Raw genomic sequence first — 63,663 nt, forward strand, 5'->3', positions numbered from 1 at the left:
CCATGGAGTTACGACATCTGGCACCCAGTGAACGACTCGACACATTCGTCCCCTTCTCTGAACGACTCGCTCCCAGAGACGCATGCTGGACGAAGAGACAGACACATCGAAAATATATTAAGATTATTCTAATTAAAGTTTTAACAAATAGTTTGGATTAAACTGGGGAACATGAGCTGTTGTTGAAGCAAACAGAAATAAGAAAATGGCCTGCCTGTGCGTCTAGCCAGTAAAAAAGACAAGTAGTTAGCTTAGATCACAGAAATTGCATATAGATTTATTAATTGAATTAATTAAAGCAGAATTTAATTGAGGAATAGGAAAGTTTTAAGAAAGGAATCATTAGTGAAACAGACTAATGCTACAGCGCTGATTGACTGCACCAGATTTCTGAATTAAATCCTCATTTAATGATTAAGCCTCTTACTACACACACAAAAATCAGTCTACACTAATGCAGATGGGCCACACAACTGTTGTAGTGGCTAGTAATTAGTATTTTATTTATTTATACCAATGTTTTGCTATCTTTGGCCACTGCATCACTTAATTTAACTACTATAGTGTGAACAATTCAAAAAAAAAAGAACAAGGTCACAGTTGTGTTGCTCAAATCTGGGATTAGGCAATGATGCACCGGAATTTCGGCAACCTATATTCGTCCGAAATAGTTTTGGTGGGCCGACACCATTGACTGAAACAGTGGCATTTAATTAGTGTTTCTCCATTGATGCGTTTCAACCATGTCAGGGTCTGTTTCGTGCACACAACTGCACAAATTACTGTGCCTAATTTGCTAAATTTAATTACTCAACCTTTATTTTCAGGTGTAGTTTTTAGGCTAAATCAAACTTTAATTTTGGTTTCAATGTTTTGGTAAAAACAGTGCATCACTAGTTCACGCATTTACAAAGGGTTTGTAACTGCTTTTAAATGAGTCCTCAGCTTTGGTTATACAAACGATGAAACAAACAGTTTGTGCTACAATAATATAATACAGAATTTAATAAAGAAATACGTAACTTTCTGTGCCTTCCTATGTGTGTTTTTCAGGGTCTAAAATTATTAGGAATATGCACATCTGAGGGGAAGTAAATTAAGATAATTCAGCTTTCTTGTAATGAACATGAAATCTAATTTTAAAAACTCACAGCGAAACACAAACACATGCACAACCTTTATAAATGGTGACTGAAATCATATGAATTATCATTTAGATGGCTGATGTGATGATGGTATAGGAGAGCGTAAGCACTGGTGTGTGAGTAATTCTGCCCTATAATACAGGATTAATTTACTTTGCCATGGAGGTTTTAGTCTGTCGCTGCTAAAACTAAACTATTTAGATTAGCACATTTAAACCTAAACCCCGAACACTCAAACTAACATCTGGTGAAGTTTACTGAATGGCTCCAACTGCCCCCCTTAAGAGGGGAGAGGAAGGAGCTCACACAGAAATCAAAACATGCCCATGCAGGTCCACATCTGCACCGCTGACCACGGGATTACAGCTCAGGGATTGAATAAATTACTAACGATGCCCTGCCATACTCTTACTGGACTCTACCTCACACACAGCATCCTACGCTACATACACAATATGCCAAACTGCACACACTGTGAACCAGGTCTCACTCTTATTTTTGAAAAATTATAACCAAATAAATAAAGAATATTTCATAGACTGCTCCTATTTGAAAAGGGTTTATTGGGAGAATCCCAAATGTGAGAGAGCATGTGTGGGTGTTAAGTAAGCTTAGTCCAGATCTGGCTCACATTTTCTTTATATTAATGATCAGGTTGTTTTATCTTATGCATCCTGTGCAAAGACCTTTAAATGCCCCAACTTTCCATAATATATGGTATATTATGATCAGAACATGTTTGCTCAATAAAATGTGCCATGCACATTATCTTACCTCTGTATCCTAAAACTCTGTCTCTGTCCCATATAAGGAAACATCATGTGCTACAGAGTTACATTTAATAACCACCATATTAGTGTTCTGTCTGAAAGCTGAAAAATGCTGCCTTTGCACAGTTTATACACAAAGGTAAGAAGTCAACATCCATATGTGTCACATACTATTTATTAAGATGTCTTCATCTGGTTGTTTTTTGATGACAAATATATCATTTGTTGTCTATGACATCCCAGAATCCTGTGCATGTTTCGGCAGTTGGTCTAAAGAATAACAATGCTGAATTTGAAAGAAAAGGAGTAATTTTTTACCGTTCACTACCGTTCAAAACATTTGGGGTCAGTAAGACTTCTTAAAAAATAATATTAATTTAGCAAAAGGATGATCAAACAGTGACCTTTAAGACATTTATAATGTTTGATTTCCATTTCAAATAAATGTTGTTGAACTTTCATAAAAAAATCCTGAAAAAATGTAGCACTGAAAAATATTAAGCAGAAAAACTGTTTTCAACATTGATAATAATAAGACATGTTTTAAGCAGCAAATCGACAGAATGATTTCTGAAGGATCATGTGACACTGAAGACTAATGATGCTGAAAATCCAGCTTTGACATCACAGGAATAAATTACATTTTAAAAATACATTCAAATAGAAAACAGTTCTTTTAAATTGTAACAATATTACTGTTTTACTGTATTTTTGATGAAATAAATGCAGGCTTGGTGAGCATCAGAGACTTAGGCTATATAAAAAAACATTGAAAAATATCTGACAAATCCCAAACTTTTGAATGGTAGTGTAAAAAGAGGCAGACAGTCCAAATGCAAAACGTTTTTTTTTTCGTTTCTAAGACATCAACAACCTGATCCTTCACATAAAATGTAATTAGTTGTGCACACTTTAATGAATTACTTAAAACGTTTACCTTGGTGCTTGCTTTAAAATATACAGCAAGTCTAATTATATTCATTAAGCGTTACCATCAGCTGAGATTTTGTTGTATTATAATTTTTTAATAAGCTTTCAGACAGTTTCAATCAAGCAGTCAAACATCAGGTAAATTGAATCCCTACTGATTTTGCATCAACAGCACTCTCTTTTATTAAGTAGGCCTAAATGAATTAGGCTAAGTAAAACCATAGTTGTTTTAGATTGTTTACTAAGATACTGGAGCAACACTAAATACATTAACCAACAGAGAAGTCTAGGTCAGGTCATAAAACACACTGTAATGTGCTGGCGCATGACTGCTAGGCCACTACACCAGCCAGTGCGTCTGAGTACGGAGCACGCAACTGTAGAGACGGCAGATCACAGCTAACGCTAAAAGCTCATCCTCCCTATATGACTCTGGAGCCCCAAAAGGTCATATTCATTTTATAATTTGCAGAGACAGGGTGCTCAGAGCTTCTTGCTATTCTCCCGCAAATTCTGCCAATGAAGCAAAACCCCTCTCTGGGAGAAGAGCGCGCGCTCGTGCGCAGATGATGCGCTGATGTGTACACTATGCGGATGGCGCTCTACTGCCTGCGCGTTTCGCAGCGCCTCTTTTGCTGCTTTGCACATTCAAGGATGCGGCCCGTTTTTCCAAAGAACCTGCTACGCGTACATGGGCCACTGTATCCTGCCTCTCCATCCTCCCATGAATGAACGATACCAGGCAATGAATTCCTGATATTCAATCCCGGTTGTAAAAATGACCGTGCATCTGACGTTAAATACTGGGCGTTGTGTGGAAACGGAGCGCCTAGATGATACAACAATAATAATTCATTTGAAATGATGATACTTACATGATCTGTGCTCCGGTCGTTCGCAGACGGTAAAGCAGACCGAGAGGACATTTTTCCCTGAGATTGCAAACGGTTAAAGAGGAATAGCGCGAGCAGTATTTACAGATTTAATCTCCCCCGGTAAACGCAGCCCACATCGGCCGTGCTGCTGCAGCTGGGGCCGTGCTCGTCTCACACCGCCTGCTCGGTAAAGCCTGCGTCTGTCATGGCAGCGGCAACAGCAGTCCGCAAATCTCACAGATGTCCTCGAGACAGCTGCATTATTTTTCTGCGATGCAAACCGTAGCGATCAAACGCGTCTGTTGACGATGTAAACGCAAGCGCGGCGGTATATGTGTGCTAAAACAGATTAATGCTTGGCCGGAGCCCAACGATTTTGTAGCGACTCACTACCCCCCGCCTCATCTCCGCGAGCAAAACAAATACGGCTCCGAAAACCCCGTCCTCTTTTCTCATAATAATACTGATGATCTCTCCGCTCCCCTGTACCGTTCACTCGCGCGCTCGCTCGCTCTCTTGTCGCATCTGTTTGTCATGGGAAAACAGAAGCTTTGGCCGGTGCCGAGGCCGAAACCCGTTCACATCCTAAAGCAGCCGTTATAATCCAGCGGCAGATATGTGAGATGCGCCACTGCTGCCTCCGCTAGCGCTCGCTCGTCTCGGTACTGACTCGAGCGCGCGGACGCACGCGCGCGCGCACTGATGGACAATTTAAAGAGCTCCACACAATCTGATAGAAAACTTATCCGTGACTGTAGAGGTCTTTCAATCTCAATCGTTGTTCGTTTTCATTTTATAGCTACTTATTAAAAAGTGTATATTGAGCTCAAGGAGAATAGCTCAAGGTGTTGCAGCTGTCAATCTTCTTATAAACAGTCAAATTGTAATAAAAATGAATGACCGAGAGAACCGTAGAACTTACTATATTTACAGGCTAGTGGCAAAGGACAGGATTATAAACACTAAAGGGTGCAACTGACTTCAGATGACTGTGTCTGTATAGCTGAGCATTTGACTGAATGTAAACAATGTGACATTTTATTATTATCAATGTTAAAAACAGTTGTGCTACTTAATATTTTTGTGGAAATCGTGATCATTTTTTTCAGGATTCTTCGAGGAATAGAAGGCTCAAAAGAACAGCATTTGAAACTAAAACATTGCAAAAAGTCTTTATTGTCACCAATGTCCTCGCTGAATAAAAGTATTACTTTATTAAAAAAAAAAAAAAAACAAAAAAAAAAAACATACTGGCCCAAACTATTGAACAGTATGGGTACATGCACAATTAGCTATTTTGTCAAACTTTTAAGGATAACTAGTAACACTTTAACATAACTTTCATTAATAAATTATTAACAAACATCATAATGCTTAACAGATCATTATTTAATGTCAATTAAAATGCTTACAAATGTCATTAAACTTCAGTTCAGTTCATATATTACCTAATGCAAATCTGCTATCTAAAGGTGTGTGTGGTGCCACGTACCATTACAGGTTGTCATCCTTCTCAGTCATTTCTCCATTTCATTCATCTGTTGTCAATTAACCATTTCTACTAAAGTTACTCACCATTTCCTTGTGTTCCCTGACATTATTGTGTTCATGTTCTATAGCAAACATTGAGGTGTGATATAAGGTTAGGGAAGGGTTTGGTGGTATGGGTAGGTTAAGGCTTGCCAAGGGGTCAACAGTGAACAGGGGGCAATTTATTAAGCTTTTAATCATTGTAAACCATTTGTTGAAATCATTTAGATTTTTTTAAAGTGCTTAATCATATAAATGGAAAGTTAAATGCCATTTGTAAGCATTTCAATTTACATTAAATTATCTGTTAATCATCATGTAATGTTTAAAAAGAGGAAAATACAGAGATAACATACCTTATATATAAAACAAATAACAGCAGCCTCTGACTCTGAGTGAATCGCCCTTATAATGCTTCTATAAACAAATGTGATGTACATTTAATCACCATGAGCATTCATCATATAGACAAAAGACAAAAATATAACTTAAATAGGGTAAAATGACGAAAATAACCACACAGATAAGTAAAATAACACAATACACACAAATTGCAGTGAATATTTGGCATAAAAGAAATAATAACAATTAAGATTATCAGGAGCCAGAAAAATCCTCACCTCTTTAGTGCATTAACAATGCCAAGAGGAAAAGGAGGAGACAAAACAGGAAATTATGTAGACTCATTATGACATCACAACAATTAAAGGGGAAAACGCTCATTCTTCAGGCAGGTATACCAGATATAAATTAACAATTATGTGTGAATTATAATAAACAATACATACATTTAACAGAACACTTTCTGTACCTGTTACATAAGCATTATATAATGTTTGTTAATGATTTATTAATTCAAGTTATTATAAAGTGTTACCGGCTAACTGTATAAAATTAATTTACTGTAATATCAAAAATTTCAGTGATAACTCAAATAATGTAACAGGTCCAGGGAACTACTACTACTACAAAAAAAAAAAAAAAAAAAAAAAAAAAAAACAGTAAAGAAATGAGTAGAAAATGTTTGTAAATTTTGTGGACAGAATTACAGTCCATCCAAAAGTTAAAAGTAGTGATTATGTCACAGACATAACAAAGAGGAATCCACAGCTGTGCACAGGATATTACATTAACTTGCTATTAAGCATGGATTTCATTTAAATCCGATGATGCAATCATAGCCAACTTTTGTCAAGTCCAATGAATTTTTCAGAAGCCCTCACTGTAGCAGCTTAAACAATGACTTTCCCCAGCACAAAACCTGTGCACCTGGAGATTGCGTAAATCTAATCATATATTGTAGGGCCTGGTGATTTAGAAAACTTTTAGAAAAGCCATTTTTGTGTGCAATATACACCAAACACTGTGTGAGCTGGTTTGTGGGTACTATGTCTGAAATCTTATCAGCTATCCTGAGGTGGAATGGCAGAAAGACACCTTGGCTGCATCCAAAATTGCATACTTCTATATAGTAGGCGAAGAACAGTATAGTATGTCTGAATTCACAGTACTCAAATAGGCAAAAAAGTACCCGGATGACCTATTTCCAGCTAGAATCTTAGGTTAGCAAACGATTGACACTTTACTGTCCCATGAGGCCACGGGAGAGGATTTGTTAATGGCAGTGAAGCGACATAACTGACTATGGTATAGGTCACATGATAATTCTATAGTTAAATTCATACTACACACACTAATACTAGAACATACTTTTTATTAGCGGTCGTGGAGTAATTACTTATTCAAAATAAGTCCCTACTCAAGAGAGTATGCGATTTCGGACACAGCCAGTGTCTTTTTCCGTGAAATAATATATTTCCTGTTAAGCCATTATGTCCATATTAAACAAAAGTTATGACTTACCTTACTTGAGTATTATGAGGGCGCAGCTTGATTTTAATGCACCTCCTCAGCATCTCTAGCTCACAGCAGACTGGCGGTTGGGTGGTAAACATTCTGATGAATTGTTCACCTCAAGACTAGTAATATGTGCTAATAATGTCTAATGTCTATTTTTAACATATAGTTTGTTTATTTTTACAGGACAGTATGGAGAGCAAAGAGCAGGCCACAGCCATTACAAGGCAAACAAAGGTACGACAGACAAGAACATACATTTTGAGCATTACAACAAACACAGAAGGAGCAAAGCCTCCTTATGAAGAATAGCCTTTTTAAAGATTTTTAAATACAATCTCTTATTGCTCCAGTTTTGGCCACTTGCTGCAATTTCTGCCAGAATTAAGTTCAAGACACTGTTTACACAGCTGCCAAAAGCCTTATCCTTCATACCCTGAAGGCTTCAAGACACACACCCCATCCTGACCACTATTCACATCACAGCCCTGCATCTTATCCACCACCTCCACACCTCAGACTTTTGAGGAAGTTCAGGATTCCCCTTGAGATACCAGAGGTGGACAAACTACACAGCTTCCTTACTTGAGTGAAAGTACAGATACTGGTCAAATTTTACTTGTACTGTAAAAGTTGTAAAGTACAGAAGTACTCGTTTTTAAAAGTACTTAATATCAAAAGTAAAAAGTAAATGTCAATGCATTGTTTTATTATTGTTGCATTGTTGTATGTAATACTTAGCCTACAGTACCTTATGCCTCTGAATTTATGCCTGCCTACCCTCATATCAAGATCAAATTTATTTCTAGAACACAGTTCCAGTAGTAGACTCTGGAACAGTAGTGGATGTCAAGTGCACTCAATGACATCCACAATGGTTTCGGACACCCAAATGGCTGTTTAGTGCCCTATTTAATTTTTTTTTTTTTGGCTTTTAGTATGAATAGCCTTACTGTTATCTATCAAGTCAAGTCAAGTCATCTTTATTTATACAGTATAGCACTTTTTACAATACAGATTGCATCAAAGCAGCTTCACAGTGATAACATGAAAATAATACAACAAAGTTTGTTTCTAGAATAAAATTGTGTTATCTTCCACCTTAAGTAAGGCAGATCAATAATATTGTTGAATATTAAATGTCCCCAACTAAGCAAGCCAAAAGCCAAGGCAACAGTGGCAAGGAACCAAAACTCCATCAGGTGACAGAATGGAGAAAAAACCCTTGGGAGAACCCAGGCTCAGTCGGGGGCCAGTTCTCTTCTGACCAATGAACGAACAGTGTATGATTATGATCCAGGCTGCATTATAGGTCAGAAGTCAGATTGGATCAGAACATTCAGAATATTTATCCAGTTCCATCTATAAGCTAGTGTGCTCCAAAACAATGACAATATTCACATTTAGAAGACCAAACTCAACGTTGAAAATTAAAATCAGGTTGATGTCAGAATCCAACGTCAGATTGATGTTAATCTCCAACGATGGACAAATGTTGTATTGTGGTTGAAAATGAAAATCGGGTTGACGTCAGAAACCAACATCAGTCGGGTTCTGACGTCAACACGACTTTCATTTCCAACCAAAATCCAACGTCTGTCCGATGTTGGGTGTTGACATCAACCCGACTTTCATTTCCAACCAAAATGCAACCCCTGCGACCGAAATCATCCCCTGACTGACGTTACTTACTTCTACTCAAGGACCTTGACAGAAATGTAGTGAAGTAAAAAGTACGATATTTGTCTTTCAAAAGTAGTGAAGTTAAAGTAAAAAGTTTCCAAAAAAAAATGAAAAAGAAAAGTTAAGTATAGATACTCAGAAAGTGTACTTAAGTACAGTACTCAAGTAAATGTACTTTGTTACTGACCACCTCTGTGAGATATTAAGTTCATTCATACACCACAAGCATTCTCTTACACAGTATTTAGAAAGAGCACATCTCTGGACTGCAAGGCTCTGCAGAGATCGAAACGCTCCGCTGAATGCATTATCATGCTCTCTCCACCTTACAGAACATTTAATTCAAGAGGTCCAGGAAAATCATTAAGGACCCTAACCATCCAAACAATGGTCTCTCTTCACTGCTGCACGCAGGTAAATGCTATTGCAGCTGTAAATCAACTCAGAGTGGCCCAGGAGTTTAATGAGGATGCTGCTCAAGGACTGTCTATCATCTGATGGCAACAAAATTTACCCTATATAAGCACATATACAATCCAATGTGTTCATATATTTAACACAATACACAATATCTTCTTAACAAATTTAAATGCTAATTCATGCAGTTTTTGCACATTTATGTCTAGGGACATTTAAAGCTTACTTACATTGCAAGAGTTTTAAGACATTATGGCCTGGTTTCACAGACACAGGTTCTTAGATTGAGCCAGGAGGAGGCCTTAGTTCAATTAAGTAGCTTTTATAAACGTGCCTTAGAAAAGGACACTGGTGTGCATCTCGAGACAAAACAATGCCACTGATATATTGTAAGATACGTCAGTGCAAGTTGTTTTCAGTTAAAAACAGCTCAATAATGCAGTTTAGTCTGGGAACCATCCGTCTAAAAAAAGACCTAAAATAGACCTAATTGATAAACTTGCAATAAAATACACTTCATCTTTATTATTTGTTAGGTTCATAATACAGTTGTATATCTTTACATTTCTCAAAATGCATGAATTAAGTAGTCTTTTCCCCAGGTTTCCACTATCCCTGTGTCTGTAACCATAGTTTTTACATTAGAATGGAGCCGTAGAGGATTTATATCTGTAAAAAATTCAGCTTCTCAATTGGTTCCTAACACCAGAGATAATCAACATGATTTGAATTTTTTAAATTGCACTTTCTTGTCCCCATTGAAATATAAAGAGAACTCTCAACCCTAAAATGTTCTGCATGTGCACTATACTTGCCTTGCATAGGACGGACACTCGAATCCTTCCCAGTTTACAACTGACATATTGAGTTTTCCCTAAATAACCACAATAAGTTGTTATGACACAAAGATAACCATAAATAAGTAAAATAACTGAGGAAAAAGATTGAACCACGTGTTTTTGCATGATGTGCTGCTGCACTTATCATTTATGCTTTTTACTTTCACATTGTTTTACTGAAAAACCAATATGGCAGTGGTCTTTTAAACTAACACCTATCGCCATGAATACAAAGATTTTTTTTTTATTAGCTTGGTCCAGTTAGAGATATGGCTCATATAATATATTATAGACCACCAGGAAGGGAAAAAAATGACAGGTTATGTAACTGAATGTTCCATTAGTATTAATAGTAGGTGTTTAGACCATCAAAACACCACTAGATGGAGTCCTAACATCATGTTATTAAAACTATAGCCGAATCCCACCAAGGTGATTTTTGTCCTTGGAAGTATCATCATGGTTTACGTTCATAGATAAATCAGAGATAAAGACTCTTGAAACTTGTTCTCTCTTCACTGAAGACAGAGTTACCCCACCAGATGGTCCCAGAGATCCTTTTTCTTTTAGGTGTACCAGTAGAACCTGAACGGAGACGTCAAGGGCGTCCTAATAGTGATAGTGTCCTGCCCAGTGAACTTCACGAGGTAGGGATGGAGGAATTAAGCCTCTTAGATCTTTGCATCTTTTCTCTCATTGTTTCGGGAAAAGATTTATTTTCTAAGCATTAGAAGTGTTGAAAACAGTGCCATATTTTGGCATGTCAAATTTATAGCAACCATAAACCCGAGTGCAGCTCCGTTGTTTTATCTATTAAGCACAAATAAAAGCCTGATAACGCTAAATGTGTTCAGTTTCTGAAAATATAATTCACATATTGAAGTAAATTCAATGTAACAACAACAACAACAACAATAATAATAATAATAATAGTAATAACAACAGAGTTGTTTGAGGCAAGTATGGTGCATATATGAAAATGTTACACACGCACACACATACATATAGCCTATATTATTTATTTATATATTTTTATATATTTAAATATATATATATATACACACTTTCAGGTGTTTGCAATGAACAAATCAAACAAAAGTAATTGAAATAACTCAACAACACAACAAATGTTTCAAGTGGTTTCCCCAAATTCAACTGAAAATGCAACTTTTAATGACTTCTGCAGCCTCAGAATTATTCACCCCCCTGAAGAGAATCCCTCACAACAGCACACATTTGCAAAACAGGTTTTGTCTCAAGTACACCTGATGCAACTAATCAAGGCCTTCATTAGTTGCACCAGGTGTGCTTGAGCTAGAACACATGAAATATCTGAACTGGCTAGGTTTGACTGCATGTTAGAAATATGGTCAAAATATAAGTCAAAATAATGGTCCAAAAAGTTAAGAGAAGATATCATCGCCCTTCACAAACAAGGAACAGGATACAAAAAGATAGTGAATGCACCAAATGTTCCTAGAGACACTGTTGGAAGCATAGTTTGCAAGTTCACAGTTAAAGGAACAGTGGTTACACTACCGGGACGGGGCAGAAAAAGGAAGCTATAATGGCTGCAACCAGATTTCTGAGAAGGCAGGTTCAGAAAAACCCTCAAGTGACTGCAAAAGACCTACAGAAAGACTTGGCAACACACAATGAGGTTTCAGCTTGCACAGTAAGGTGTGTAAAAAATGCATGCCAGAACTCCAAGACGTACACCACTACTGACCCAAAAGCACAAGAAAAGTCGGCTCCAATTGCTCAAAATCATATAGATAAACCACATTAGTTTTTGGATTCTATTCTGTGGAGTGATGAAACAAAACCTTTTAAAACTTTGGAACTTTTTGTCCCTATAGCTTCCTGTCACTTGTCACTTGCACTTCATGCCACATGTATAGTATAGCACTTCTGTCAGCACTGAGGGCTTCACATGTGATAAATGCAGGGACATAGTCAGGCTGACGGAGAAGATTTAAGAACTAGAGACATGCATCCAAACTTTAATTGAGGATAGTAAGAATACAAGGGGTTTAGATACTGCTTTGTATGCGACTAGCTTAGTGATCTCTGTACATTGTTCGGTTCTGGCTGTAGAGCCCATGCAGCAGGGCAATTGGGTGACCGTGAGGCGCTATAGTCGTGGGACAAAACACCACTCTTCCGTTCCGATTACAATATCAAACAGGTTCTCCCCACTCCATGAAACACCCACTGAGAATCCTGTTAAATGTGCCCTAGTTATTGGTGATTTTATTACACGAAACGTGTACATAGAGACACCAGCCACCATAGTCACATGTTTGCCCGGGAACCAGAGCGCCTGACATCAAAGCAATTTTAAAAATGCTGGCTAATGCTAATTATTCATGTCGGCACTAATGATGTTTGACTTCACCAGTCAACAATACGTGCAATAAAAATTCATGCTCTTATACGCTTATAAGATAATAATTGTGTTGGTTATTAGTGCATTAACACTGTATATGGCATTTTGACAATATTCTGAGCAACTTTGAATAATTTGTATGATGATTCTGTTTCCTTAGCTTTTAAATTGCATTTATTTATTGTATTGTTATGCTAATGGGATACATGGGATAGTTCACCCAAAAATGAAAATTAGCCCATGATTTACTCACCCTCAAGTCATCCTAGATGTATATGACACCCTGATGCTTCCGAGCTTTATAATTGCAGTAAATGGCCGTTTCTGTTTTGAAGTCCATAAAAGTGCATCCATCCATCATAAACAAACTCCACACGGCTCCGGGGGGGTTAATAAAGGCCTTCTGAAGCACAGCGATGAGTTTGTGTAAGAAAAATATTCATATTTAAAACTTTATGAAGTAAAATAACTAGCTTCCGGCCAAACAAACATACATATTCGACTATAAAGTATAAAATATATGTCTAAGCGCAACTTATGCGAGTAATGCGACGTACTGCTGATATTTCTGCTACGCCATGACGCACTACGCTACTTCTGACGTCATAAGTTGCGTAAGTTGCGCTTTATACGCAAGTAGACTGTGTATAGCTAGAATTTTACTTTGTAACGTGTTAAATATTAATATTTTTCTTACACAAACGCATCGCTTCACTTCAGAAGGCCTGTATTAACAACCCCCCCCCCCCCCCCCCCCCACCCAGAGCCGTGTGGAGCACTTTTATGATAGATAGATGCACTTTTATGGACTTCAAAACAGAAATGGCCATTCACTGCCACTGGACTGCTGGCAGTAGATCCTTTTCCTATTTAGCACCTAACCTTTGGAACAGTCTTCCTAACATTGTCTGGGAAGCAGACACTCTGTCAGTTTAAATCTAGACTAAAAACACATCTCTTTGACCTAGCATACACATAACACATTATCAATTTTTATAATTCAATGTTAGGCTACATAGATTAGATCAGCCGGAACCGGGAACACTTCACATAAATCAGAAGAATGGCATCATTACTGCAGTTCGCCGGATCCAGGCCGTATCCAGATCTAATGAAGGACCTGCGCCGTCCTACGACGACAACGCAGTCCTGAAGTGTCAAGTAGTTTCTCCCCTGTGAAGGCCTCCTTCCCTTCCCTTTACTTCTGTACAGATAAAATGTTGTCAAAATGATTCTAGTTCACATTGATATGCGGAATCGAAAAAAAATATATATATATTATGAATTTTTAACGCCAGACAAGTAATTTGGTGAGGTCATCCAATTTGTAAAGAAAGACTACATGCCTGTGCACATATACATTAAAACGCACATACCTATAGACTAAACACGAAATACGCATGTGCACGCCATCATCGTTTTCACAGATTTGTGTTTTTGAAGTTTACGTGGAGATGATAACGTTTTTCAAAAAATTTCACCGCTTGCACCTTGGAACTTATTTCAAGATTTGCGTTCTCGAGCCACCAGGCACTGTTGTTGTGCAAATGAGCAGGCCCGAGCTGGCCGAGCGCATTAAGGGTTTTCTGTTAGAACGGTGTCGTGTAATCGGCCCCTTAGTTAATAACTAATGATCTTTGCAACAGAAGTGAATCAATCAAAACTAAATTTAGCTGGACAATAACTTTATTCTAGAGCTGCTGTAAAGCCAAAACAATCTCTGTTACTTTAATTTCCTATTATCACTGTAAATCTGCTTTGAAACAATCTATATTGTTATAAGCACTATATAAATGCGCTGACTTGACTTGACTTGACCATGGATCAACCATGTATGTGTAGCACCTCTAACCTGAATTAGAATGATAGCTATATATCTATTACCTAGGCTCTGAGCAGTAATTGACAAGACTCACAAGGAGAAGTAACTTTTTTTTTTAAACAGAACAGCTGGCAGGTTTATTACACAATCACTGTGCAACACACTATTCACATAATTATTTTAGAAAATACCCCAAATAAAATAGAGCTCTTTCATTTAGAAAAAAAAATAGGAAAACAAAATAAATTGTCCTTGGGAAAATAGAAAGTCAATCTACCCGGGTAGTAAACCAAAACACATTCAAGTTTCCTTATCTGGAATCCATGGAATCCAATATCCGAGGTTTGGATACGAATCAGTTCAGTCACTCCACAGAAGAGAATCCGACACAGCTGGCCACACTGCGTCCAAACGGTCCTTCTGTAGAATGTCACTCACTGGGACAGGCTCGCCATCGAAGTCGGTATGGTTTGGAACCAAACTGAATCCAGGATAAAAACCAATCGGAGATTTCGGCAGAAAACACGATGAAGAACACAGAAAACCGTCTCTCACAATGCAATCCTCGGGTTACTAGTAAAAGATCATCTTATCCACACAACTCCTGATTAGAATTGACCAAATATTACAGTTTTTCGATCTATTTTCGCCACGTGAACTCGAGCTTTCTAATGCAGCTTGATACAAAAGAGAATTCCCAATGACGAATGTGAAAAACAGTGCTAGCGCGCCCTCTACTGGCATCATGTGATTTGACACTCGACTAGTTAACCCTTTAGTGACAGCATATTCTATATGGGTTACACACTCCCCTCCTAAATCAGCATGAGTCCCTTCATGTGCTATAATATTCTGGCTCAAACACTTATAAGTTCTTTATTTTCATATTCACTAAATATACTGAGTGTATGATTGAAACTATCTAAAAGGTTTTGAGCAAATGAGATGAGGGGTTTTCCCAACTGTGGATAGTGGAATCGGCCCGGTGCTCGCCTTGACCTTTCAGATCGACGTACGGATGTGTCGTCCACAACTTCTCCAAGTACTTCTTCATCTTGTTGATCACAACCGTCAGGGATTTCAATGTCAGTTTTCTGTACTCCTATTTTATTATTTCCATCTTCTGGATCACCAAAATCCAACAAGGGAACATCATCATCTTCCAGAGTGATAGCTGGCATCACATTGCCTGGCTCAGGCAAGATCTCCACATCCTCAGTAGAAGGTTGTTCAACAGTAGTCTCTGGCTGGAATTCTCCAGCCTCTTCAAGACATGCCTCTGCTTCTTTTGCTGGCAATGCCATCTCATTACCTGCCAAGAGCTCCCCTGGAGACTGGGGTGGTAATGTCTTTCTCAAATCACTCTTTCCGGGAAAATGGGCCGATGTATCCAGCTTTCTTTGGATGTCGTATAGATTTGTGAACCTTTCCTCGGTAAAGACTGAGGATTTCACAGGAAAGACGGTGTAGTCATCTTCAGACTCACAATCTTCCTTTTCTTGCTGCTGAGGAGAATTTTGTCGTGTCCTGGGACGATGTGTGGCCCTTGGCTCATCTGGTTCATCTTCTTCAGCTTCATACAACTGCCCACATGGTAACAGAAGATCCCTGTGCAGAGTGCGGATTGGACCATCTTGGTTTACTGACTGAACCATGTACACAGGTAAATCTCCCATCTGTTTTAGGACACAGTACACAGCAGACTCCCATTTGTCAGCAAGTTTGTGCTTGTTCCGCAGCCGGACGTTCCTGACCAGGACTCTATCCCCCACTTCAAGGGTAGATTCTCGGACCCTCTTATCAAAACGGCGTTTGTTCCTGTCAGCAACTTTCTGTGAGTTTTCAATGGCTGTTTGATAACTCTCCTCTAGCCTAGACCTGAGATTCCGCACATATTGTGAGTGAGATGCTGGTTTCCCCTCTCTGACAGGTAAACTGAATGCAATATCTATAGGCAACCTGGGTTGTCTCCCAAACATCAGCTCATAGGGGCTAAACCCTGTAACCTCATTTCTGGTACAGTTGTAGGCATGTGTGAGTGGTTTTACAAAGTCCCGCCAGTGACTCTTCTCCTTATCCTTTAGGGTACCCAACATGCCAAGAAGGGTGCGATTGAACCGCTCAACCGGATTTCCTCGCGGGTGATAGGGACTTGTCCGCACTTTCTTGATGCCAGCTATGGCACAGAGCTCTTTAATAGTATGAGACTCAAAGTCCCTGCCCTGATCACTATGCAGGCGTTCAGGAAACCCATAATGCACCAGGAATTGCTCCCACAGGCACTTTGCAACAGTAGTAGCCTTTTGGTCTTTAGTAGGTATGGCTACTGCGTACTTTGTAAAGTGGTCTGTGATGACCAGGATGTCTTTAGTGTTGTGGGTGTCAGGCTCAAGCGATAAGAAGTCCATGCAAACCAATTGCATTGGCCTAGATGTCTGGATACTGACAAGAAGTGCTGCTTTTTCAGGCAGAGTCTTTCTTCTAACACATCGTCCACATGTTTTGACCTTGTACTCGATGTCGGCAGCCATTCGTGGCCAATAGAATCTTGACCTTACTAAGTCAGTTGTACGCTCTATACCCATATGCCCCATGTCGTCATGAAGACAAGTGAGTACAGTTGCCCTGAGTGACTCTGGAAGTATGAGCTGATAGGATGTTTTCTCTTCACACTGACGTTTCCTGTACAGTAGACCATCTCGCATTTCAAGACGCTTCCACTCTTTAAGCACCAGCTTGAGTTCAGGGGAGTCAGGACTGATGTCACTGGGTACTTTGTCTCCAGCTTTTAACCAGTTAATGACATGCTTGATGATGGGGTCAGCTTCCTGTCGTTCTCTGAGTTCCACTTCACTAAAGGTGGGTACAATTTCATGTCCTATTAAGTCTTCTTCACCATAGATGTCTGGTACAGCCTCGGCTTGGAGAGCCAGAGATTCAACCAACGTAAAGGAAGGTAAGTAGTTGTCTGGTTCTCTTAGAAGGTGTTTGTGACATACAGCTGTAACCACATCTGCAGGTACTTTTAGATGGTCAGCTGATGATGCCAAATGATGTGATGTGAACTGTTTTATCCTTTCTTTCTCTTCCAGTTCAGCGTCATCATCAACCAACATACCATGGGGTCGCCTAGAGAGGCCGTCGGCATCCTGATTGCTCTTTCCAGCCCTATACTTGATGTTGAAATTGAATGTGGAAAGGGCTGCAAGCCAACGATGACTGGCGGCATCTAGTTTAGCTGAGGTGAGTATGTAGGTTAATGGATTGTTATCCGTTACGACAGTGAAGGTATTACCATAGAGATAATCTTGGAACTTTTCTAGAATTGACCATTTTAAAGCTAGGAACTCCAGCTTGTGTGCTGGATACCTCGCCTCGCTACTTGAAAGGCCCCTACTGGCATAGGCAATGACCCGTGTTTGTCCGTCCTGCTCCTGATATAAAGCAGCCCCTAAACCAGTAGTGCTAGCATCTGTGTGCAAAGAATATGGTAGCTTTGGATTTGCAAACCCCAGGATTGGAGAGGAGGTCAGCTTTTCTTTTATGCACTCAAAAGCTTCCTGACAAGCAGGTGTCCATCTTTCTGCGAACGGCTCTTTTGGGTTGTAATACTTCCCTTTACATGTCGTCATCTTCTGACCTTTTTTGAGAGGTGGGTATCCGGAAGTGAGATTGTTTAGTGGCTTAACTATCTTGGAATAGTCCTTCACAAAACGACGATAATAGCCGGAAAAGCCCAAAAAGGACTTCAGTTCTTTAAGAGTCTGGGGCTTTGGCCAAGTTTTCAGTGCACTGACTTTCCCAGGGTCAGTCTCCACACCATTTCTTGAGACGACATGTCCGAGGTAATGCACAGAGGTTTGAAAGAATTTGCATTTCTCGGGAGAGAGTTTGAGACCATTTTCTCTTAGCCGTTGCAGTACATGCAGAAGTCTGGCTTCGTGTTCCTCCAGGGAGTCTGAGAACACGATTAGATCATCAAGGAACACTAGCACCTCCTTCAAGTTAATGTCACCCATACATTTCTCCATTAACCGCTGGAAAGTGCTAGGCGCATTGGTTATTCCCTGTGGCATCCGATTGAACTCCCAAAAACCCAGGGGGCACACAAAAGCAGTCTTGGCTTTGTCACACTCCTCCATGTCGATTTGGTAATAGCCTGACTTGAGGTCCATCACCGAAAACCATTTTGACCCGGTAAGGGCGGAGAATGTTTCTTCCAGGTTTGGTAATGCATAAGCATCCTTTATGGTCTGCAGGTTAAGCTTACGGTAATCGACACAAAGGCGGACATCACCATTCTTTTTCCTTACAACAACGATGGGTGAGGAGTAAGGGGACTCTGACTCTCGTATCACACCAGCTTCCAGCAGTGATTTCAAGTGTTTCCTCACAGCTTCATAATCATTAGGATGGATGGGCCGTGCTCGTTGCTTGAAAGGAGTCTCATCTTTTAGTTTGATATGGTGTTTGACTTTGGTGGCATGGCCAAAATCAAGGTCATTGTGTGCGAAAACGTCAGCATAACCGTTGAGCTTCTCAGTGATTCTGCTTTTCCACTCCTCTGGCAGAGGGGACTGACCAAAGTCAAACGTCAGGTTTCTTTGGGTGGTTTGACACGATGGAGAAACAGTGGCACTACAACAGTTCACAGTAGCAGAGTTTTTGTCAGGTAAGTGAACGTTTTCAAGGATCTGTTCGGGTGCATGTAGTTCTGCAATAACACAGTTTGCGGGGATTGTTATATCATGGTCTGTTTCATTCCTGATCCAAACAGGCAACTTCAGTTGGTGCTGCTGTGGCAGAGTGATGAGACAACAATCAATGAAAATCCCACCAGGTAAGGCAGAGGTTGTTGGTTGCTCCAGGACAGCCCATTTCTCAGTATTAGCAGAACTGACATTGGCATAACCTTCCACAGCAACTTTCTCATGTGCAGGAATGACTTGCTGTGTTTTTCCTTTAAGTTTCATGAGGCCAATTTCTCCAGTGGTGTTCAGCCTTTTTCGGAGCTCAAGTGCCCTGAGGATTTGTCTATAACCATAGACAGTTGAAGTGTTTTTCCGAGTGTTGTTCTGGCAGTGTTCATCATATAGCACATCAAGTAAGTTAGTCCCTATCAGAACAGGTAAGTCACTGTTGGAGCGTAGATCAGGGACAACTAATGCCAATGTGGATACTTCAGGTGCAGTGTCAATGAAGTCTTTTGGGAAACCAATGTTGATTTCTACGTACCCTAAGTATGGAACAAACTGACCATTAGCACCCTCAACATCAAGTAGATTAAAAGGCTGGATTGGCTGCTTTGATAAGTGTTCTTTGTAGAATGCAGTTGATACTGTGGTCACCTGAGATCCGGTGTCAAGGAGACAGTTACAGTTTACTCCTGACACAGTAACATTGCTGGTGCATTTCTCCCCTATTAACCCTTTTGGTATTTTAGACCGGTGCTTTGTGCTCAGCGAGTAACTTGAAGTATTCTGTTTAGCATTTGGTTTGGGACGAGTGTGGTTAGTCTTTGTTCCTGTTTGCCCCTCAACAGGAACAGAACCTAGTTTAACTCTGGCTGAGTTTGGGCTTCCCACAACCGCTGCTTCTCTCTGAGTTCTTTTCGTTTAGCCTCAACAACGACTGGGTTGGGTTCATTGCTGCAGGATGGGGCTATATGTCCATCTTCACCACAGTTAAAGCAGTACCATGGGCGAGGTTTCTTGCCGGATTTTCCCACATTGTGCTGTGGTGATTTCTCTGCAGGCTCTTTCGGCTTAGATTTCTTTGACTTGAATGTCTTGGAGGTAGCTTTTGCTGAGGACTCATCCATAGATGCTTTCAGGGTTGCCAACTGGGCTTGAAGTTGTGCTATTTGTTTTTTCATTTTCTTTGTACTCGCATCAGGGGTGTCTTCTGCAGCAGCAGCTGCTATGTCTTTCTCATCAGTGTCAAAATCGTACACATTCAGGGAGTTAGACTGGACTTTAGTTTTGGGACATCCAAGATGCTGCTTCATGCGGCAGGACTTGGCAGTTTGCTTGTCTTCTTCAGTTCGTAGTAAGAGCAACAACTCAGGAAATGAGGGTGGATTATCCTTTTTTTGTTCCAGCTGGAGATTTGTGATGAAGCTGTTGTTCCAGCATCCCCTGCAGAACTGTTTCAGCAGTTGGCGGTCTGAGTCTCCAGCAGCAATACCATTTCTTTTCACTACATTGCTCAATGTAGCCTGTAGTCGATGTAAGTAAGCAGAAGGTTTTTCACCTGCGTTTTGGTTGGTGTTTAGGAATGCGGCAAAGAGTTCATCACCATCATCCACAGTACCATAAGCTGAGTCAAGAACACTCAGATATTCACGGGAACTGGACTGAGGCCCTAGATGTTTCACAACATTGGCAGCTGGAGGAAGCAGGCTTTCTGAAATCTTTCTGACCACTTGTTTGTCAGAGACTGTGGTATCTGTGAGGTAAAACTCTGCATTGCTACGCCAGGTGTCATAATCAACTTCTAGGCTTGGACATGGAATTTTTCCAGAGAAAGGCCTCCACTTGGAAAAGCTGTAAGGTGTTGACGACATATCATTGCTCTTTACGATGTGTTCTACCACCACTCTTTGGACTTCAGGTGTAGTAAGTTGTTCAGGTGTTAGCTGGTAGGTTGCTCTACTAACACTATGTGGAACCTCATAAGCCTGTTTGAGTGGAAACGGAATGCTATCCATATTCATTGTCACTTTGGACTGAGTAGTTGGCTCAGTTGGGGTCTGGTCAGTTACTGGGGCTACCACTGTATTTGTATCAGGGGTATACAGTGGGGATATGTTGACCAAGGGGTCTTCATGCTCAAATGGCCGGTCTTGCTTTGCAGAGTGTTGAATCCTAGCCAACTCCTCTAGCAGTACTTTCTCAAAATCTGTACCACTCATTTTTGCTACATCTTTTAACTCAGAGAGGTAGGACTGGGTTAAGCTTGATCCTACATTAGCAGTGTAAATGCTAGACAAAAGCTGGATGTGGTGAATAATGTTAGGATCAGAAGAGGGTCTGTGACATGGTAAGTCACTCTGGAGTGTTTGAATAGCTGCGCCAAATTGAAACTCAACAACAGCTGTGTTCTTGAAATCAGGATCAGAACTTTCTATCTTAACTACTCTTTCAATGGACCCATATTTCTCCAAAAAGTCAACCACCTCATCATCTACATCAGTACCAGAAAGCCCACTGATTAGGACTGAATTGGGCACCTTAATGTTCTTAGACTGAATAACATCCATGCTGCAGTAAGTGAAATTGCAAAACAACCCAAAAAATAAAACACATCAATTTACAGTCTGAGAGATTACGATGAATTGTGAACAAATGTGCCAAAGCTGTTCTGTATAAATATAGATATAACTACAAACTGCTCCTGGCTGGCTCGCCAAGCTTGATGTAGCACCTCTAACCTGAATTAGAATGATAGCTATATATCTATTACCTAGGCTCTGAGCAGTAATTGACAAGACTCACAAGGAGAAGTAACTTTTTTTTTTAAACAGAACAGCTGGCAGGTTTATTACACAATCACTGTGCAACACACTATTCACATAATTATTTTAGAAAATACCCCAAATAAAATAGAGCTCTTTCATTTAGAAAAAAAAATAGGAAAACAAAATAAATTGTCCTTGGGAAAATAGAAAGTCAATCTACCCGGGTAGTAAACCAAAACACATTCAAGTTTCCTTATCTGGAATCCATGGAATCCAATATCCGAGGTTTGGATACGAATCAGTTCAGTCACTCCACAGAAGAGAATCCGACACAGCTGGCCACACTGCGTCCAAACGGTCCTTCTGTAGAATGTCACTCACTGGGACAGGCTCGCCATCGAAGTCGGTATGGTTTGGAACCAAACTGAATCCAGGATAAAAACCAATCGGAGATTTCGGCAGAAAACACGATGAAGAACACAGAAAACCGTCTCTCACAATGCAATCCTCGGGTTACTAGTAAAAGATCATCTTATCCACACAACTCCTGATTAGAATTGACCAAATATTACAGTTTTTCGATCTATTTTCGCCACGTGAACTCGAGCTTTCTAATGCAGCTTGATACAAAAGAGAATTCCCAATGACGAATGTGAAAAACAGTGCTAGCGCGCCCTCTACTGGCATCATGTGATTTGACACTCGACTAGTTAACCCTTTAGTGACAGCATATTCTATATGGGTTACAGACGGTAAGTATGCAGGTAGAAGAAGGAAGGGAGTCTGTGTGTCTTGTATTGACGAGACCAGATGATGACTGAACGTTGAGTGCTGAATATAAAGGGGTGAGATGACGAGGTGATGATGATAATTACTTAGAGGAGAGTGAATGCAGGTGTGCGCCAAGGAGGATTCTGGGGAGTGTAGTGCAAAGACAGATGAGGAAGACAGACGGTGGATGTGACAATTATAATATGATTTGATTCTCAAAAAAATGTATTATTATCAGTTGCACGGCTTCATATTTTTGTGGAAACTGCGATACAGTTTTCAGTATTCTTTGAATAGAACTTTCAAAAGAGCAGCATTTATTTGAAACATAATTTTTTTTTAAACAATTTAAAAGTTTTTACTGTGACTTATCAAATTTTTCTTTTCTGTATAAACATTTTTTCAAAACAATAAATCTTAAAAATATTAAAAATGTTTATAAAACAGAACAATGACCAATTATAACCACATTAGAAAACAGTAAAGGGATAGTTCACACAAAAATGTAAATTCTGTCATTACTGACCCTCATGTCGCTCCAAACCCGTAAGACTTTTGTGGAGAACACAAATGAAGATATTTTTAACAGATGTCTTGTGTGCACAAACAATTACGTCTTTATTCACAAATGATGTATCTCACTCTGACACATGAGATGGCCGGCTCTCTCGCCAACACAACCCTGATGAATCGTGGTGCTCCGTGAACACGTGTCAGAGATGTATATTTTGTGAATAAAGATGCAATGGGTTTTTTTGCACACACAAAGCATTCACTTCACTTCATAAAGTTGAGGTTAAACCACTGGAGTCATATTGATTATTGTTATAATGTCTTTACTACCTTGAAAGTTGTAGTTGCATAAACTGTGAAATGGAGGGACAGAAAGCTCTCAGATTTCATTAAAAAGATCTACATTTGTGTTTCAAAGATGAACGAAAGTCTTACAGGTTTGCAACGACATGAAGGTGAGTGATGAAAATGTTTGGTAATGTTTGACGCATTAGGTAAATCAGTTCCTCAGGGGCACCAGTAGATCTCTGCCTGATCTCTGATCTGCTCCTTCCACCGTCCCAATCCTGGATTATTGAGCCACGACAGAAGTTTCCACTTTGAATGCTTTAGCCTGGCTGTGTTTTCTCCAGCATCTAAAGTGAGAAAGAAAACAATAACCAAAATGTAAATGTGAAAAAACAATGGTTGTCCAAAATGTGAAGTATACACTTGAGTTTTCCCTCTACATATTTGTGCAAGATTTCAGTCATAGATAAATTGTAAATGTTTGCTTGATTAGACATTACCTGTCTAGCGACGTATGTTTATGCTGAAATATAATATTGGTTTGTGTTTTAAAATCAGCTATCACATGTCATTTTGTAGCGAACTGTCCCGTGTGATTAAAGTTTTGAGCTTCAGAACTTCCGATAACAGTGAGTTTTTAGGGAGCGAATGTTTCAGTGCACTGTAAGGATTTTGTGATAAAGACGGCCCTTAAACAAAATCAGGACCTGCTCAAGCTACCAAAGCACAGACTAAATCACAGATGTTGTTACAAGGGGGAACAGCTCGTATGATATGGTGGACAGATTTTTTAGAGCAGCAGCCAGCCATCTGTGCAGCACTCCTGTCAACAGAGGTCCGCAAGAGTGAGAAGGATATATTCACACTGACGTTCTGCTGTAGAAGGATATATTCACACTGACGTTCTGCTGTAGAAGGATATATTCACACTGACGTTCTGCTGTAGAAGGATATATTCACACTGACGTTATGCTGTAGAAGGATATATTCACACTAACGTTCTGCTGTAGAAGGATATATTCACACTGACGTTCTGCTGTAGAAGGATATATTCACACTGACGTTCTGCTGTAGAAGGATATATTCACACTAACGTTACGCTGTAGAAGGATATATTCACACTGACGTTCTGCTGTAGAAGGATATATTCACACTAACGTTACGCTGTAGAAGGATATATTCACACTGATGTTCTGCTGTAGAAGGATATATTCACAGCACGGATGCTGACGCTGCATGTGCTGAAGCAGTGCTCAAGCCCATGAAGGATGCTACCTTAGTGATGTCAGAGGAGAGCATGCCTACTGTTTCCATCATTGCACCACTTTATGCAAAGCTTGTCATGGGCACAGAAGAACACCTGGATGACACACAAACCGTGAAGAGCATCAAGGCTGCTATAGCAAAAGATCTGGGAGAGAGATATGCTGGTGATGAACAGGATACACTGCGAATGGCTCTTGATCCTCAGTTTAAAGGGTAAGTTCGGTATTTTACACTTAAAGCCCTGTTTACAGATCGTTTCTGATGAAATAGAACGGTTAAGATAGAAATTTGGACACATGCTGCTGTCCCGAGAATTTTAGGTTTGTTTCGCTTTCCCCCCCACCTCCACAATGGCAGTCTATGTGCACTGGAACAATCCTTCCTAAAATGCATTAAACTTTCGTTTACAAAGACGTGAAACTCACCGAGTGGTCAGGGGTGTTCACTGATATGCTCACACAAAAAAATCGCTGTGTATTTTCTTTTATTATTGCCTACTTGAGCATATAAAAATTTGCTCAATAAGAACCAGTGAACCACAATCCCAAACTGGCCGTTTGATTTTCTGTGTACTGAATTGTTTACCTAAAGTAAACTTCTTTGACTTATGCACATCATGTCTTTTTTTAAATATTACTTTTTCTAAAATTATAGTCCTACTTTAAAAAAAACCCCAATATATCGCCGTATGCAGTGCGTATCGTATCGCCAGATTCTTGCCAATACACAGCCCTAATAGTTAGGCTAATAAACCATTTATATATACATATTATATAAGTGTGTGTGTGTGTGTATATATATATATATATATATATATATATATATATATATGTATATGTACAGTACAGTACTATTTTTAATGTTTTTGAAAGAAGTTTCTTCTGCTCATCAAGCCTGCATTTATTTGATCAAAAATACAGAAAAAAAAATTTAATATTGTGATATATTATTACAATTTAAAATAATTGGTTTTCATTTTATTATACTTTAAATTATCATTTATTTCTGTGATGCAAAGCTGAATTTTCAGCATCATTACTCCAGTCTATCACATGATCCTTCAGAAATCAGTCTAATATTCTGATTTATTATGAGTGTTGGAAACAGTTCTGCTGTCTAATATATTTGATGAATAAAAGGTTAAAAAGAACTGCATTTATTCAAAATAAAAAACATTTTCTAATAATATAAATCTTATTTACTATCACTTTTTATCAATCTAACACATCCTTGCTGAATAAAAGTATTGATTTATTTCAAAAAAAGAAAGAAAAAAATTACTGACCCCAAATTACTGACCAGTAGTGTATATTGTTGTTACAAAAGATTTCTATTTTTAAAACATTTGCTTCTTTTCTTTTTCTTTTTTTTTTACTTTTTATTCATCAAAGTATCCTAAAAAGTATCACAGGTTATGAAAAAATATTAAAGGGATAGTTCACTTTGAAATTAATTTTTGATATGTTTTAGCTTACCTCAAGGGGATCCAAGATGTAGGTGTCTTTGTTTCCGCAGTAGTTTCAATTTTGATATTTTTAGGTCAAACCGTTCTTGTCTGTCAGTCATATAATGCAGGTCTATGGTCACTGTCTCAAAGAGCATGCACAAAGTCCAAATTAAAACAATTCCTCATCGTCCAAATGAAACAATTCCCCATCATAAGTACACATTGATGGCCTAAGACACGAAATGAGCGGTTTGTGTGAGAAAACGAACAATATTTATATCGTTGTTATCTCTTGAAAACAGCACACGTCCAAATGATCTGACGGCGCGGGCGGGTATAGATATATACACTAGATGTCGCTTGGCTATGGTTTCGTTCCAATGAACTGCAGTAGCCAAGGCGACATCTATGTATATATCTATACCCGCCCGTGCCGTCAGATCATTTGGACGTGTGCTGTTTTCAAGAGATAACAACGATATAAATACTGTTCGTTTTCTCACACAAACCGCTCGTTTCGTGTCTTAGGCCATCAATGTGTACTTATGATGGGGAATTGTTTCATTTGGACGATGGGGAATTGTTTTAATTTGGACTCTGTGCTTGTGTTTTGAGACAGTGACCATCGACCTGCATTATATGACTGACAGACAAGAACGGTTTGACCTAAAAATATCAAAATTGAAACTACTGCGGAAACAAAGACACCTACATCTTGGATGCCCTTGAGGTAAACTAAAACATATCAAAAATTAATTTCAAAGTGAACTATCCCTTTAAGCAGCAGAACTGTTTCCAACTTTGATAATGAATCATCATATTAGAATGATTTCTGAAGGATCACATAAATAAATGATAATTTAAAGTATAATAAATTGAAAACCAATTATTTTAAATTGTAATAATATCACAAAATTACTTTTTTTTCTGTATTTTTGATCAAATAAATGCAGGCTTGATGAGCAGAAGAAACTTCTTTCAAAAACATTAAAAATAGTAATGTGTCCAAACTTTTGGCCTGTACTGTACTATATATATATATATATATATATATATATATACACACGCAAGTTACCAGTTAAGGTTTTTTTTGTTTTTGAAAGTCTCTTCTGCTCACCAAGCCTGCATTTATTTGATCAAAAATACAGTAAAAACATTAATATTGAGAAATAACTTTTCTATTTGACTATTTAAAATGTAATTTATTCCTGTGATCAAAGCTGAATTTTAACATTTAAAAAAATAACTACATTAAATCACATTTTTTCTGATTAATTGTGATTAAGAACATCTAAGGTTGTATACTTTAATATATTTTATTATGCAATAATCTCCAAATAAATGTAGAAATAACAAAGACAGTATATTTAAAATACTTGTTCAATGATGTATTTTTGAAGAATGAAGGCCAGGATCGCTGATAATAATACTGACACTGGACACATATTTTCACATGCGTTAATGTTATCTCTATCTCTATCTCTATCAACAAAGAGGTTGTTGTTCATCTCTGCATCTCTCAAATCACATGATAGAGCAGTGACAAGAGTCATTATCCACAAATACAAAGGAACTGTTGTATCTTCAGCTGCTGGAGAACAAGCCGCTGGCTAGACATAGTCACGCTTGCACAGAAATAGCAGGACTACACTTGTAGAGACAGCAGTCATGATGAAGACGGCTGAATTCAGACTATAAAAGAAGAGACCTGGACAGGACTCTCTGCTCTTACTCGCAATCTCCAGTCTGATACGCCAGCAGTTATCAGATGCAAGAAGCTTTAAGCCTAGCTAGTATCTCTCTGTTAGTTAGTACTCATTTTATAATCTGTAACAAGTATTCTTTTCATTTGATTCTTTTAATAAATATTGTTAAACATTTATTCAAATCATCTGACAGGACCTTGGATTCTTGGGTACGTGTCACACTCTTCTCTCTGGATCAGGGAGATCCTAACTGGAGGAAACAACACCAGAGGGTGAGCAATCTTTTGATATAAGAATAATCACTGTGAGATTTGATTGATTAATAAAGCCTAGCCAAAGAGGCAGCTTACGACAGGGTTATTGTTGTATAGCAAACACGGTTGAAGAGTACCTTAAAAGGTAGACTTATAATACAAAGGGGAAATCTATTATCTTTCTAATAGAATACGAATTTGTAGAGACTGATCGCCTAACTCTTGAGGACACGACTAAAGGATAGGCTCTCTAGTTACCGCGGGATTATCTATATCAGTGGTTCTCAAACTTTTTACACTAAGTAATAAATACATAATAAAAAATACAGTAGCGTAGTAGGCCTAACTATTCAGCTACAGTTATGCACAGCTCAAAAATGAGGCAGCTTAATTTCTAATAAGAATATTTCTTTTTGTCAGCCACTTTAAACATTGTAAAAACACAGTTTGAACATTAACACTGCACTGTGCTGCTTACATAGAGGTAAATAAAAAACTTAATTATTCAATTCAAATGTATTGCACCTAAAAGTGAAATAAAAACTGTAGCCTACTGTACTTAAAATATTAAGTAAAAAAAAAAAGTGCTGTTCTTAATAAAAAAAAAAAAAACAGGCTGTGTATTCATATTTAACCTTTTTAAACGTAAATTTAAAATATTCTGGCTGACCCCTGAGAGTTTTTCAAGGCGATCATTATTTAGAGCTGATCACTGCATTGTTTCCATGGTGGAAACATGTTTCATTGCTTGTCACGTGACACACCGCAGCCACAATAGCGCTGAATGACTAATTATCTGCTTTTATTTCATTTTTCTACTCAAAATATTCACAAATTTGTTAGCTATGGCATGAAATATTTGATATTCCGATTGTCAAATATATGCAAGAGGAAGTGTTATGTTGTTTAAACACCTTTATAACGATCGCGTTAGTTGAGCTATATGCACCGTCATGTTACTTTGTGCCACTGTTCAGAGAATCGGATCTGTTGGATTTACAGCACGTGAATTCATCCACTTCTCCCGAAATATATGAAAGTAAGTGGCCGGTGAACTGGGAGAAGAATAGAGTTAACTTTAAAGTTACTAACACAATGTTTAACTTTCACAATCTGATATTAATAAAACGTGTCGTCTAATTATAATAGAAATTAAAGCTGCAAGCAGCGATGAAAAGGGCCCTCGCACCCCTGCCACCGCCACCCGGCGCCTTTAGTAAAGGCCTTAAGATTACACTCACCAAATTTGAAGAGGATCAGATCAAAACTGTAGGAGGAGTTCGTTAAAGTACAACATCAGGAAATTACGAAAAATGCACAAAATCTAGGAGGAAGTTCAAAATAGCTGACTTCCTGTTGTGTTTAGGGCTATGCTCCAAGAGACTTTTTTGTAGGTATTGGGTCATTACATGTATGTACCAAATTTCATACCTGTACGTGAAATGTCGAGCCGGGGCAAAATGTGGGGGCAATAATTTAACGAATTTGCCCCACCCAATTTTGAAAACCACATCACACGTAAATTTTCACCACTTCTGAAGCGTGTGCAAAGTTTCAGGATTTTTCGAACACGTTTTGTATTTGCCACACTTCCTGCTACCAGCAGGTGGCGCTATTGCTATAACCATAATGAGCATGGTCATGTGTTCAGGACAGGACTCTTATCAAACATGTGAAGTTTGGGGCGGATTGGAAATTGTATGCCTGAGTTACTGCAGGCTGTCTGTGGTTGCCTAGCAACATCGGAACTGCAAGCAACATTAATATTGAACTTATCTGATCATGCATACGGTATATCACCAAAATGCCGAAATTGGGTGAACATTTGTCAGGCTGCCGAGGGCACACCCTTCGACGAAAACTCAAGATCTTCGCAATTTAACGTCGCAAAGGCCTTCAGATTACACTCACCAAATTTGAAGAGGATCAGATGAAATCTGTAGGAGGAGTTCGTTAAAGTACAACATCAGGAAATTACGAAAAATGGCCAAAATCTAGGAGGAAGTTCAAAATAGCTGACTTCCTGTTGTGTTTAGGGCTATGCTCCAAGAGACTTTTTTGTAGGTATTGGGTCATTACATGTATGTACCAATTTTCATACCTGTGCATGAAACGTAGAGCCGGGGCAAAATGTGGGGGCAATAATTTACCGAATTTGCCCCCCCCAATTTTGAAAACCATATCACACGTAAATTTTCACCACTTCTGAAGCGTGTGCAAAGTTTCATGAGTTTTCGAGCATGTTTAGGCCCTCTAAAAAGCGATTCACTTTGGAGAAGAAGAAGAAGAATAATAATAAACAGAGCAAAAACAATAGGGTCCTCTCACCATCGGTGCTCGGGCCCTAATTATTATTATATCCGCTTCCATAGACATCAGTATGTTTTTTACAAATTCCAAATGTATTGTTTTTTTAGTACTTATGTGAATTTAAATGTCTGAAACCTAAAATAAACACTATGTGGTTAAAAACACTGAATAATTGTGATATTTGACAGCGCCTGAGTGGCATACGCACACACAGACACACCAGAAGCACAATGGAAGGAAACACCTGCAACTATGCAGGATGGCATGGTGTAGGCTAAGCATAAAAGCCACAAGACTGCGCTTTTCTCACTTCCTCTGGAAAAAAACAAAGTGGCCTAAAACTTAGGGTAATATAAATATATACACACACTTACATTTATTCATTTAGCAGACGCTTTTATCCAAAGTGACTTACAAATGAGAACAATAGAAGCAGTTAAACTAACAGTAGGACAACAATATGCAAGTGCTATGACCCTTCTCAGTTTAATCTAACACAGAATTTTTTTTGTTTTGTTTTTTGAACAGAATAGAATAGAGTAGTAGAGAAAGTGTTAGTATTACTGGATCAAGTGCTGTCGAAAAAGAAGTGTCTTCAGCCGTTTCTTGAAAGTGGCTCTGGACTCAGCAGCTCTGGTTGAGTTAGGCAGATCATTCCACCAGCAGGCAACAGTCATGGTAAAGGTCCGAGAAAGAGATTTTGTGCCTCTTTGAGATGGCACCACAAGACGTTGTTCACTTGCAGAGCGCAAGTTCCTGGATGGCACAGAAGTCTGAAGTAAAGAGTTAAAGTAAAAGGGAGCAGAACCAGTGGTTGTTCTGTAGGCAAACGTCAGTGACTTGAATTTGATGCGAGCGGCAACTGGCAACCAGTGCAATTTTGTGAGGAGAGGAGTGACGTGTGCCCTTTTCGGCTCGTTAAAGACCACTCTAGCTGCGGCGTTCTGGATCAGTTGCAGAGGTTTCACTGTGCAAGCTGGAAGACCAGCCAGGAGAGCATTACAATAGTCAAGTCTGGATAAAACAAGAGCTTGGACAAGGAGTTGAGTAGCATGCTCTGATAGGAAGGGCCTGATTCTCCTAATGTTGTACAAGGCAAATCTACATGACCAGGCAGTTCTAGCAATGTGGTCTGTGAAGTTCAATTGATCATCAATTACCACACCAAGGTTTCTAGATGATCAGCCTATACAAGTTAATATTCTTTTATAAAAATAATAGATTGATTTACCTGTATTATAAGTCTATCTTTTGTGATACTACTTAAACCTTTTTTGCACTATAACAACAACCTTGTTACATGCTGCCTCTTTGGCTAGGCTATATGATCAAATCAGAACACACTTGGTAATTATTATTTGATCAGAAAAAATGCTCACCCCTCGTGCGTTTCCTCCAGGAAGGATTTCCTGATCCAGGCAGAAGAAAACTGTACTATACTGTACTATACTGAGGTGTATACACACACCTCAGAACAAGAATGTTCAAGTGTGTTCATTTTCTGATGTTCATCTCTAGAGAGAGGAAGCTTTCACCAGAGGGTAAGCATGAAAGATCTTTTGAGTCAATGATTGTTATTGTTGTATATGGTGTTAAGGGACTAGATTTAACTGGTATAACAAACTAGCCAGTGTAGTGATGCAGCGAGAGGCCCAAATCAGAATGACATTTCCTGCGGCTGCTTCTGGAACAGGAAATCACCCACTTTCTGTGAGATGATGTCAGAAGCGGAGATGCTTGAGCTTGTGCGGAAGATTAGCATCAAAGACGGTTAGAGAGTCTGCTTAGAGATACGCTGAGTGGAAAACAATTCAAAGGCAGGACCTGAATTCAGCCGAATTCAAGACTATATAAGCAGCAAACAAAGGAAGTGCTACCAACAATCTAGTACGCCAGCTTTACTAGACGCAAGAAGCCCACTAGCTTTAGCTATTTTTACATCTGTCAGTTAGTACTCATTTATAATCTGTAACAAGTATTCTTTTCATTTGATTATTTCAATACAGATTTACTATAATCATCTGGCTGGACCTTCGATCATTGAGTACAGTTTTCTTCTGCGTGGATCAGGAAATCCTTCCTGGAGGAGACGCACGAGGGGTGAGCATTATTTCTGATAAAATAATAATTACCAAGTGTTCTGATTTGATCATATAGCCTAGCCAAAGAGGCAGCATGTAACAAGGTTGTTGTTATAGTGCAAAAAAGGTTTAAGTAGTACCACAAAAGATAGACTTATAATACAGGTAAATCAATCTATTATTTTTATAAAAGAATATTAACTTGTATAAACTGATCATCTAACTTCTTGAGGACAGGACTAAAGGATAGGCTCTTTAGTTACCGCGAGATTATCTCGATAAACTTTGAGCTTGGTTTTAAGATAATTGGGAACGGTATTAATCGTGAATCCATCACAGTAAACCTGACAGCAAAAGACTACCTAAATAGGGGTTGATTTATGGTTAAGCGTGCCAGAGGTAAACAGTCTCGAGGACAGCGCTGTAGGACCAGATAGTACCTAAACAAACCCTCAAGCAAAGAGAGGACTCCACCGCATGGACTATTTTAAGTATTCTCATAGTACAGTCATGGATAAAATAACTAATATCACTCAACTCCCACAAGATCAACTAAATGGGCTACAAAACGAAGCAGGGACAGCAGAAGGGAGAGAATTCCTAACCGTTGATCGCACTCTCTATACATCCAACTCGGATGGACTAGAACGTCTGGTCAGGGAGGTTGCCGCAAAAAGATCAGGGGATAAGGTTACAGTAGAAATCGGTGACACTGATGTCACCGTACCACTCGTTAGAGGAGCTAATATAGTGGTGACTAGAAATGGTATTCCATGCCCAGACGCTCTAGTCACGGCTGGATCACCCGCACCATCAGATCAGACTGATCGGGAAGCAACCGGGCGTGACTATGGAGACCCTGGCGAGGGATATGGAGTAGGTATTCCCAAACAAAGAAATCTCATAGCTGGGTTCAGTCCCCTAACTAGAGAGGGAGAAACATGGGAAATGAGAGAGACAGGGTTTAAACCGTACCAAACTTCAACAGGGAGAAAGTTAAACGGTAATAAACCCAGAGTGCAGGTAGATACAGACCATAATTGTAGTTCAGGTTCAGAGGATCCTGAAGATGAGGAAACACCTCGCAGGAGTAGGGTTAATAATGAAAAATCCAGAAGTCAGTCCAATGAACGTCGAAGCAGCTCGCATAAGAGGGAAAACAACACCCTGGGAGGTATAACATTTCTAACCCATCCTGGTCGTGTGTTTAACCCGCTAAATTCACAAGTAGCAGCACTAGGGGGACCAGAGCAGAAAATAATGCAGCTCGCTTGTGGACTTACTGCGGATGAGATCATGGATATGCCGGGAACCAGCACAAGAGAAAAATATTACATGTTAGCAGAACAGCTAGATTGTATGCAGAATGCCCTGTGTTATATTTTATTAGATGACAATACAAAAGATAAATATGAACCTATGATAAGGGAAGTGTGGAAACTACGGGAGGCCACTCATAGCAAGACTCCCCACCCTAAGGGTAAAGTTTCAAGAAAACCGCAGAAAGCTGCTTCACCTGAAAGCTCAGACTCTGATAAAGAGGAAGAGAGCAGGCGCCCTAAAAAGCCCTTGTCAGTTAAACCACAAATAGATTTGTCCATGCTAGCTGCGGTATCCAGGCAGAATAGGAGAAGGACGCAACCAGAATCTGACTCAGAAGTAGTTATAGTATCTAAACCTAGGCGAGATCCAGCTAGACCGGCTAAAGGAGACAGTATCACTGCCATCCAGTTCCTGCAGAATATGAAATTCCCAAGGGCAAAAGATGACAAAATGCTTAAGGCAAAAATGGTAGCTGACCTGGGGAAAACCCTAGGTACCTCAACTAGCCTGGTAGAACATATGATAACATATCATACAGGATTATCCATAAGCTTGGAAACCCTTAATGCATACTACTCCCTGGTGATAGGCGTAGATGAGGAAGCTGAGTTCAAGAAAGACATAGAATTTGTAAAAACCGCAGGCCTTTGGCTATACCTTTCAAAGAAAGCCAGACGAGGGTGGACAGCGGGAAAAATGTTAGCCAAACTAAAAAAGTTAGCCATAGAAATACCTGGATGTCATGAGATAGCCAGCTGGGGAGAAGAAACAGACTGGTCCAAAATGTCTAAATTCGCAGTCCGATATGACAGGGCAACTGTGATAAGAAATAGGACCAGAGAAAGCTCAGGCCAAAACAAAGATAAACCAGTAGAGTGGGATAGAGTCAAACAAAAAACTGCCTATCAGAAACCTAAAGATAAATCAAATAATAGAAATGAGGGTGAAAGAGGAACTACATATATAGAACCTGAAAAATGGGCAAAACTGACCAAAGAGCAGAAACAAGCCCACATTAATAAACGAAACAAAAGCAGAACCGATAGATAGAGTAGTCAAAGATACGAGTTAAGAAAATTACTAGAAAAATATATAAAGACAATTCGGCCAATAGTAAAAATGATTGTGGAAAAATATCAGATAAATATGAGTATACAATATTGGGAGGAATCCCAGCGCCACAATGACAATATCCATTAAATAAAACCGCTTATAAAGAAATAAAAGAGACTATCCCGAAAAGGGGTAATAACTATAGGGAAAAATTGTCCAACAAATTCTCCAATTCTCTAAAGTAACAGAACCGGATAATAGATGCCTAATTAATGCAAAAGATGCTACAAATGGATTAAACGAAGGTAAAATTTTATCTAAAATTTACTTGGCTAACAGATTTTGGTCCATACCTTTAGCCAAGGAAAGTTGACCGCGTACGGCTTTTACATTTGAGGGAAAACGATACGTTTCCAAACAGATTAATTACTGTAATTCCCCAAATGTGTGCCAGGCAATAATATTAGAAATATTGCCAATCCCAGCGTACACCGATGGTGTGCCGATAGCCACTGAGACTGTGGAAGAACACATGAAAATCTTAACAGAAACCATCAAAAGACTGGCGGACGCTGGTTTTCTTTTAAACATGAAAAAACTAGAATTAGGAAAAAGAAAGGGTGGATTTTATAGGATTTGAAGTCTCAGGAACGGATACATAGCCAATAGCCAGATACATACAACAGCATAGCCAAGTCAACACAAGAAAGGTTTTCTTATGGGACAGGCTATTAAACAGTGGAGGGCTTATACCAGAAGACTCCGAACCACTAGTGAAAGGAAGTGTACTGGATAGAATGCGATCCAGGGACACAAACTTGGACCTTTGGAAAGAGGTGGTACGGGCGTCGACCAGAAATGGGAACACCACAGTTTACCATAAGGTTCAAGGAAAATGTGAGAAAACAGTGATTGAAGTAGTAATGGTAGAAATCATTATAAATATGTATTTCCAGGAGGAATACCTATTTTTATGCCAAGAGAATATAGCCATTATGTCACAGAAACATCATTGACTGTCAGAGCAATATCACAACAGACTTTTGCAGGGACAGGTAGTGTAAAAGTCAAATTTGGGCCAGAAAGCAACAGTGAGCTGTGGGAGGTAAAGGCACAGATAACGTCCACAAGTGATTACATGGGTCAAGGTAAAGCCATCGACTCTCCGGCTGCCTGAACCAAGCTCAGCTGAAAAACTGGCCAAATGGTGTAAAAAGAAGTTAGGGAAAGCGCAGGATGCAACCTGTTCTCTCTCTTATCTTGTGATTGCAGAAACATGGGTGTACCAGGAACTCGTCTGAGGAGGAAGTACAGGAGATGGCGTCAGGACCGACGCAACCAATGAAAAGTCCTGCAGGCTTGTATGACTGTATGGGTGGCCAGCATATTAGCATTATTCTTGGGCCTTACTGTAAGTAGTAATGTCAACGAGAAAGGAGTAGTTGTTGCTTTTGCATGGTTGCGTGTGGTTGCTTTTTTGGGTTTAGTGTGAAGGCAGTGGCACTGCATACTTGCCTCATTGTGATTGCATACAAAATGTTTTTTTTTTTTTTCAGCACATTTTAGATGCCTAAATAGCATCAAAGTGAAATGCACAGGAAATAGTTTGGTGTTATTATAAAGGATTATGCAGATAAGGAAGAGAGGGTGTTGCTTTTCTGTTTAATTTGGACCGCCAATGTGTTTTGACAAGTTCCTGGCAAGAAACATATTATTTTGCATGCTTCTTCAAGCTAACAACTTGTCTGGCACATTTAACTGGCAGAACCACTCAAATACAAAGAGGAGTGATAGTTATGCAGTTCACATCTCACAGAATCCATTAACACACACATAGCTTCTCGGACTATTTATGCTTGACAATATCAACATGTCATTCTTTTCATTCTTCACTACTCCCTTAAACCCCACAATACGGCCAAACCTCTATGGGAAGTTGTACACAATAAAGAGTGACATTTAAACACAAATTCTTTATTTTAATTAAGAGATAAAGATCAACAGACATCATAAACACTGTGAAAAGCCAAACTGGCTCATCTCTTGAGTAAATACTGCTGCCTAGTGATACCTTTTAGACTTGCAGAAATTGGAGACTCCATTTCAGATTATTACTCAACTACATATACTTGGAGAAAAAGAAGAAAGCTATAGAAAGATAAATGATTACTTTCACAAGCATAACCTGAGGCTGAAATGCTTTTTATGAAACATGGTGTTGCTCTATATATGCAATCCCTATTTTTTCCTGATTCCGGGAACCTGTAAGGAGAGAACATCTGTTAAGCCTAGTAGCATTTTTTCATATTATATAAATATGTTACAATGTGTTACCTGGGAAGGAGCCTTGAATGCGTATAATGCTTTAATTTCCTGGTCAGGGTCTTTTTCCTCCGGCACCTTCATCCCTTTTGACACGGGCAGTCTCCTGAGTTAAGCAAATGATAAGTTCAGTGTAAAGCAATTCAGTGTATATCTTTAACATAATGTGTTAAAATGGCACGCTGACAGGGTGATCAGAGGATAGAGAATACCCTGAGAGGTTCAGGTAACTTTGCTAAAAGGCTGTTATATGCCGGGCGGGGTTTTTTCTTTTTGTTCTTGCTTTTGCTCTGCCTCTTGGCACTAAACCTTTAACCGAGATAACCAAATGGTGAGTTCAGTGTAAAGTCAATATGTTTTTAGAATATAAAATCATAAAACTGGTGAAGCTTGTGTTGATAATGCTTTATAACTCAACCTTTTTCTCCATTTGCCTAGTCTTTATATTATTTCACTATTTATATTTTAGTGTCATGAGAGAGGAGAGTGAATACCTCTGAATATTTATCGTCCTCTAAAAGGGTCCAAGCTCCTGGACGTGGCCCTTCTCCGTCCTCCTTTAGATCATTAAAAAGAATGAAAATATTAATTTTCTGGTGACCCTCTCTGCATTGTGGAGCATGTACAATATGGGGGCAGATATAGCTGCAGGTGAAATCTTTAAATGGTTATTTTGTAATGTACTACTGCCATTTTAGTAGTCATCTAAGAGAGAGCTTGATTATGGCTTGATTATCATCCAAACCCTGTAGGGTTATTTCATTGTGAAACAGCAGCAACTGGAAAAATCGTCTCACAAGTTGTGCAATAGCACAAGCTACTTTATTAGATGTGTACTTACACTTGATGTATCAACAACTTCCTTTGCTGAATCTTCCACAGTCTGTCGTCGTACTCTGTTCATCTTTAAACAATCATTGTTAAAAGAGTAATTATGAAAAAAAAAAAAAAAAAAAAAAATTATATATATATATATATATATATATATATATATATATATATATATATATATATATATATATATATATATATATATATATATATATATATATATATTTTGTTACCAGTCAGCATGGTTATTGTCTATCATTACGTCAGTCAAAAATGTTCAACTGCTTAATAATGACTTTGAAGTATTTGAAGCATAATTGCTAATGAAATTAGGTCATTGATGCATTCTATCACTTTGCAAAAAATCATTAACTATATTTAGAAAATAAAATCACGCCACAAGAAAAAAATGCCCCTTAAAGGGATAGTTCGCCCAAAAATGAAAATTCTGTCATCATTTACTCACCCTCAAGTTGTTTCAAATCAAACAGTTGATGGACCCCATTTACTTCCATAGTAGGAAAAAAAATACTATGGAAGTCAATGGGGTCCATCAACTGTTTGGTTACCGACATTTTTCAAAATATCTTCTTTTGTGTTCATCAGAAAAAATTCATACAGGTTTGAAACAACTTGAGGGTGAGTAAATGATGACAGAATTTTCATTTTTGGGCGAACTATCCCTTTAAAGTGATAGTTTGCTAAAAAAATAAAATTCTGTCATCATTTACTCTGTAAATATATAATATATGATATTATAAGATATCAAATATCTTCTGCTGAACACAAAACAAGATATTTTAAAAAATGTCGGTTACCAGTTGATGGGACCCCATTGACTTCCATAGTATTTTTTTTTCCTACTATGAAAGACAATGGGGTCCATTCTTTAAAATATCCTCTTTTGTGTTCTGCAGAAGAAAGAAACTCATACAGGTTTGAAACAACTTGAGAGTGAGTAAATGATGAGAGAATTTAAATTTTTGGGGTGAATTATCCCTTTTAAACGTCCCTTTAACCCCAGTGATTGACCTCAGTAAAGTACTGCCAGCAAAGTTTATCCCTCACCTCAGGCTGATGAAGATCCGGCTCTTCAAATTTAATAGGGTGGCTCATGCTGTTATCTGCATCGTCTTCCCCATGAAGACTGGAGATGAGCAGGCTGAGACACAACAGCCCTAGCTGCACACTACCCTTCATCCTGCTGATTTCTGCAGTCCAAGTGCACTTCATCTCTGCTTTATACTCACACAATCACTACCAGATGTCTAAAAAAGGGGCAGTAACATTTTCCCTGATGAAAATGTTTTGAAATACACTTGCAGGTTTGAACAACAAAACACCCTACTTAGGCATGTAATGATCTGCATTCTGCTGTCTAATACTGGCACGCAAGATGATTTATTATGAGTGATTTGTATGGCTGAGGGGCTATATATCTCTTAAGGCTGTGTTTTGTCATCCAACTTTCAGTCTTGATATTGATTTATAACTTCATTACAGGAAAATAGATGACGGAATACAATTTGTTCCTTAAACGAAGGAAAACAATAAAGTAAAAAGTGATTTTGAAAAGAAGCAAGTCTCAGAATGGGTGGTGAGAAAAACTCAGGGTATTTAGCCCTTTCTGTGCCATTGTTTTTAATCCAGCAGACTGGATCTACAGTAGCCTACATGTGACCAAGCTTAAGTCTGAAAATGCTGGAATATTAACTTGCCTTACAGTCTGAATTTGCAGATCAGTGACATGGAGCGCGCGGGAAGAGGTTTTAGGTTGGGGGTTGGCGTCACCACTTTTGAATAAGACAATATCAAGACTATAAAACTCCTCAAAACTCTGCGAATCACAACAAGCGTATCAGTGAGAACACTTGTTCAAACAGCGCACTTTTTACACCAAGTACCACCTCAGAAAATATTTGGCTCTCCAAGTACCACCATAATGACCAATATGAAAATACAGTAGCGTAGCGTAGCGTGAACACACTGTTCTGATGACGCAAGAGTTGCTGATGAAGTCGGTATAAATATGTGTTTAATACTACAAAATATGCCCGATGTTACAGTTACTGCACTTGCCGCCCAGAACAAAAGAGAACATCCCAATCGAGTGAAGGGATTGCTGAAACTGAAATGGAAGCACACATCTTACCTAATTCAGACTAAAACACATTTAGCCTCACATACTGACTTTATTTGTAGTTCATACTGTTTTAATACCCTGTATTTTCTTTCTCATTTTTAGGAAAAGCACTTAATTACCATTGTTTATTTCTATACCAAATGTCATACACTTGCAATAAAGCTAAAAATATAAACAACTACATCATTATGTTGATATCCTATATTTTTACAATAAAACTTACGACAAACATGTCTGTTGTTGCGTATACAGAGCTGCATCGAACACGTTTGTAAATTACTTTGCTTGAACCCATTGTGCGAGTTCACTTTAATACCGCGTGCTTTACATGTTGCTGCTGATTGGACTGCAGTTCTGACACACCCACCAAACAAGAGAAAACGTATCTCAAACCCCGTTGCACACCGGTGCACGCCGTTTCCAGGAAACATGACGTTCAACCCGGAAACCGTAGCAAAACGTTGCGCACCGTTTTGAACTTGAACGTGCCCCTGATCACTTTACTGTTTCCATGGTGACGCGTCATTGCTTGTCACGTGACACCGCAGCGCGCTGAATGACTAATTATCTGCTTTTATTTAATTTTTTTATTCAAAATATTCACAAATTTGTTAGCTATGGCATGAAATATTTGATATTCCGAATCGATTGTCAAATATATGCAAGTGGAAGTGTTTAAACACCTTTAAAACGATCGCGTTAGTTGAGCTAATATGCGCCGTCATGTTAGTTTGACTTTGTGCCACTGTTCAGAGAATCGGATCTGTTGGATTTACAGCACGTGAATTCATCCACTTCTCCCGAAATACATGAAAGTAAGTGGACGGTGAACTGGGAGAAGAATAGAGTTAACTTTAAAGTTACTTACACAATGTGTAAAACGTGTCGTCTAATTATAATGGAAATATAATTGTCATATTACATATTACAACATATCCAGCTAATAAAATAATACATTTTATACATATTACATATTACAACATATCCATTGACATCAGTGTGTATTTTACAAATTGTAAATGTATTGTTTTTTTAGTACTTATGTGAATGTAAATGTCTGAAACATAAAATAAACATTATGTGGTTAAAAACACTGAATAATTGTGATATTTGACAGCGCCTAAGTGGCGCGCGTCCGTCTCTGGCTCAGCGCCAGCCAACTGCGAAAGCACGCACGATTTGAATTTAGCAGTTGATCACGTGATGCACTGGCCGTTCTACTCAGATATGATATCTATGGTTCTACTCACACACCGGTGTAATCGTATCGTACGCTCCAGGGACCAGCCAAGACTGATCACACAATAGACAGTAAAAGATCACACCGGTTTGATCTTAGGCTATGTGCGAAATTCAGTGATTCCTCTGCGTACCACTAGAAGGAGCCTGCGTACCACTAACGTTAGTGGTACGTGTACCACACTTTGAGAACCACTGGGATAAAGTCTTTTTCGTCTCAGACACCGAAAATCATAAACTGTAAAATGTTTAATCATTTGAAACATTTCATAGCTATTTTCTTTGTCTTGCTCTGTATTTCTGTTGAGAAAGCACGATTTGAATTTAGCAGTTGATCACGTGATGCACTGGCCGTTCTACTCACACCGGTGTAATCGTATCGTACGCTCCAGGGACCAGCCAAGACCAGGGGGGCAGGGTTTTATATTATTTTGAAGTTTCCCCGGGCGCCGCCATTGGCTAGCGGACGATCACCTGCTGTTAGCATCCCACTGACTCCCATTCATTTTGGCGTCACTTTGACAGCGAATAACTTTACATCTGAGGCGTTTAAAGACTCCATTTGTCCATTATTTATTTCTAAAGAAACACGAAAATGTATAAAAGGCTCCATAACCTTGTATCTTACGTTATGGCCCCGTAGATGCAGTTTTTGTAAAAATAGGCTAATAATTGCGTCATAACCACCGACTCTCTGTCGCACAGTAGAGAGATTACCGTATGGACAGGAGGAGAAGCTCGCATGCAATCGGGGGGACGTGGAGGCAAAATGACAAAGTAATTAATCAGAATACTTAGCAAAAGTTACTCCTGCTCCTAGCTCATGCACAGCTCCTACTCACGCTCTCCGCCTCTGCAAGTTTCGGAAGGGAATGATTCAGATTTCTCTTGACACAGCTACTAGAAGACAGACAGGTTGCTCACGTCACATCTACGTCGTCAAGCTCAGTTTGAGTCTGCGCAGTACGCTCGACCATCAGGAAGTTAGTGCTTCTAATTGACTTCACTTGTCTCCGTTGAATACAATGGGAGCTTTTTGTTATAACCAAACTGTATCTCTAAATAGAAAATCAAAATACGGCCCAGAAAGGATTAGAGATATGTTTAAAGGATTTATAAAAGATATAGATAAATCAAGTATAAATCAATAGATAAATCAAAAATAACCAAGATAGATGAATGAAATTGTTTGATAAAAAAGGATGTTTCTGTAGTCCAGAATCATTGGATAAGCCCAAATAGTTTGATATGGTCGAACCAATAAGATTGGATATTAAAAAATCCAGTCAGCCGACTGGGAGGTCAGCTCCACTGAGCGAAGCATATAAAGTAATTACACATAAATGGGTCATTGAAGATGTCTTAGATCCAGTGCAAAAAGGTTATTGGCCGAGGGGCCTCAACCCCTATGTATTCATTCTAGGAATCTTTAAAAATAAACCCAAACCTGTTTATGAAGCATTTAACTGGGTAACATGTGCCAAAATGACTATGCCAATTGCATTATGTGAAAATTCAAGCCATTGCCCATTTTTAAATAGAACATAGAAATAATTTTTTAGGAAAGAACCCTAACAACCATATGTGGTATGATATTATGATATCACTTTACATTGTGACGCTGAGTATGAGAAAACCAGCACTTGGGTGTGTTACCTGGATAGCAGCACAATGTGGAAAGAAAGAGTTTACAAAGCTTGGCGATAAAGTAATTGAACTATGGCACAAATGGATGGGTAGTCAAGACAAAGGCAATGAAATTGAAACGCAATGAAATGGTCAAACGAGAGAAAGAAAGGTCTACATGGTCCATTAACGCCACCTTGTGGAAAAACAGGATAAGGGGAAATAGATTTCATCCTTTGACTTTAACCCAGGAGTATGTGCTAAGAAATATCTCTGATCAGCAAATATCGATCGGCAATTGTTTTATATATACGATGAAATCACGATTTCATAAATTGCTATTTTAAATTCACTTGACTGGGATATTTTGAAATTGGATTGGGAATAATTACCTACGTCTATTTGACGGTAATTAGCTGGAGGAGAAATATCGCCTTAAGACCAATGGTGAACAGATTGGCTGTGCTATATTTCGTCATTTTGATAATGGCGGGGATTGCAAGGTACCTGCAAGAACCAAAATTATTAATAAGACAATCATTAATAGGCATTAACGACCATTCCAAATTCATGGAGATTGGTTGAAAACTGTTAATGTGGATTGAAATTTTACTGTACTTTTTCTAAGATTTTACTTTTGGAAAAAAAAAAAAAAAAAAAAAAAAAAAAAAGAAGAGCAATTTTCTTTTCTACCGACATTTTTAATCTGTAGTTTTACTATTATTGAATTTTCTGTTTTTCTGTGTTTTTTATATTTTTTTATTTCACTGTTGATTCTGTGTTGTCACAGCAGGAACCAGAAAAAAAAGGAAACCACCTCATTACAATGAAGTTCACAAAATCTGAAAATCATGTTTTAAATATAAATGTTTTCCATTAATGATTACGGCATGGGGACGGGATCTTAATACATATGAACACTTCTGCTCAGAATGTATTATTAAGAACGGCTACTCTATGGCGGAAATTAAAAATATAACCTATTGTAAAGGCGGGGCCAGTTGGCTCAGCCCAGGCAACAGTCATCACATGACCTGTGAGGCACTGCAGTTAATTGATGAAAAAAAGTGGTGAGTAGTTGAGTTGCACGAAGAAACAGAACTATTGATAGGCCACAGAGAGACTGTGACCAAGACCACTTGTAGTGTCGACATTCACACGTATAGATGGAGGAACTAGACAAGCTGGAGTGAATGGACAAATGTTGTTGTTATCGATCCTGCAGATTTGTCTGGAAAGGTCTTCACCGGCCCAGTGGGAGCCACGGGTGTTGACCCTAGAGCACTTGGCCAGTGGGACTGAGGTGGCTCTGAATGACCAGAATCTGGTGCAGTTGGACCAGGCTCCGCGGAGGCGGGACTTGTTCCATTGGCAGCCAGTGAACAGGATGTGGTACAAGACAACAATGAGCTATCAGTCTGGCAAAATTGGGTTCTTCCTTGAGGACAGGTTTTATGAATGTTGCTTGGATTGGGTCATGGTTGCCGTATATGTTTATAATGTTAAACTTGATTAATTAGATGTAATTGTGCCTAGAGTGCTGATGGAAAATCGTGTATTTAGACGTCCGAGAGGGGGTGTAGTGGAATATTTTAATAAAGAGTTAAATTTACCTCCAAATACACTCAGACAAACACACACAGACACACAGAAGCACAATGGAAGAAAACACCATAAAAAGATAAGAGTGACACAAGAGGACTTGTGCAACTATGCAGGATGGCATGGTGTAAGCTAAGCATAAAAGCTACAAGACTGCATTTTCCTCAATTCCTCTGGAAAAACCCAAAGAGGCCTCAAACATGAACAATGTATGTGGTTTAGGGTATATATACACCTCAGAAAAAGAATGTTCAAGTGTGTTCATTTTCTGATGTTCATCTCTAGAGAGTGAATTCTGTCCAGATCCTTCTTTTTGCCTGCTGTTATTTTATAACCTGAGAAGCTCAAGACGAGAACAGGTTATCTTTATCAGATTGCTTGCTTGAACTGCTTAGAAGTAAGTTACTCTTTGTACATCCATTTTCCGGGACTGCCCCGGGCATGGATTAGCTGAAGAATCATAATCATTTTTAACCTTTTGATAATTTGCTTAACATTTTTTGATTATTGTGTAACCAAGTATATTTCTCTTTTGTTTAAATAAACTTTTATTTTATAAAGACAAGTATTTCTTTCATCTTACTTCAGCTGTACAAAGAAAGTTCAATAGCAATAAAATAGGCATTTGTATATCTTCACCTGACCAGGACAAAAGAGATCCAGGAAGCTTTCACCAGAGGGTAAGCATGAAAGATCTTTTGAGTCAATGATTGTTATTGTTGTATATGGTGTTAAGGAACATGCCTTAGATTTAAAGCAGTGGTTTTCAACCTTTTTTGGGCCAGCGCCCCCTATCCAATATCAAAATCCCTGAACGCCCCCCACCCGTAAACTAATAAGCGCCCAGGTATGAGTGAGAGTTAACAGATGAAATAAGTGCAAAATTGTCTTTTATTAATACAATTGAACTATACTCCACAGTGATCATTAAAAAAAAAAAAAAAAAAAAAACAAGCTATAAACTGCATTGGCATAGTAATACCAGTGTTTCTCACAGGATTTTTGGTAAATCTGTGGTGAGTGGACCTTGGGCCTTCTAGGGGGGTTGGGGGACATGCCCCCCCGTAAGAACATTTTATGCATTTTAATGTTAAATTCAATAAATCTGGTGCACTTTGAGAGTTCAAAATTAAAATGCCAACCCATATTCAGTGTGCAAATTAAACAAAGAAAAAATTCAAACCTCTTTTAGTTGTTTACATTACACTACTATATAATAATAGTTATAATATTAATCCCATATATTGTAAAACAAATGCACTGAAAAATAAAGGACGGTCATTAAAGCGGTAATGTTTGCACTTAGGTTTTATTACGCATTTAGGAGAGTATTGCAAGAAGCTGCTTACATTAACCTTACTTTCGAAAAATAAATAAATACAATCATGATTTTTCATGAAAAATTATGTTAGAATTGTAGGCCTAAAATACCTTGGTATCAACTTGTTTTCATCAATGGTAATACAATTACAATTAATTTGGTTTGTCGTGATTAATTTGTGTTCATAATCAGTAAAAAAAACAAGATCTTCCAACAAGATTAAACACATATGAACAATTAAATTATTATTGTATTATTAATTATTTTTATCTTGAAACTACCCAAGCAGCGTTTCGCACTCGGATGTGATGGCGGAATGAATACATTACCAAAATGTGATTGCAGAATATATTTAAATTATCCATCAAATTGTCATTTTCTCCTTACTGTCTTGCGAGTTAACAATAATGATTGACCATGCAGTAAATTACTCGGTGAACAAGAAAACATTTTGGCATTAGGCATTGGAATTAGTTAATGCCTAAAAATTTAAAAGTTTTACCTTATAAATGGAATACAGTTTAATTAATTTTAAAATTCGTCGCCAGAGTGAATGGGAACATGATTTATTGAAAATATTTGAAAAAATCTAAGTGTTTCTTAAGTCAATAATTTTTAATGGCTTGTCAACTTTCCATTCCTCCTCTGCGTGATTCTAGGCAGCGCTGGATTCTCGGCACCACCGGATTGTTGTCAGCGCGAAACACATTTTTGAGCACGTGAATGCTGATTCTTATCAGCGCTGGATTGTAGTCAGTGCTTGAGCGCTGGTCTATGACTGGAAAAATAACAGTCGTTGCAAAAGTCACGATAGGCTACATGTCGCTTTAAACTGGAAGATTTTAGAATGTTAGACATTCTAAACTTTTGAATATACAACTCGTCAAACAATACAACTCATACAACTCGCGCGCGTGGTGAGAACTCTCACAGCAAACACGTACCCGAACTTGACTGCACATCATATTTTTGACATTACTGATACTGCTTTCAATCGTAATGCAATAGAAATGAACACAAAAAACCTGCCTAGTGCCTACCTATAACACTGACGGTGGACTTGCGGTCAGGAATAGAGCGGGTGCGGACAAATGTTTTTTTTTTTTTGTTTTTTTTTAAGCGCTGCTGACGTATTCTTTCACGCACACCATAGATGTGCGTGCACACACAATATGATATCACACTCTGCGCATATGTTTTACAACATAATTTAACAAAAACATAGTCCTAACACTTTTTAAATAGCCCACTTAAAGTGTTTAGGCTATTACAACTACATTACTAAATGCTTAAAATGAATAAAAGTAAATGAACAAAAATTTGCGTTACATTTTTAAACTCGTGAATGCCCCCCATTAACACCTGAACGCCCCCCTTTCAAAAATCTTGCTTCCAACACCCCCCGTTGTTCTCTGAACGCCCCCTGGGGGGTGGTACCGCCCCCGTTGAGAACCACTAATTTAAAGGGATAGTTCACTTTGAAATTAATTTTTGATATGTTTTAGCTTACCTCAAGGGCATCCAAGATGTAGGTGTCTTTGTTTCCACAGTAGTTTCAATTTTGATATTTTTAGGTCAAACCGTTCTTGTCTGTCAGTCATATAATGCAGGTCTATGGTCACTGTCTCAAAACACAAGCACAAAGTCCAAATTAAAACAATTCCCCATCGTCCAAATGAAACAATTCCCCATCATAAGTACACATTGATGGCCTAAGACACGAAACGAGCAGTTTGCTGCAAATAAGTATTTGAACACCTGTCTATCAGCTAGAATTCTGACCCTCAAAGACCTGTTAGTCTGCCTTTAAAATGTCCACCTCCACTCCATTTATTATCCTAAATTAGATGCACCTGTTTGAGGTCGTTAGCTGCATAAAGACACCTGTCCACCCCATACAATCAGTAAGAATCCAACTACTAACATGGCCAAGACCAAAGAGTTGTCCAAAGACACTAGAGACAAAATTGTACACCTCCACAAGGCTGGAAAGGGCTACGGGGAAATTGCCAAGCAGCTTGGTGAAAAAAGGTCCACTGTTGGAGCAATCATTAGAAAATGGAAGAAGCTAAACATGACTGTCAATCTCCCTCGGACTGGGGCTCCATGCAAGATCTCACCTCGTGGGGTCTCAATGATCCTAAGAAAGGTGAGAAATCAGCCCAGAACTACACGGGAAGAGCTGGTCAATGACCTGAAAAGAGCTGGGACCACCGTTTCCAAGGTTACTGTTGGTAATACACGAAGACGTCATGGTTTGAAATCATGCATGGCACGGAAGGTTCCCCTGCTTAACCCTCAGGGGACCACGGTGTTTTTGGGGCCTTTGAGATGTTCTGACATGCCTTGATATTTGTGCTTTTTTCAGTTATTTATAAACATGTTAATGGCAAAGGTGTAAATTTACTCTATATAGCACAAACAGGGCTACCATAATATGCGAGAAACGTGTATGTAGATGTTTGTATTTTTAAGAGAATAATGTTTATGCGTGGTTATTGGAAAAAAATAAAATGAAAGTTGCTGATTTAAGAACACAAAACACATATTAAATATGTGTCCACAAGACTTTTGACTAATTGATGTTTTCCCTTTAAGTTCTAGCTTCAAAATTATGTGAAAATCATCCTGCCTAATTGTTCACATAAAACACTACATTGATTTAAACATTGTAAAACAGTTTTTTTGTCAGAAGAGGTTTATGCGTGGGAGTGGTAATGGGTCATCAATATTAATGAGATTCAGACCAGGGGTGTGACATAGACGCTCCCCCAAGTGCTAATGGGCCATCAGGTGAGGCAGCCTGAACAAAGAATGAGGAGATTCAAATGTTTTGTTTTTCAATCTGTTTTAATGTAATTTAGTAAAAACAAAAGTAAAGGCAGGTATCTCACAGTAAATGCTTATGCCCCGTTGATGCGGGCTCTAAGCAAATCAAATGTGACCAAAATAAATAATCAGTCGGCTATAAACAAAGCAATTGTGAGCGATAAATAAACAAAAGTAAAGGCAGGTATCTCACAGTAAAAAACATTTTGAAGAGAGTCTGGGGAGTGTGTGTGTCAGCAGAACTCAGCTGTGGTCCAAGTTCCCGGGCAGGCAGGAAGCTCAGAGTCTGTGGAACCATATCAATGTCAGTCTCTGTTTTCCATGACAGAGTGGACTACTTGTTGCTCGTCTGAATGTTTGTCTTGGCCCTCTTTGCCACATTCCTATAAAAATAATAATATTAATAAAGGTTAATAAAGGTTGATCAAAGTACTATCAGCATGTCAGGGCAGGGCAATCAGCATGTTGATAAAACAAAAAATATATAAGCTCTTTTATATTAACATTACCAAACAATAATTGTAATATTGTGCATGCATAACACATTTTTTGCAAAGTAGTAGTTAAAAAAAATAGTAGATAAATATGTACTTACTCTTTTTGATTTCCGTTGCTCCGTGTCCTGCGAGTTGCAGTGGAAGGCGAGAGTGAACAAGCTATATTCCTTTTAAAAAAAAGTTGAAAACTATTTTTATCATATATTTTACAGAGTACTATTCCAGCACATGCATAACTGATGGACATTTAGCAATGCTGATAAAGCAACACAATATAAGCTCTTTTATATTAACATTACCAATCAATAATTGTTATATTGTGCATGCATAACAACACATTTGTTGCAAAGCCACACAGGCACATATAGGCTGCATTTGTATCATCACTAAGTATATAAACAAAATGTAACTAACATCTGTAAAATAGTAGGTAAATATGTACTTACTCTTTTTGATTTTTGTTGCTGCGTGTCCTCGTTGCAGTGGAAGGCGAGAGTGAACAAGCTACATTCCTTTTAAAAAAAGTTACAAAACATATGTAACATCAACCAATCTCCAAAAATAAATAATAAAGTCATACAGGCTCATAATATTAACACTAAGTATAAACAAAATTGAACTAACATCTGTAAAATAGTGGGTAAATATGTACTTACTCTTTCTGATTTCTGACTGTGTTGCTAAGCGCACTCCGAGTTGCAGGCGGAGGTAGTGATGAAGCTACATTCCTTTTAAAAAAGTTGAAGAATATTATGACATAAATATAACTATAGTAGCATTAGTCTATAATGAATAACTGATGTAAATAATTTTAGACGTGTGCAATAAGCCTATATGCGTGTCAATGGGCCATTAACGGAGAGGCACACCGCAAACATTAGCCTAACACATTTGTGCACTTCATTAACTGGGTATATTTACACATTTCAGCACATTTACACACATTTAAAACTGATATTTGCGAGTATGCATCGTTAATGATAATGAGGCAGCATTTATATAGTCAAAATATAATCTAAACACCTAGGGCCTACTAGGCCTACTTTCTAAAATAATTTCTAAATTCTATCTTTCATACATAATGATCTAAACATATCATTTAGGCTACACATACAAATACAAATTTCCTAACCAAGGGGTGTAGCATATGTACACAAAAAAAACAAAACAAAACATTTTTGATGTTGAAATGGTACAAGATATTAAATTCATGGTATAGATATGCACTTTCATTAGATCGTGTTGAATAAAGGTAGATATCAAATGTCAATACTCTGGATGGCAAGTCCAGCCTGTATAATATGTAAGCTCATGTTTTGAATAACTTGTCAACTAATGCAAGTAAGAATACATACTTACTCATCCGAAATTCTATCCACGGCTGGATCAATTCGCTCTTCAAAATACATACGGTCGTCATCAGAGTAGTCGCGCTCCTCTTCTGATGAAAATCTGGACTCTTCGTCGCTAGTATCCAGGACGAACTGAAGGGCTTCCGCACCGGTGTACCGTGTCATCTTCCCAACGCGCAGGTGACGAAATGATGAAACTTGAAGCGTTTAATACATTTGCTTGGGGGCGTTTACCTGTTTTGCATAGATGGCTTAGCACATTATCTTGTGAATAACGCGCTCCGTGAGTAGGCGTGAACGAATTAAAGTCAATGAGCTCGTAATAAGCTCGACTGGAATCGCTCTCTTTTTATACAGATTACAGAAGCTGATAATATTTGTTTTTTATATAAATGACTTCATTTAAAAGCTGCGATCTCAAGCTTTATGCCCGTGGGTCTGTTTGCCTGTTTGACTGAATTTTCGCGGAGTTATAGATCATTTTCGAACGCGTTTCAAATGGGAGTTTACATACAGAGAGAAGGCAGACATCGCATCATGTTAAAGTTTCTTTATTTGTCAAAAAGCAAAACACTTTATCTTTATTGTGAGTATACAGAAAAAAAAAGAAACTGAACAGGATCGATTGATGTAGAACACGAAAATTAAAGATCAAAATTAACAGAGCATTTTGTGTTTATTTTTCATTGCTAAAAAAAAAAACGAGCAAAACGCGCCGGCGCGTTCTTGGTCCCCTGAGGGTTAAACCAGCACATGTCAAGGCCCGTCTTAAGTTTGTTAATGACCATTTGGATGATCCAGAGGAGTCATGGGAGAAAGTCATGTGGTCAGATGAGACCAAAATAGAACTTTTTGGTCATAATTCCACTAAACGTGTTTGGAGGAAGAAGAATGATGAGTACCATCCCAAGAACACCATCCCTACTGTGAAGCATGGGGGTGGTAGCATCATGCTTTGGGGGTGTTTTTCTGCACGTGGGACAGGGCGACTGCACTGTATTAAGGAGAGGATGACCGGGGCCATGTATTGCGAGATTTTGGGGAACAACCTCCTTCCCTCAGTTAGAGCATTGAAGATGGGTCGAGGCTGGGTCTTCCAACATGACAATGACCCGAAGCACACAGCCAGGATAACCAAGGAATGGCTCTGTAAGAAGCATATCAAGGTTCTGGCGTGGCCTAGCCAGTCTCCAGACCTAAACCCAATAGAGAATCTTTAGAGGGAGCTCAAACTCCGTGTTTCTCAGCGACAGCCCAGAAACCTGACTGATCTAGAAAAGATCTGTGTGGAGGAGTGGGCCAAAATCCCTCCTGCAGTGTGTGCAAACCTGGTGAAAAACTACAGGAAACGTTTGACCTCTGTAATTGCAAACAAAGGCTACTGTACCAAATATTAACACTGATTTTCTCAGGTGTTCAAATACTTATTTGCAGCTGTATCATACAAATAAATAGTTAAAAAATCATACATTGTGATTTCTGGATTTTTTTTTTTTTTAGATTATGTCTCTCACAGTAGACATGCACCTACGATGACAATTTCAGACCCCTCCATGATTTCTAAGTGGGAGAACTTGCAAAATAGCAGGGTGTTCAAATACTTATTTTCCTCACTGTATAAATATATATATATTATATATATATTTTTTTTTTTATCGGAATAATTCCTCTTAGCCAGAGCGCTTCATGAATATGAATGAATACCCCCTAATTTTACTTCTCATAGCTTACGCTTTAAACATTTAATTGTTGCACTGATGTAAATTGCTATATGTACAAAAATCCACTCAAAAAAGCAAAAGTAGTGAGGTGTGTGAATGAACTTCTACAAACCAGCCGTGAGTGTTTCACCAGCATCTCTGCTGTGCCGTCCAGTCCTGTATCTGTGGAGGTCCACACGTGGGGGTCTCGGGGGCTTTAGGGGCGCCGGCCCGAGGGACGCAGGATCAGGAAGAGGTTTGCGTAGTCTTTCGGTCTGCAGGACTGCACTGAGCTCCATCACAGCGGCTACGGCACAGGACAGGCATTTCACAATCACAGATGCACTGAAGAACTAACAGGACAGGCTCCACAGCACCAGTGTAGTCCTAACTCTACAGTCCTGATCATGCAAGCTGAAACTGCTGAATTCACACACAGTACAGGTCAAAGGTTTGGAAACATTACTATTATTAATGCTTTTGAAAGGAGTGTCTTATGCTCATCATTTATTTGATCAAAAATACAGGGGGAAAAAAGTAATATTGTGAAATATTATTACAATTTCAAATAATGTTTTTCTATTTTAATATACTTTAAATATAATTTATTTCTGTGATCAAAGATGAATTTTCAGCATCATTACTCCAGTCTTCAGTGTCACATGATCCTTCAGAAATCATTATAATATGATGATTTATCATCAATGTTGGGCATAGACATTGCGGTAGTTAAGTATCCACGTCGTGGAGGTGATATTGATAAATTGCTTTTACAGCGTGAGGCTTTTTGGATTTTCACATTAGACAAGTTGTCCCCTAGAGGACTTATTGAAGATTTTGATATTCGTCCATTTCTTTGAATTGTTATATATGTGTGTGTGTTTTTCTCTTTTTGTATATAATACATCAAAGGTTTTGGAGTGATTATTTTAATTTAATTATTTTGATGTATATTTTGCAGGTATCAAGAAAAGTGTTTTTCGAAGTGCATATTAATTATGATATTGTTGTATTTTGCATAGTTTTTTAGATATTTTTGTCTGTATTTTTTTCTTTTCTTTTTTTCTTTTTTTCGTTTTGTAGTTGTTGTATTGGTTAGTAACATGATGTTTGGACATGTGATCACTTGGAGATATAAAAGGTTGCACATCTGTAGTCAATTTGTCTGATGAAGAGCCTGCATGCTCGAAACGTTACATACGCTATGCGATAGTTGTCTTGAAAATAAATATTTTTGATAATTTTGGAGCTTAGGTGTTGCCGACTTTATACTTTATTTTTTATTTGCTGTTTTCTAGTCGAGCACCCTTTTGAGACTGATGTGCGTGCTTTTGTTTCATTTATCATCAATGTTGGAAACAGTTGTGCTGCTTAATATTTCTTTTATAACTGTGATACTTTTTACAGGATTAATTGATTAATAAAAAGTTAAAAAGAGCAGCATTTATTCAAAATAGAAATGTTTTCTAACAATATAAATCTTTACTTTTTATCAATTTAACATCCTTGCTGAATAAAAGTATTAATTTCTTTCAAAAAAAAAAAAAAAATTAAAGTGTAATGATGCTGAGAATTCAGCTTTGATCACAGGAATAAATTATATTTTATGCAAGTCCCCCTGCAGTGAATAATTTTATGCCTTAAAACTCACATTTGATCACCAGAATTACATATTTAAACTTATCTTTAAAAAAAGAAAGTCTTCATGCATTAAAATATCTTGAATGTAACTCGACACCCTTGCCTCATTTAGTATGCGTGGTTCTATGAATATGCAAATGAGCCCCAATTCTATATTTTTGATCAAATAAACACAGGCTTGATGAGCATAAGGCATTTGGAAACAGTATTGTTTTGACCGGTACCGTATGCATCCATGTAAAATGATGGAGAGTTCTGCGACTCACTGTGTGGCGCTCGGCTGATCTTCAGTGGAGATGAAGTCACTGGACGATCAGCAGGAGATGGACTCTCTGTGGGTTTACTGATGTAGAAGCCCTTGGGTCGGCCGCACACCAGCAGGCTCTTGTGGGAGAGCTTCCTCTTGGCTTTCTCCAGCGTGCTCAACACATGCTGGTCAAAGAAGTGGCTAACACTCCCCGTGCCAGAGGACGAATCAGTCAGGGACTCGCTCGGGGAAGGAGTAGCAGAACGCTCGAGACTCGCACGCGGGTTTGACTCTCTGGTCTCAACACTAAGAGGACTTTTAAGACCATTTTTACCCATTTCTTTGCCACACGCTGAAACTTTGGTCAAGCTGAAAGGTGTAGGGAATTGCTTCCTGGTGCATTTGAGAGGTGATGTGATTCCCTTTGAACAAGGAGCTGAAGAATCATGCTTTGGCTCGTTTGAAAGCGGCAACACGAGGGGCAAATGCCGAAGTTTGAGCGACTGCCTGTTGAGCCCATCCTCACCAGAGCTGCTGACTTCAGATGGTGTGTTGGGAAAGCTTGGGAAAGATACAGGCTGTCTTCCTGCGAATGTTTTCAGGTCTTCTCTAAAAATGTTCCGGGGTAGACTAGGGGTCTTGGTTTCCACAGCTGAACTCAAGCTCATGGTTATCGGACCAGAGCGGCCCACGCCAGACAGTTTGGGTCTCTCGGGAAGCACAGGTCTGTTGCTCACCTGGAGCTCTTGCTGAAACTTGGCCCTTATGGATCTGAAACTGCTGCAGGCTTCCTACTGTCCACATGAAACGCAAACGGTAACAGATTTAATCATATCATATGACATATGACATATGACCACATATCAAAACATTTCAAGAGACAGTGTAAAATAAGTAGGCAAACACATCCCTTATGAAAATTAACCATGGTTTTATTACAAATAAAACAAAAACAACATGGACACTGAGTTAAACCATGGTAACCACAAATTAACCCCCCCCCAAAAAACATGGTTAGTATATAGTTAAACCTTGATAACCACAAACTAATCATGGTTTTACTACAAATAATAATAAAAAAAAACATGGTTAGTAAAGTTAAACCACACACATTAAACATGATTTTACTACAAATAAAACAAAAACAACATAGACACAGAGTTAAACCATGGTAACCACAAACTATGGTTTTACTACAAATAAAACCAAAAACTAATCATGCTTTTCCAACAATTAATGATAATAAAAAAAACATGGTTAGTATAATTAAACCATGGTAACCACAAATTAATCATCGTTTCGCTGCTCTAACCATAGTTTAACCATTACTACACTTTTACTAATTCAACCCACGTTTAATTTCATAGGGATTGATTGAAATAGAGTATTTCAGTATAAAACATCAACTCCATATAAACAAAATACAGGTATTTGTGATTAAACTAAATGTACTTTTTGATCCATTTAAACCCATCTATCCATTTGACAAAATATGATCTGTTTGGCGTTTTTACTTTGTTTGTTATCTATCCCAAACAATGTTTTTACCTGTTCCATCGTTGTTCAGTCTCCTTCTTGGGCAAGAGCGTATTAAACTATAAGCATTACATGATATCTTCAAAATAATCGCAAAACACGTTTAGGCATCAGAGCTTTGGTCTTATTGATTGATTAAACCGCCGTCTACTCTGTTGAAGGATTGGCTTATGAATATTAATTAGGTTGCGTGTGGGTTGAACACCTGATTGGCTGAAACTAAGGCGAGGGAGTAGCGGGCAAACGAGAGAATCCTACATTTACTTGGCGACGCTCGAGGAGAAACTTTGATTGGCAGCGCTGGAAACGCCACACCCTGGAGACCCCTGCTGGACAGAACTGTGTACATGCAGAACAAACATGCATAAAACCCCCTGTCAAACCAATTGCAAACGTTTATTGAAGATGTATGCAATTAAGAAACCATCTAATACGATTAAATGTCAAGTGTTTTTATAATATGAACTATTTTATTAACTTGATAGGCTATTGCTATTTATAAAAATGTCAAAATGTAAGACAAATTAAAAATGTATTATTTTTTCTTTGAATATCAGGGTCAAGCAGTTTATAAGATGACACTGCCTTACAGGTGAATGTGATTTCAACAAATATGTTTCTGGATAAACATCTTTATTAATCCTGCATTCCAATCAACAAATCATATTTGAGTGTCAAGTTTACAGTTTATGTTGAGTTTATGCTTACAACCAGGGTTTGGTGCTGATTATTTACCTGTCATTTCCCTCTTTAAGGATAAGTTATGTGTAGGGTTTGGGTTTCTGGACAGGAATTGTGTTCCAAGATGAAAAAAAAAACATTGACCCAAGAATATGTCCTGCTTGAAACCACAGCAAAGATTTTTACACACAGCAACTCAAAATGTATCTCAGCCAAATATTCAGTTTCGTTCCAAGACCATAAAAAAATTCTCAGTCAGACACTCTACCAACATGTACAACACAAGTTAACTGACTGTAAGAGCTAGTGCACGTCTGTGTTTGTGCTGCACAGTACACACACACACACACACACACACACACACACACACACACACACACACACACACACACACACACGCACACAAACAAACAAACAAACACACACACACACACACACACACACACACACACACACACACACACACACACACACACACACACACACACACACACACACACACATGTTGCTTACTGTGCCATAAGGCTTACACCCTGGTTAGCCAGTGCTGACTGTGTCATTCATTTGGCATATGTTGTCCAAATTTTTTTGCAATGTAATCGGGCCATATTTGCTGTGTCATGTGTGGGCCACTTTAGGTTCACATTCAGATTCACAGTGATTACTGTCCCTCATCTTTGCCAAAACTGGCCCAGATATGTTTTACAGTTTTTCTCGATTGTTTACGCACATTTTCTGAAAGCATGCCTCATATTCTCAGAACTCTACACACAAATCCAAAAAAACACACACACAATGGGCAAATCCCCTCAATTCTCCTGCAAAATGAAACTTTACATTCAAAAAACAATGTTATTTCTTCTCAAAATGGTATTTTGTTTTCAAATGACACACACAAACCATCATATGAATAGACATATATAAGAACCAGTTGAACACTGGTGTGCTCAATGTAAAACACTGTGATGAATGGAAAACACTTCTTCTCCATTCATCATAATGACTTAGGCCTTTTTTTGTTCAGTGTTACACTTACTACAGACAGTACATATATAAGTGTGTACTCAGAACACACAAATACAAGGTAACAAATATATTTTATTTTTCCCACAAAAACAATGTACACAGTATACATCCCAACCAACACAAAGTTATACATACAGTGGTCTACATACAAAACAACAGAAGAATTGACTCTATACAGTTACAGTAAAAAAAAAAAAAAAATCCAGTGTTGGCATCCATTGCTCATTGAAGAGCTCACCTGTTGCGCTTTTATGCTAAAGCTCTGATTGCTAATTGTAAAACTGTGTGATGGGTGTTTGCCCATGTGATGAGTCAGTGTGCGTATTTGAATGGCAGTGTGTTCCTTGTGAAAACAAGAGACTTTCTGCATGAAAATTGTGCCAAAAGCAGAGAATTGTGTGTAGTGTTTTGAAAAAGGTGTGTTTTAGACCTGCAATTTGAGTGTAAAGCAGGAATTGTGCTTGTAGTTTAGCAGAACTGGTTCAGGGGGTTGGTGAATGAGTTACATGTTGTGGTCATTGTGTCTCAAGTACTAGTATTTGTGTGAGAAAAACTGTAAGATAACTGGGCCAGATTTGCTGCAACATGTGACCCTGGATCACAAAACCAGTCACAAGTGTTATCTTTTTCACTTCGGCGCTCTCCGTCTCGGCAGCCGTATGTGTGTGCGTAACAGTTTACCAGTTACTCAAGTCCATGCAAATGATGAGTTATACAAAGTGTTCTGAGTATGCTGCTTTATTGGTCTCTCTGGCATGCATCCACATGACCGACAATGTTGCAGTGAACACAAATACTCAGCGCATCTCTAATGAAAACAACAGAAAACAAGGAAACATACATCTCCGCTCTATTCAATGCTGTACACACGAGCATGCGTGTTCCGGACTACTCCACCCATAATTCCCTTCCGCTCGTACTACAATTTACGTCCTTACGACATTAAAGGAACAGCTCCCTATTTCCCCTTTGTTCCACAACACAAGTCAATAACCAACAATACATTGTATGGGTCAGAATGAGGGCCTTACGATGAGGGTTTACACCCAGATTAGTCATTCGGGCCATAAGAAGGCCTGCAGTGCCGCATCAGTGCCTGAAGTGGCCCACATCCGTCTGCTATCTGAGGAGCGAGTGAAACACACACAAATGCTGTTCACTGGTAAACATATTTAGTCGGTCTGTAGAGGAGAAGAGACTTCATCCACAGAACAAAGACAATATACTGTAGATCTGTGCATCAGCAACAGACACACACACACACACACACACACACACACACACACACACACACACACACACACACACACACACACACACACACACACACACACACACACACAACTAACTTCATATACAATAAAACAATAACAATAAAGATATTCGGTGTATAAAATGTTACAGAGATAATGCAAATGTTTAAAAGTTTAATGTTTAACTTTATATCTGTTGAAACATTTATGTGCTATACTTGACAATCACGTTCATGATTAGAAATATTGTAATAATTATGGATGAGTTCAATCCAAACATTATTATATTTGCAGGCCTGATACTGAAGATTTCTGCTGACACTCATCTGAGCTTCTTCCTCTGTTCCACCTTTAATTACAACTAAACCATCATTTGGCTGAATAATAAACCAACATGAATCATTCAATATCACATGTTTCTAATACGCATGCTAACACACACGCTGCTTTATTTAATTGTGAAGTCTGAGTCTCTTCCACCTGTATGAAACACATTTACACATTTATTTCTCCTCATAGACAGTAGTGAGACTCTTCTGTGGATCACCTGATGGTTTCTGCTCCTCTCATGATCATTTCACAGATTTAAACGTGTAAGATGTAAACAATCCATTTCACACTATGATATAACGCATCCATCAGAGTTTGATGATCAATCTTCATTTACTCTGTAAAGTGGAACAGAAGAGAAAACAATCAGCGTTCAGTGGAACAAAGTGAAAATTATTATATTTCAATTACTGTTTTTTTTAAGTAAAAATAAATTCCTGTAATCAGATTAATTACCGACTTTACATGATCTTGCACAGATATTTGTGTTTTTAAATATAATAGATGTAAAACCTGAATCATGTTCATATGTGTATGTGTGTGTGTGTCGGTGCGACTCCTATTGAGTCTCTGTAAAGGAGAAACTAATGAGTGTACGGCGTATGTAATAAACCACAGGGAGCAAATACAAATGCTATTTTGAGTTCAAACACAATCCTTTAGTTAAAGCCGTTTGTCCTCTAGTTTAAAAATGTTTGTAGGCTCTTAGTAAATAACTGAGAGTAAAGTAAGTGTAAAGTAGTGTGACGTGTTGCTTGTCACAGTAAAAACACACTAGAGACAGAGACATTTCTCCTGTGAGCTGGACGCTGTGAGCTGAAGCTGGAGCTGCACTGATTTTAGCAGGAGTGCAGCGTTTTCCTACAATCTGACCAAGTCTGTTTTCACACTGAAATGATTCACTTCTACTGACACAGTTAATAAAGCAGGTGTTGATGTATAAAGCTGTGACTGTGAGCTTTTCTTCTCTTTCCTCCTTTGTGTTAAACATTTCAATAACTTCACATTTTGTTCTCACACAAACCCTTTGTTGCAATAAAGCTTAATGATAATTTCCTTTCACGAATGTTTGAAAGGTTTGTTCACATATCAGAGGTAAATGAAGATTTCTTTAATATCTCAGTGATGTTTCCTCACCTCAGGACACAGTTTGAGTCTCGTATCACGTCTCTGAGCTGCTGCTGTGAGTCTCCTATATTATTGAGACTCAGATCAAGCTCTTTTAAAAACTGCAGTGCTTTTGAGTTAGTCAAAGACTGAGTTAAAGAAGAAACATCTGTAATGTCACAGTGATATAGTCTAGAAAGACACAAACAGAGGAAGAGAGATTATCTTACAAACAAATCATGAATATGAAGAATTTTACACAAATATAATGTGAACTCAGACTCACTGTGAGATATTGAGCATAAAGTGTTTTAGTTTAAACTGTTGAAGTGATTTTAAGCATTTTGATTCTTGTCTGTGAATGTGACTGACCTCAATCTCTCCAGTTTACAGTGTGAATCCTTCAGTACGGCACATAAGTGCTTCACTCCTGAGTTTCCTAGTTTATTCCAGCTCAGGGTCAGCTCTCTCAGGTGTGATGGGTTTGATTTCAGAGCTGAAGTCAGGATGAGACTCTGTTTCTCTGTAATACTGCAATCACTCAGACTAAAGACAGAGAAATAACAATAGTTCACATCTATGATGATCATCTTATTGAAGAGCTACAGCAGCATTTAGTTTCCAATCGTCTGTTCTGAAACCCAGTCACACTAGTTCTGTGTGCTGGAAGACACTGTTTCTTCTCTTTCAGTTTAAAGGTCCCGTTGCATGCGATTCCATGTTTCAAAGTTTAGTTAGTGTGTAATGTTTTTGTTAGAGTATAAATAATATCTGTAAAGTTATAACGCTCAAAGTTCAATGCCAAGCGAGATATTTTATTTAACAGAAGTTGACTACAAAAAACGTCTCGATTGGACTACACCCCTCTACTTCCTTCATTAGTGACATCACCAGAACCGTGTTTAGACTAACCTCCGCCCACAGGAACACAGGCGTATTGATGGCGAAATGTCAACAGACGGTTGATGTTTATCTATAATCGAATACCGCAAAAGTTTAATTCGAAGTTGTTAGTTTGCTCTGTCCATTTCACCACGGACTGTTTTTCTAACCTGGGATAATATCAAGCAGGCTTCTCTCGGCGTTTCATACTGACGAAGGGGGCAATTTCAACTATATTCCAGCAAGCGGTAAGTAGTGATTTAATATGGAAGTAGCGATCAACTTCACATCGTTTCTCTTAGTAGGATGAAAATAATCTTACTTAAACTGTGATTAATATACAGAAAGCGATCAAAGAACAATCCCTTTCCAATCGTCCAAGCTGTCAATCAATCACACAGCGCGAGTTTATCTGGACACTTGCCAAAACTCGTTATGAAATAAATGACGCTGTTACACTGCACAACGAAGCTCTTACTGTATTTATATGCCTCATGTTTGCATTGGTGAAATCATTAGTGAGTGCAGAAACTGCGTTGCAATGATAAGATCTTTCACGCGATCAACAGGCTGTCATCTGCTCTACGCTCACTGCAATTTTTTATGTGATTGAAATAGATCTAAATACTTAAACTTCTCACGATTCGTTAATCCCGATAGTTGTAATAGTAAAAACGTATAATAGCTGTAATAGTAAAAGTTTTCCAGATAGTTCCACATGTAATGCCAGATATTTCATATGAAAGCATTTCAGCCAATCACAGCAGTGGGCGTTTACACTGAAGTCTCACAGCAGACACGCCCCTTCAAACAGAGTGTTCAAACCAGGGAATGAAATCAGGCTAGGAAATATGCCTTTTATTTCTAAATTATAACAATTTTTGATCTAAAAAACATACTAACATTATAAGGGCACCCCTGGAAACATGATAAAATAATAAAAATAATCCATGGAATGGGACCTTTAACTATTTATTTGACGTCTCTCTTCTTTATTCTATATTAATAATATAGAATTCATAGACAATTGGAAAAGTTTTTGGGGCAAACCTGACCTGTTGAAAAGAGATAGTATTCATCCCTCCTGGGATGGTGCTGCTCTTCTCTCTAGTAATATGGCTCATAGTCTTAGAGCTCAAACATGACAATCTGGGGCTCGGGTCAGGAAGCAGACAGACTGGCTTAACCGACCGTCTGCTAGCGGCCTCACGTCACCAAGGTCAGATAAATCCCATCACATAGAGCCTCTTTCACCTAGCTATCATCATATAGAGACTGTGTCTGTTCCCCGAATTTGGAAATCCAAAAAACGTTTAAACCCATCTAAGGTTAAAAATTTAATTGATGTTCAACAAATAAAAAACAGCTATATTACAGATGAGCAAATGCTAAAGCTTGGGTTGCTGAATGTTCGATTGCTTACTTCAAAAGCACTCGTTGTTAACGATATGATTTCAAATAATAACCTAGATGTGCTGTGTTTGACAGAAACCTGGCTAAAACCAAACGATTACATTACTTTAAATGAATCAACCCCGCAAGATTACTGTTATAAACATGAGCCTCGTCTGAAATGCAAAGGGGGTGGTGTTGCTGTAATTTATAGTAATAGTTTCAAAACCACTAAGAAATCAAGTTTTAAATATAATTCTTTTGAAGCATTGGTGCTTAATGTAAAAATATATAGTGTAAACGATAAATCACGTTTGAGATTTGTGCTGGCTACTGTATACAGGCCACCAGGGCACCATACAGACTTTATCAAAGAATTTGCGGACTTTCTATCAGAATTAATATTGACTGCAGATAAAGTACTAATTGTTGGTGATTTTAATATACACATTGATAATGAAAAAGATGCATTGGGATTGGCATTTAAAGACATTGTAAATTCTTTGTTGATGTGGATGTTGATGCCATTGAAATTCTGCAGCAGAGCGATGACATCTCAGATCATTACCTAGTCTCGTGTAATTTGCATTTAGCCAAGGCTGCAAAGCCGACTCCGTGTTTCAAATATGTGAGACCTATCACTTCTGCTACTAAAGATTGCTTTATTAATAATCTTCCTGATCAGTTTCATCATCTCAGCATCCCAGATAGCTTAGAAGAACTAGATATTACAACAGAAACGTATAACTCTCTCTTTTCCAGCACTTTAGACACAGTTGCTCCGTTGCGCTTGAAGATCAAAGAAAATAGTCCAACGCCGTGGTACAACGAGCACACACGGGCCCTTAACCTGTTAACCGTTGCCAGTGCACGGGCGCACTGAAACGTTTTTTTATATATATAGTTCAAAGTTACTATCAGATTTAATGTTATACCTTGACAAACTATACATCATTAAAAAGATATAAGACTCAAGTTTCAGTATTTGACCACTATTACATTTATTCATTTAGCTGACGCTTTTATCCACTATTGTATTCTGAGAAACTTATAGCGACAGTTATTTCTTAATTTGTGTCAGGAGTTATGAAATAAAAAAAATGAGTCGATACCCTTGATATGAATTATGCGCGTCAGCCGCTTTCATTCATAAAAAACTCCCGTGCTGTCGTCATGACAGCGATACACAAAACAATGCCCTTCAGGGCTTTAGCTCAAAAGTGTGCATATTTGGAGAAATATTGATAGATTCTCATAGATTTACATCAGATTTCTATAGACAGGAATAATATTTATTGAATTTATACCCAAATGCGTCGATGTAATCATTATGAGCGCTTCTTACTGAGATGTGTTTTGTTTTCAATTCATACCAATA

At 38.4% G+C, this 63,663-nt stretch overlaps 4 protein-coding genes across 7 annotated transcripts in view; 1 reads left to right on the top strand and 3 right to left on the bottom strand.

Annotated features, from left to right (window-relative positions):
- The window catches only part of LOC308695651 (MAP/microtubule affinity-regulating kinase 4-like), a gene marked incomplete at its 3' end in the record, with an annotated part of 6,503 nt that extends 2,193 nt beyond the window's left edge, over positions 1-4,310 (bottom strand). Inside the window, exons 1-2 of the mRNA XM_081373831.1 lie at positions 3,721-4,310; positions 1-85 (exon numbers count right to left, since the gene is read on the bottom strand). The exon at positions 1-85 is cut by the window's left edge and continues 113 nt beyond it. Coding sequence (XP_081229957.1) covers positions 1-85; positions 3,721-3,771 — 136 coding nt within the window. The 5' untranslated portion in view covers positions 3,772-4,310. The remainder of the gene's footprint in view (positions 86-3,720) is intronic.
- A 22,168-nt stretch (positions 4,311-26,478) lies between these two features.
- LOC308695885 (uncharacterized protein) lies at positions 26,479-35,645 on the top strand. Of its 4 annotated transcripts, XR_014030747.1 has the most exons (4): positions 26,479-26,731; positions 27,901-27,979; positions 31,671-31,812; positions 32,278-35,645. XR_014030747.1 is itself a non-coding variant. In XM_081374146.1 (2 exons), exon 2 carries the CDS (start codon positions 32,830-32,832, stop codon positions 34,723-34,725), a length of 1,896 nt encoding a protein of 631 aa, XP_081230272.1. In that variant the 5' UTR covers positions 31,696-31,812; positions 32,278-32,829; the 3' UTR covers positions 34,726-35,645. The 4 variants fall into 4 exon arrangements, 1 of the variants encoding a protein (XP_081230272.1); XR_014030748.1 differs by lacking the exons at positions 27,901-27,979; positions 31,671-31,812 and having other exon boundaries at positions 26,512-26,731; XM_081374146.1 differs by lacking the exons at positions 26,479-26,731; positions 27,901-27,979 and having other exon boundaries at positions 31,696-31,812.
- Positions 35,646-36,686: 1,041 nt separating this feature from the next.
- On the bottom strand, positions 36,687-45,414 carry LOC308695896 (uncharacterized protein). The gene is made up of 5 exons (XM_081374161.1): positions 38,950-45,414; positions 37,892-37,954; positions 37,545-37,607; positions 37,063-37,156; positions 36,687-36,990 (listed from the first exon to the last, which is right to left on the bottom strand). The coding sequence occupies exons 1-4, from the start codon at positions 39,112-39,114 to the stop codon at positions 37,106-37,108; spliced, it is 342 nt and encodes a 113-aa protein (XP_081230287.1). The 5' UTR covers positions 39,115-45,414; the 3' UTR covers positions 36,687-36,990; positions 37,063-37,105.
- A 6,791-nt stretch (positions 45,415-52,205) lies between these two features.
- LOC308695652 (uncharacterized protein) lies at positions 52,206-60,601 on the bottom strand (the record flags this gene model as incomplete). The annotated part of the gene is made up of 5 exons (XM_081373832.1): positions 52,206-52,497; positions 54,098-54,869; positions 59,680-59,782; positions 60,042-60,203; positions 60,384-60,601. The coding sequence occupies 5 exons, from the start codon at positions 60,599-60,601 to the stop codon at positions 52,316-52,318; spliced, it is 1,437 nt and encodes a 478-aa protein (XP_081229958.1). The 3' UTR covers positions 52,206-52,315.
- Positions 60,602-63,663: the final 3,062 nt, after the last annotated feature.

The sequence above is a fragment of the Scardinius erythrophthalmus genome, assembly GCF_964197995.2.
Source record: "Scardinius erythrophthalmus genome assembly, chromosome: 9".
Lineage (NCBI taxonomy): Eukaryota > Metazoa > Chordata > Actinopteri > Cypriniformes > Leuciscidae > Scardinius > Scardinius erythrophthalmus.

Bases quoted from the DNA above. Each gene is read 5' to 3' on its own strand.
- LOC308695885 (XM_081374146.1), top strand. From the start codon at position 32,830: ATGGACTATTTTAAGTATTCTCATAGTACAGTCATGGATAAAATAACT.
- LOC308695896 (XM_081374161.1), bottom strand. From the start codon at position 39,114: ATGAAGTGCACTTGGACTGCAGAAATCAGCAGGATGAAGGGTAGTGTG. The intron at 37,608-37,891 runs GTAAGTACACAT...AATGATCTAAAG, and splicing joins AAGTTGTTGATACATCAAGT to GAGGACGGAGAAGGGCCACG. The intron at 37,157-37,544 runs GTATTCACTCTC...TGCTTAACTCAG, and splicing joins AGGACGATAAATATTCAGAG to GAGACTGCCCGTGTCAAAAG.